Source organism: Aythya ferina (assembly GCF_964211825.1).
Source record: "Aythya ferina genome assembly, chromosome: 2".
In the NCBI taxonomy this organism is placed as follows: Eukaryota; Metazoa; Chordata; class Aves; order Anseriformes; family Anatidae; genus Aythya; species Aythya ferina.
The window spans coordinates 139,763,702-139,832,823 of NC_140297.1; the positions used below are offsets into that span (position 1 = coordinate 139,763,702).

Sequence of the window (69,122 nt, forward strand, 5' to 3'; positions counted from 1 at the left end):
CGTGGTTCGCTCGAGTGTTGGAATGGTTTCAACATGTGCTTAAATGCCTTCAGGAGCCCGGGCCCGTGTTTCTTAGATGTGCTGTGGTGAAGCCAAGACAGCAGCAGACCCGATAGGCTGCTGAGGAATCCCTCTCCCTCCCAGCAGCGGTGTTGCAAAACTAAATCCATTCAGAGTTTTGCAAAACTTCAATTGGCGGTGGTGATAAATATCCTCACGGGAACACTCTGTTTTATTTATTTTTTGTTTCTTTTTTAATTTTGTTACCTGCTCATGCCAACAATACTTTAAGCACACACAAATTGGACGCCCCCTTTTTTTTTTCTTAAAGGGTGTGGGTACCGAAGGCAGCCAATTCTCACACCTTTAGCAGGTAAAAGTAACCTTGCGCAGGTGAAGCATCGCTTCGATTGCTCCCTGGAAATGCGCTGATCTGGGTGATTTTTTAAAGATTTATTAGTCTAGGACATGTCACCGAGTCCATGGCATTCACCCACTGAACGCTTACGCACTCGGAGCCTGAAGAGGTGTGCAAACAGCACGGGCTGTGCTCTCGCCTCGTGATCACCTTGAGAGGAGCCATCCCAGCGCTGCTTCTTCCCCAGATTCGGCACTATGAGTGCTGCACGGGGGCCGCAGGACACCTGGGGTGTGATGATTTTCTCCCCGCCCGGTGTCCCTGCGTGTTTCCTGCGGGCACCTCTGGTCCCTCGCTGCAGGAAACCCCTCCAGCTGCCTCCACGTCTGCGCTGCCAACCCAGCAGTGACTCACGCCGCGCTGCCTGACCCGGCTTGAAACGCTGCACGTAAATCCTGCCCAACTGCTCAGCCACCCCAAAAAGCCCGCCCGCCCCGCCAGCAGCCCTTCCTCCTTTCTGGGAGTTTTCCCTCCCCGAGCCTGGGAACGCGCCATCCCACAGAAGAAATGAGGATCACCTTCCAGATCTCTCCGCGCCTAGAATACGTTTCCTTTCTTTCTCTTGCATTTTATAAATAGTCCGGCCTTCCTGCAGCTTTTTCCCTGGCCTGGTGACTCATCGTAGACTCATCAGGCTCGTTGCTGCTCTCAAGCAGGGAACTGAGCTCTCTTGCACAAATAGAGAGAGGGAGAGATCCCACCAGCTCAGACCAACAACTATTTATGATGTTTTCCCATGGAAACATGAAATGCTTCCTGCTGCCCCGCGGCTGGAAGGATTAGTGTCAGGATGAACCCATGGGAGACTGAGGCGATGCCACCGAGGGCAGCCAGTCTGCGTGTCCTCGCCCTGTCCCCTCCGCTTCCCTCTGGGCGCCTCCAGATGGGAACAATTACATTCTCCTTAGATCACTGCGGAATATTTTTGACCCAGTTACTACACTGAGAATGCAACAGGGATGCCAAGTTTTCCATTTATTTCAGAAAACGGCCAGGCTTGCACTTTGGGAAGTTGGGGGCTGTGCTTTTCAGCTGCCTACCAGGTAATTAAGCATCCGAAGCTCTCTTTCCTCTCCTTCCCAAGCAGAAGCATTTAAAACGCCTGAGCTCGCTGCTCGTGGCAAGCACCCAGTGCCAGGCACCTCGCAAGTGCTGCGGAGATCACAGCCCTCGCAATTAAACGCTGACAACTTGATGGAATTCAGCCCAGACTGCGTTAATGACAGGATGAGCTCGGGAAGGGTTTGTTAAAAAAAAAAAAAAAGACTTGACAAACGTTAGTTCCTCCTGAGCGTGCTGTGGGCGCTGGAGAGACAGGCTGGGTGTACGCCTCGCAGGTTTCCTGTGGGGTCTGGGGAACATTTAGCAAGCACCTTGATATCCACCGAAACCTTCCAAATAAAATTCAAAGAGAGCTCGCAGAGCAGGAGCCCGTAGCGCTCCTCTCCCTTCACTCATCGCTCCTCCAGCCCCAAATTCGGGCTGGAGGTTTTCTGACAGCTCGCGAACGTTCCCGTGGCGACGGAAGCCTGTTGCCAAAGCAGGCGAGGGAGGGAAAGTCTGTTTGCAGCAGCCGTGGCAAGCTGCCAGGGGGACACCTCACACTGCAGGGCTCGCCGGAGACGAAAACCCTTCCTGCCGGGGCGGACAGAAAGCAGAGGGGACGATCCCCGGAGCGCGGCGCTGCGCGGGTGGGACAGCCGCAGGAGCCGCCCCGCTTGTCCTCGCAGGCTCCCGGCCGGCTGCCCCGTGGCGGGACCTCTCCGTTACGCCATGTGTTAGCTCACCCGCGCGGCATCCAGGCCTGCCGCAATGGAAATTGTTTGCTCCCGACCGCAAGGGGAAAGCCAGGGCTTTTTCCAGCCTTCTCGCCATCCTCCCTGCAGATTAACCCCGGCGCAGAGCGCTGGGGTGAGCAGACCGAGAGCCTTTGCTCCAGGAACGAGGCGAGCAGCGTGACTCACGTTGTTCCTAGGCAGGGCGCTGCGTCAAACAGGAGCGGCGAGGAGCGCCCCGATCCCACATATCCCATAGGAACGGTAGTGAGTCAACAGCCACGGCTGTGAGATTCGGGAATCCCTGCAGGCAGGGGAGGGGAGCGGAGCAGGACGAGGAGCCCACACAACAGTGAAGAAGTTCTGCTACAGAAAAGGTCTATATTAAAGAAAATTGGTTTTATTGTAAACAAAGTATAAAGTACAACATAAGAAATGTGCAAATCTTTAAGTAGTCACAAAAGAGCGTATCTAATACACTATTTCCAAACTGTCCACTTTCTGGTATGTGTCCTCAACGTAGCATGATAAAATAGAGATAGTGAAAGTTGATGCATCGTTTGTCACAAAATATACAGCTTTAATTCTAGGCGGTGTCTCAACGGCCTCATTTTACTCTTCAAATCACAACTTCCTAATTTAATACAATACATAGCATATCCGTAATTCATTTAGTATAAGCCGTCTTTCAAAGAAAAACACCCTCAAGAAGCCTAAGATTCTCGTTTTCTTAATCAACCCGAGTAGTTTACAGCTACATTGTTCTTAAAAGTGCACTGTATCTGCTCATGAAAAAAATGCCGTGGTGCAGCGCTTGGAGAAGGTACGAAGGAAACCGTAAGCAACACAGAAGCAGAAGCACCGCACGATGCCCGAGGGTGACCAGTTGTAATCAGCACGAGGCCTCCAAACCCCTCTGGGTGCCCGCGCCGTGCCCCTTAGCACCCACGCACCCACCTCGGGCAGCAGGGTGAAGCTGGCACCGCAGCCGCCCGGCGCCTGGCACCACAGCGCCCGCTGGCTGCACCTGAGAGCGGGCAGGAGGAGAGGGCTCCTACCAGGAAGAGGCGGCAGGAGTACGAACCTCGCTATCATCCTCCTCTACGCTGTGCTGGAGATTCCCAAGCAGTCGCTAAATCCGCGCTGGGCTCACGCATCGGCAGCGAGTCATCGGTGCCACAGCCGTGCAGCTGACATGGAGGACGCGTGAAGGATCTGCCGAATTCAGAAGGCGCACGGCGCGTGCTGCTCTGCTCTACACCCTGCCCTTCCTCTCTCCTCACCAGTGCAACAGACGCCCGCTATTCTAGCGGCACCATTCGTGGCCGAGCACACACTGCCTTTGCCTCTCTGCCGCGCCGCCATCAGCAGCTGGCACCGGAGAACCACAGAGCTGGAGCAAAAGCTATTTTTTTTTTTTTTTTGTCTTTTTTTCCTTTTTAAAACTGGCATACCCAGCGACAAGTTAATTCCGCTGTGCTCCCAGTCAGCCCCATCACTGTGCAGCTGCCGAGGGAGGCGGCGCAGCGATGTCGTTGAGCTTGCTGACTTCCATTTGCCAGTTGGGTAACTTCTTCGCCGAGAGGTGGCGGCGGGCGTGCTTGGTCAGGTGGTCGCTCCGCATGAACCGCCGCTCGCACATCGGGCACGCAAACTTCTTCTCGCCCGTGTGCGTTCTGCGGTGACGGGACAGTTCATCAGACCGCGCAAACCTCCTCTCGCAGCCTTTCCAACTACAGCTGAAGGGCTTTTCTCCTAAAAGGAAAAAAAGGAAAAATATACCATGAATACCAGCTGAGCAAACACTGTCTTAACAGTACTTATTTTTTAAAAAAGCTTTCACTACAACAGCTGAGCCAGATCCTGTATAGGTATTATTTTCATCCACGTGAAATGCAAGAAGATGTTGATATCATTTTAAAACATACAGACTCACTATCATCAAGGCACAAAGGGTTAAAAATAAAAACCCTCTGGAAACTGAACTCTCTGAGATGCTTTGTGTCCCCAAGGCCAGCTGACTGCACTGCTGAGCTCCACAGGCCTAGAGTTTACAGTGACCAAAGTGGCCCCACTGAAACGCAGTCACATTAGTCCCAGCTGTAAGTGACAGAGCCCTGCAAGCCCACGTGCTAACCCACGCCACTTTCTGCTGCCGTGGTTAGGAGCTGAGGCGTGGGGAAGTTGCTCAAAGATACCCAAGGTAGGAACAGGCTGGAGTGGACGCTGCTTTCTTTCATGAAAGAATCCCTTTCAAGTTTTACCTACTCCTGACAAAGGCACTCTTGTGGAGAAGCCTAATGAGGCGCGTTGAACTGCAGAAGGACACACTCTGCGTTTGGGCAAGGCCTGGCTTCCCGTGCTTGTCACAAGTATTACTGCCGGCCTCCTGGCACGGAGCGGGGCCAACACAAACAAGCTGCTGAATCAACTTCCCCTGCGGGGTAATTCCTAGCAGAGACCAGGCAGCAGCACGATTACACACACAGCGGCAAAAGCACTGCTTCAGTGCTGCCCTGCACATCGTTCCATGAACAAACCCAGGAACTGCGAGATCCCCAACATCGAGCTGCAGCTTCCTACGCTGCCTTTTAACACCCAGAAAGAGCGACCAACCTGTGTGCGTTCGGACATGCGCCTTCAAATGGGAGCTCTTGAAGTAGGTTTTCCCACATCCCGGGTAGTTGCAGACGTGACTTCTTATCCTCGAAGAATCCAGAGGGGGAGTGACTTTGGCTGCGGAAGGCACGAAGCCGGGAGCAGGGGCAATAGGAGAGAGTCTGGTGCCATTCGGACTAATGATGGGCGCCTTGGCGCTCGGCACCACGGGCTGGGGCACGACAAACATAACGGCGCCTTTGGGAACTTGAGTGCCCATCAACACCATGGGCTGGCAGAGCGCGGGCTGCTGGCTCGCCGCGGTGCTGGGCACGACGGCGGTCACCACCGAGTTGCTGGCAGGCAGCGGGACCATCTGGCAAATCACCGGCACGGGGGGGGCTCCGCTTCCTGGCACGGGGCACTGGGGTGCCACCAGCGCCGAGCACGGCGCCACTCCGGGGACGGACTGATGCCTGCTGGCCGCGGGCTTCATCAAGGGCTCGGCGCCGCCAGCCGGTTCTGCAGTTTTCCCTTCCGCAACTGGCGCTTTGCCACTTTCATAACTCGCTCTGCCCGGCGCCGCCGCCACGCGCTCCACTTCGGCGCTCTGTTTACTATCGGTTTCCCGTGAAACACCGTCCTGGTATTTCAGCACGCTGGCTGTTCTCACCGGGCAGGTTTTGTGATTGCAGAGCTGAGCGTCGGCCGTGTGGCGAATAACGCTGGTCGCTTGCGCCTTCAGAGGCCTGGGTGCCGGAGTCCGGGAGGCCTCCGTGTAAGGTGCAGTGAGGGGCGGCTTGGCGGCCTCGGCCAGCGACTTGCAGTGCGCTGCAGGTGGCGCTGGTGGCCCCGGGTGGACGACTTGAGACATCTCGAAGTCCGACGGGCTGTAGGGTGGAGTCAGGCACTGCGGGGAGAAGAGGGAAGGTAAGGGGGGGGCGCGTTACCAGCCTGTTCCCACACGCACCCTGAGAAAGGAGCACGCACACATGGTATTAAAGACTTACAAACGCGGGTATCGTGTTGAAGTCTGCGGCGCCAGGAAGCAAAGTCTCGTCGCTCTCTTCCGACATATCAGATGCTGGAGTTATAGGTCTCGCTTCTGCGTATTTCTTGAAGTCGGACTTCCAGTTGCAACTCATAGAAATAAGGGCTTCCACAGCCTCGTAATCGCTTTTTTCGGGGGTACTGTTCCAGAAATATCTCGCATCTCTCTGTTTCTCAGTCATCATCTCCATTTCTTCCTCCTGTTTGGGTCAGGGGAAAAAAATAACCCTTTAAACCTGATGGCCAAGCCTAAGCGTTTAGCTGCCGGTTGTCAGAAGGCTTTGTAGAAACAAAACAAAGCGACCCGCGGCAGACGAATAAATACGCCTGATGATGTGGGGGACATGCCTGCATTTCCCTGCCCTCTTTCTCCTTTATATAACGCTGTCACGAAGCGGTTTGCGGGTAAATCTGCCCATCTGGCGAAGACCACACAGCTCCCGGAGACAAAAGACCTCCCCCGAACCCCCAGCAGCACCTCCAGCCACCCCACACCGCGAGGGCAGCGCCCGACACGGCGACACCAACCCTCCCGGCCGAACCCCAGGCACCGCCACAGCCCTTCCCCGCACCGCGCCCCTCCCTGAGGCGGCTCTCACCGGGCGGGGGGACCGAGGGAGCCGCAGCAGCTCCGGGGCCGGGGCTCCGAGGGCGTCTGAGGGGACCGTGAGGCGCTGAGGGGACCCGTGAGGCACCGCCCCCCCGCCCCCCCCGGCAGCCGTTGGGGTGCGCCGAGGTGACGGTGGCGCGCGCCCAACCGCCGCCCCCCTCCCTCCCGCCCGGCGCCGAGGCCCCGCCCCCCCGCCGCCCCTATTGGCCCGCCGCCCCCCCCCGCCGCGCTCCCATTGGCCGGCGCCGGGCTGAGGCGCGGCCCACGCGAACAAAGCGTGATCGGCGGCTGCTCGGGCCGGGCAGCGCCGCGCGCCGACCTTTCACCCACTGCGCCCCCGCCCGCGGCAGGAAGGAGCCGGGCGCCGCCCGCGCGGCTCCGGGAGGGGGCGGGCACCGCCCCGCCGGGCTGCCGGCCCCTCGGCCCAGCCCCCCGCAGCTCCCCGCACCCCCTGGGCCCGCGCCGCGCTCACCGCCGGCCGCTGTCGGCAGCGGGAGGTGCTGACAGGAGCCCCCTCCTCCTCCTCCGCCGTCCGCCCGCCACCGCCGCCCGCCGCCTTCTGCGCGCCTCTCCCCATCCCGCCGCCGGTACCCCCCCCCACAAGCGCCTCGCGCCGGAGAGGGGCGGGGCTCCCGCCGGCCGGGCGGGCCAATCAGCGCCAAAGGTGTGTGAGGCGCCGGCCAATGGGAGCGCGGCGCCCGCGCGTGATCGGCGGCTGCCCCGCGGCGTGCCCGGGGGGGGGGCGCGGCGTGCGCGCCCCCGCGGGCTGAGTCAGAGCCCCCCCCCCCCCCGGGAGGGGAGGTCACGTGGTGCGGGGGGGGGCTGAGGGGAAGCCGCCCTGAGGCGATTGAACGGCCGTTAATTAGCCGTTAATTAGCCGTTAATTAGCCGTTAATTAGCCGTTAATTAGCCGTTAATTAGCCGTTAATTGCCTCACGCCGCGGCCCCCTCCGTGGCTTGGGGCTTTTTTTCCTGTCAGGTTTTGTTTTATTAAACCCCTGCTGTGCTTACCTGCCTTACCCGGGGGTGTAATGCCCGCAGGGGGTTAATTCGGGGTGATCCCAGTCTGTGCTGCCGGCGGCACCCAGCAGGTGCTCGCAAGCGGCTGCGCTGCGCCTCCATTGGTGCCGTTCGGCCCAAATCCCCTTCCGTTTTCCCTCTTTGGGATCTGTAGGGTGAGGGACGGGTGCTGATGGGCGATGAAGCCCTGGGAGGGCTTTGGGGGAGCAGAGAGCTGGCCGTGAGGGGCTGGGCTGGCCCCGCCATCCCACTCACATCCCCTCACGGCAGCCGCGCTCCAAGCCCCTGGGGGCAGCTTGGGAAAGGGCAGCCCTCATCGCTGTGGGGACCGAGCTGCTGCTTGGATCCCGTACCCACAGCAGCTCCGTCCCCCAGCACCTCCGATCCCTTCTGAGCACAGCCTGGGTGTCTGGGGGGGTAAAACTGCTTCGCTACGAGGGTCCCCTGTACGCCTCAGACTGCTCTTCTCCTTCCCTGACACTGCTGCAGGGTGGGAGTGTCAAAGCCACCTCTCCCCAAAATAATCTCAGCCTCGGAGGCTGGAAAATGTGACAAAGAGCGAGGCAGTGGGCGGCAGAGAGCAGCTGGGGCTGCTTTCCCCACACACAGGAGAAGCCCACCTCGTCCTGCTTGGGGAATTCCTCGTGAGCACACCAGGCGAAAACCAGGACTTCCATCTATTTCACATGAATCTCGCTTTATTTTACCAGGCGAGCCCTGTTGGTGCGTACGTGCCCGCAGCCCTCCTCTCCCCGGTGTTTGCGGCTGCTCTGAGTCAGCGCAGCCCCGTCCTGCCTCGCCTGCTCAGTGCTGCTCGGGGGAAGGCTTCGGAGGCCGTAAAGGTGATTTTCTCTGGCAGTCACCGAGCTGTGACTGTCGGATAAATGCGTTGGCGTTTTTCGCTCAGTTTCCTGGAGGAGCCGGGGAGGTGGTTTTATGCCACCTAGCAGCAAGCTGATGTGTTTGCTTTCCGTCCTGAAGGCACTCAGACGTTTGGCGTTCCAGCACTTGTGGGTTATTTATTTATGCCTACAACTCTGTATCTGAAGCCTGAGTTTCCCAGAAAACCACTTAGGCAGCCCGCAGGTCGTGTTTTTCTGATGTGGAAAGGTAAATTGTTGTGGGATCGGGAGGATAAATTTAGGGATGAGATTTGGCATCTCAGCCGGTAAATCACTGCCCAACTGCGTACCTTCAGTCCTGTCCAGCAGTCAAAACCTGAATTTCAACCTGCTGTTACCTGTGGCTTCGTCAGGAAGAATTTAGAAGGAGCTCTAAGTTGCTCCTTTATCCCAAAGTCTTGTCTTCGACGTGCTGATGAGCAAGAAGCCGTATTCCACGGCGGATGACGGGCCACCGATGGGTATTTTTAACCTCTGGTATTAGGTGTGTGCTTGTTTCACAGAAAACTGCAGGTGGGTGGTTATTTTTGTCAGATGAGAAGGAACCGAGGTAAGTAAATGAGTGGCTCAGTACCCGCTGGAGATTGCGGCAGGTTTCATGTTCAGTTCCTTCAGTGCAGGATCAGGTTGGACACCAACCAGAACCTTCCTCAGCCCCGCAGCCCTCACAGGATCTGTGTTTCTTTGCAGGACACCACGACGGTACCGGCTACCGCCCTGCTTCCCATCTGTCGTTTTGGAAGGGCAGCCAGGGCTTTGATGTGGCCCAGCCAGCCAAGTGGCATGCTCTCTGCGTGCCTTGCCTGCCGAAATCCAGGGAATGCTGTGGAGTGGAAATCAGGAGTTCATACGGGAATGGTTTGGTGATTCTTTCCGCGCAGCTCATGCTTCGTGTTTAACCTCACACGGTGTGACCCGGGGTTTATTTCTGTTTAGCAGCTCGTGCGTTCTTTCTTCGTTTGTGCAGCGCTGGTGGGTTTAGTGACACGACAAATAAAGGGCAACGCTGCTGGGCCCTGAGCGTGATGGGAGGTGTGCCGCTTGAGAACACGGGTACCTTTGGAAAGGGTATGGCTGAGCGGCATTGCTTATTCGCGGACAGCTTGGAAAGTCTCAGGAAACACAACTGAAAGCCTTTTCTGCTTTTGAGGCTGACTTCTACCACCTTGAATGGCACATTTGTTATATTCAGAGCTTTCCCGCTGTCACGATTTAATTAACGCTTTTGTATAAAACCCAGCTGATCAACCTAAATTACTGTTAGCAAAATCAGATATTAAGAAGCTGGTTTAAGTGAAAGGAGAAGACAGCCTGCGAGCACTAACAGTGAGCGCGTGTAGCTGACCAAGCCACCTGTCCGTGCTCTGATCAGATGAATATTTTTCCCGATGGAAGTGTTAGAAGTACATTTGCTTGCTTTTTCATGCCAAAACTGAATTTGCTTGTTACATGGTGACTTAATAGCTGCTGCATTTCAGGCGTTCCTCTGCTGGCCTGTATCCTGGAGGGATGAAGACTGTGGGGTGAGCGGGGCATTTCATCTGACATATTATCGTGGTATGGAAGTCAGCAGGGACTTTCCTCCTTCTAACAAAAGTAACGGCATATCTACACCCCCAAATACACGTGTTTTGGTAACAGTCATGTGAATAAAGGTCATTCTTTTCTTTAAGCCTACCTTCCTTTCATATTTTTTGAACTATTGACTAGTTTCAGCCACGTAAGACAGACGCGATGGAGCAAAACTCTGAGTAAATTTAATATTGCAGGAACTGCTACCAGCTGTATGATGCTAATATTTGATCCAACCCCCACTGCATATGTGTTAGCTCATATTCAAGCAAGCAAATAGTTTCTGGATAGGGAAATGCAGGTCCAAAATTGCAGGTAGTAAGTCCTCCATACAGGAAAGACTAAACAGTGCCCAGATTGACTCCCCGCACCCAAAACAACCCTCCAGTATGTCTTGGCAGGCCTTGAGCGCTCGTATCCCAGAGCTATCTCTTGCCAAATGCCTCTGGTCACATACCACACCCTTGGCATCACAGCACAAAACACAGCACTGGCATGCTGCTAAGCAATCATCCCGCGATTAGTAATTGATTTTTTTTTTTCCTTAAGACGTCACAGGAACTAAGGGCACCCTTTCGGGGCCCGAGGAGATCAAGGCCTTCTGTCTCGTTTACACGGACGTCACTGGAGTCGTGGCTTTGCTTCTCGGGTAGCCCAGATAGTCTCTTGGCAGCACGGCAAGAATTGAGCAATATTTTTTTTTGTTATCATTTTTCATTCATTATCATTTTATTATCATTCCATATCTGAAGCTCGCCCCAGGGGGATGTGCCTCGGCCCTGCAGCTCGCCGTTGGAGACGTGCACTTCGGTCTTACAGCTCACGGTTGTCATGAGGCAACCCTTGGCTCAGCTCCTCTGCCCTGCAGCTCGTCCTTGGCGGCACGCTGCACCTCGGTCCCACCAAGTGATGGAATCCGTGGTGATTCCCAGCCTCCAAAGGGCGGGGGCAGTTCTCCTTTCTGTGCAGGAGGGTCCAATAAGGGACATGCCAGCGTGTCCTTATTGCGGCATTCCTTGAACTCCACCAGGCTCAGTGCTGTGCCCACTGCCCTGGGGAGCCTGTCCCAGTGCCCGACCACCCTCTGGGTACAGAACCTTTCCCTAACCCCCAGCCTGACCCTCCCCTGTCCCAGCTCCATGCTGTCCCCTCGGGTCCTGTCGCTGTCCCCAGAGAGCAGAGCTCAGCGCCTGCCCCTCCGCTCCCCTCGTGAGGGAGCTGCAGGCCGCCATGAGGCCTCCCCTCAGCCTGCTCTGCTCGGGGCTGAGCAAACCAAGGGACCCCAGCTGCTCCTCACATATCTGGACCCCTCAATCAGCTGAAAGTCCAAGGTCTCCCCTCCACAAGGGGAAGAAGGGCCCGTGGGCGAGGTCAGTGCCTGGAGGGCTGCAGATGTCTCTGCACGCAGCTCTTGCAAAACAGCGGCCGAGGAGCACGGCCGGCGCTGGGGAGCGTGCTGGCGTGGGAGGGCAGCGCGGCCTGGGCAGGAGACCTCGCTCAGGTTATTACATGGGGCAGCAGCCGACTGCCACTGTCTGTCAGGGGCAGCAGAGGCAGAGAGGCTCTGTTCTGCTAGGTGGAAACGTACTTGTCCACCTGGAGCCTCTTCCCAGCCCCTGGGGTTACTTTTCAGGGTACAGCTGGAAGACTGGGGTCACAGACTTTGTGACCAAGCAGTTTTCAGAGCTGATTCACAAGTGTAGTTTGTTTAAAAAATAAAAATAAAGAAGACTTGCTTACAACTAGGTCCATTCTGGGAGAGACTTGGCACTCATTTCTCACTACTCTCAAAAATACTTAGTTTTATGATTTCTTTCTTTCATTTTCAACATTTTCCAAGTATTTTCTGGTCGATGAGGCAACTTGATGTGGGTTTTGTAGGTGAGCCCTGCTTTCACACCGCTATGACTGGCTGAAGGCTGGCCGACACGGTCCCTTCCAGCAGCCCGTTAAGCCTTGTCATGGGTGCCGCTGCTGAAAAGCGACTGTGGGTTCTGCAGTACTGGCAGCACAAAGGCATTCTTGCAAATTGCTCTTTCATCTCACTTTGTTTAGGGACAGAAAATGCTGATATCTGGCAGACAGAAAGAGGGCGTGATTCTGCAGCTGTTGATTCCCAGGGTGGCGAATTATTTGGAGCAGGGACTGAAAGACAGCACATGAAAGATAGATCCCTACCAGAAGAAATCATGTGTCCGGCTGCTGGGTTCAGGAGCCGCTCCTGAAGGCCGTTTTTGTTTATTTGATGGCACCAGTCGTTGTAAAAGAAACACCGATGTTGCAATGTTTATGTGCATGTGCGTGTTTGTTTTGCAGCTGGAACGGTTTTAATCATCAGTCGGAAAACAGCATCATCCCACTCTGAGTGGTCGGGATCACGTGCTTACCAGGAACCAGCTTCAGATCCCTCCCAAAAAATGGACATTTCCTGCATCGGTGCGAGCGTGGGTGGCACAGAAAGCAGCAAACAAGAGTATGGGGTTCCTGTGACCCCCCTTATTTGACAAAGCCTTTCATGGACACATTTGCCACATTTTTGTTCTGCTTATTTTTTTCATATTTCCATTGCACGTACCTGGATGCACAAGCAGCGGGTGCCCTCTTCATGGGTCCTGCTCATGATCAGTGTGGGCCAACACCGGTGCTGTGACACGAATACAGACAGAAGTAGCACAGGTGGAAGTCCTCTGGCTTCTTTCATCCTCAGGAAGCTTTGACATTAACCTTGGATTCAAATCAACCTCACGAGGCCAAAAGATGCCTACGGCTATAGGCTGTACCGTACAGCTCTCTGGAGCAGGTCACATCTGTGATAATTCTCCAGAAAGCTCTGTCTGCTCTTCTGTCTCCTGGAGGAGAAGACTTGGGAATGCCTCAAGCTGGTATGAGGTCCCCTCTCACCAGCTGAGGTCCCCTCTCTTGAGCTGCATTGTCACGTTTTACCAGTTTGATGTTGCACTTTGGGTCTGTTTCCTCACCTGCGGTGAGTTAAAGGCTCAGATTTCAGAATTAAGAGCAACTAGAGGCCTTGTGAATGCTTGTAGTCACAGTGAAATCCATGGCATGGTATTGTCCTGGCTAACAGAGCTGTGGGAGGCAAAGCTGAGAAGCTGCCGTACATACCTGTAAAATAAGCCCCTGCCTGAAAAGTATCTGTAAATCTGAAGAAACCACGCTGAAGGAAGCTTTATGAACCCCTATTAGGATGGCACGGTGAGGCTGCAGTCCTCAGGGGCAGACCTGTGCGTGGCCCTGTCCGCGGGTGCCCATTCATAGCACCGGGGCTGCCCAGCCCCAACCCACCTCCACACGGGGCTGTTTGGTTCCTGCAGCGCTGCGTGGCAGCTCTGGCTCGATGCCCTTAAATAATCCTACTGGCACCGTGTGCTGGGGAGCGGGAGGCTTTAGAAACCTCTGGGTCAAATTTACTCTTGTTAGATAAACAATCAGTATCGAATGGGTCGTCTGATAGACAAACCGAGCGGCCTTTCAAACACCGCAGGTAGCTGGGGTTCATTTCAGTGTATGAACTCGGAATCCCTTGAAGAGAAGTCACTTTTGCTGAAGCCCGTACAAATCCAGGTACTTGTGCACACGGGTAGGAGGGTTTTCAGGGACACAGCACGGATTTGGATGCTCACTTTGTGTGTTTTACTTGGACACTTGAATTCCTTAGGCAGATCTGAAAAATCTCAGCCGTAATTCTTTTAGGGCAAGAACTTTTCCCTTTTGGAATCATTTCTAAGAACTCCTTTCTTGCTGCCATAAACTACACATTAAAACGTGTTTAAGGGGATTTCTTTTTGTATTTGTTCCTCCAGGTATGTCCATTTATCTTACCCATTTACTGTTGTGTTTAGTGAGGAAGCTCTCAAGTCACAGTCTGTGCAAATTTTGTGCTGAGGAGGGCAGCAAGGAGGTCGTCAGCGCTAAGCATAAATTTATAAAGGCCCTTTGCTATTGCGATTATTTACACAGATTAAATGTCCCGGAAAGGTTTTCTCACCTGAAACCTCTCAGCAGTGCAGTTACGTATCAGACCTCCAATATACATCAGGAAAGTGCCCTATGGCCCCGCCAGCTGCGGTGCCTGCACATACGGACAGGTATTGGGTGCAACCAAAAAAAAAAGTGAGGAGTGAAATCCTGCATGCTGCTCTCTGAGCTCTCAGCCCCTTCTGCTGCGGAGCCACCTCCCCAAGGGGAGGCCAGCACAAGCCCAACGCTTCTCCTGGAGCTTCCTGGCAGCTCTGTGCCCATCACAAGGTGGGTGCCGAGCTCCTCCACACCCACCACTCACTGCCCTGCTGCTTGCATCCATCAGCTTGCTACGCTGGGCAGCACAGCCCCATGCAGAGGCTGAATATTTCCATTTCTTTAAAAAAATTAACTATATACTTAATGTGGAGATGATGCCTTCTTACTTTCTGTCTGGAGCCTCAGCTACCTTGAGCTTAGCTTATTGCAGAGCAGGGTGCTTTGTGCGTGCCCTCAGCTTCCCCCTCACCTCGTATGTCGCATCTCCAACAGCGCTCTTGGGGTCTGCAGTTATTTGTTTGACCCCAAAAATGAGACCACCAACCTTACATCTCCTTTTAGTGCATGATCAGCGAGAAGCTGTGAGCTGCACTGAGGAAAGGAGTAGTCCATCTGTCGCATGGATGTGCCGCAGAGGTGCCCAGCTGAGGGACTGGGCAGACCCGAGCACGGTGTATGTGGTGTAAGTGCACTGCAGTAGAGCTCACCTTGCAACGCGACATATTTCAAGTTCAAGTTGTTGCAATATGAGAGAAAATGCAGAAGCTTGACGATGACATGTCATTGGGGAATTTAAAGTAGTCACTGTAGAGGAAAAAATAAAAATAAATTGAATGTTCAAAGAAAAGCCTGATGATATAGAAACACATGGCAGAGGCCAACCCGAACACCTCTCCCCAGCCAGGGCTGCAGCACGGGGAGCATCCACACCCAGAGAGAGCAGCAAAATCTATTCTGCTCTCGCCTCCCAGGCAGAAAATTTCAGCTCCCAGCTCGGCAGGGCCGGGAGGCGATGCCTGGCTGCCGCCAGCAGCTGCAGCCTGCAGCGTGGGCGGGCGTCAGGTGCTGTTCCTGGCCCCGCAGGGATGAGCAGATGAGTGGAGCTGCGCCCACGCCGCAGGTCGCGCCCCGCTGATAGCAGCAGCCTTGAATCCGGGCCAGGGCAGCTCGGCGCGGCTTTGGAGGCAGAGGAGAGCGGTCTCTGCACACCCCTTCACCACCTGGATTCACACAAAGCGGGCCCAGCAACGCCAGCTACGTTAAACCCCCTGGTTTTATGTCCCTGCTGAGCGCTGCAGCAGCAGCTCCCCTGCCCTGTCCCCGCCCTCGCCGCAGGCGTTTCAGCGAGCGGCGCAGCGAGCTCGTGACAAATATTTGAGGTTTTCCCAGCAGCACAAGGAAGGGTCACGCTGTTCAGACAGCACGGGATCGAGCAAAACACACCCTCAGGATCCAACAATTGTACTCACCGAGTCCCGTTGGCGATGAGCATTGTGTTTACCGTGAGCGTTACATTTAAGGGTGCTGACAGGGCTGGCAGCGCACAGCCCTCAGGGAACATCCCACCCACACCGCTGTGCTCGAGGCCAAGGGACCAGGAGCAGCAGCGAGGCTCGTGCCACCAAGAGCTTCTCTTCCCTCTGATTCACTGATGAGCACAATTAGCTCTGTCCTCTGTAGCTGTGCGGGTAATCCTATTAATGCACCTAACGCAGATTAAAGACTGCACGGCTGCCAAGGGATTAAGACACAAAGCGAAAGACAGCCTGGGATGCTTCGGGGGCAGACCTCGACAACAGGGCACTCATCACCCCCAGCACAGGCGTGCACACAGCCATCCTTCTCCGAGGGAAATCAGGATTGGGAAGCACAAACTGCACCCAGCAGCTCCATCCTCGGCCTGCCTTCCCTCGGTATTCCCAGTCCCATGTTCTGCTTTTCCCCTGCCCTCTGGGAAAGCACTTCAGGTGTGGGACTCTCACACTGTTAAAGCATCACTAAATTACAGGACTGAATTATATGCCACTACTTACGTGAAATGTTCAATTTTTATAAAGGGAAAGCGGGAAATAAGAGTCCAGATAGCAACCAAGAAGCCAGAAGTCAGCACGCTGCTTCTAGCAAGGGAAGAATAAACCTGTAATTGTCCAACATCCCTCTGCTGGTTAGGCTAGCGAGGACAGGCCACCCCCAGCACATAACCACTTTCTTCTCACTGCCAGGCTGCCCCGGCCCCACAGTGGGCACTGCTGCCTCCCACATGCTGCTGGATCCCTTCGTTCCCCTTTCAGATGGGGCAGAGCCCTCGGTAGCACAGGCAGCCACGCCACTGCAGGAGCGAGACTGAGACCAACCATGTGGGTCGTGGGCCGTGGGCCACGCTTTGGCTGAGGGTGGGACTCCCTTAAAAGAAATTAAAAAAAAAAAAAAAGTTCAGCTGATGAGCAAGGTCAGGCATTACACTCCAGAACATCACTTACTCAGCTGCAAGGACTGGAGATGTTTTGAAGAGGTAATTAGAGCTACAACACTGTTTTTTCACTATCTTCTGAAGCAACTGCTTCTATTTAGTTATGGATTTTTTAAAATTCTGCATATGGCCTCCTAAAACACATTAGGATTACTCTACTGGCCTCCTGGAAAGCAGCAATTCAGGGCACAGGAGAATATACCTGAAGTGGGGACACATCCAGTGATGGATCCACAACGCTACCTTTAATTTTTGAGCCAATGCAGGCCAATTACTTGTGCAGCTGCTCAGTACACATGCAGCTGGCATAGCTTAAAGCTGTTTGTAGCCTATTGTTGTCTCAAGTCATGGCCCTGCATCTTCCCTGGGAAGTGGCATGCAGACTGAAAGCGTGTATGCCAGTACTTCAAAGAGGTGGGATACGTTTCATATGAGATGAGTGGACTGGACAAAATAATCAGTGAAAGGCCAACTACCATCGCTAGCTGTCGCAGCAGGTCAGCAAGAGCAGTGTCATCAGTCACCCAGTGGAGTTGCAGACGTCTATTGAGCAGGACAAAGCTACATTAACTCCACGTACTATAGAGAAATCATTCCACTTTTATATTGTCTGTAAAATGCTGAGTGGCAACAACAATATAAACAAACAGCAACACTTAGCAAATTGAGTTGAAATACATGCAGTGTGCAGACTCCAGATTGTTTTTAATGGCAAGCTGTCTCTTCAAGCACAGTGAGTATTCCTGCTCTGACCACTGTATCATGTAACTTTTTTTTTTTAACTGACCTCTAAGGTAACTGTTTTCCTTAAGACTGCATAACAGAATTCTTTTAAGTTACCTTAGACAACTACAGCTTGTATGTCAAAAACTGTAAAGTCCGTTTTGCCTAAGGAAAGACTTTAACTGGTAGACAGAACTAGGTGCATATTGACTTCTTGAAAGTTAAGGATGGATGGTAATTCAGGTTTCAAAAACAAAACAATAAAAAAAAAAAAAAGAACATAGGGTTCCCACTATCATTGCTAGACCATTGTCAAAACAGAAGTCATTTTGTACTTTTAAGCTGGCCGGTAGAACTGTTCTGACAAGTTGAGTCCAATCTGACAGGGTTGCTCTGTAGCAATTTTTTCCCCCACTTTCAATTAAAAAAAAAATAAAAAAAAAAATCAAATTTTACAAAATCTTTGCACCTTACAGAATGAAAGATTAAGATTTCCTACCAGCTGGCACTCACTTAAAATATACTTGCAACCAAAAAGTAGACGTTTTGCTTCTGACTCAAGGTTTAAAACACCATCATCCCCCCGCTTTGAGTACAGGATTCAGAATTTAAGTTGCCATTCCAAGACCCTGGCACTCCTCCACCCAATTCTCACACAAGAGATGAATTTAAGAAGTGAGAAAGTAAGAAAATCAGAAAAGGACCCAGAAGAAATCCAGAGGCTCCAGTAACAAAGAAAGCCCCTGAATGGTTTCAGCAGTTCAAATTACTCGATGCGGTTGGCATACACACTTCTGTTAGTATGCATTACCTTCACTTTGTGGGTTTATTTAAAGAAAGTCCAGTGCACAGCCCTTCTAGTAAGAGTTCACACTATACAGAATGAGCTGAATTTGGAAGTTGTACTACTCACTGAACACCATAAAAAAAAAAAGCTTGTAAAGCTGTACTAACCCATGCTGCCTTAGGGGCACTACATGCATGCTAGCTACAAAACCACCTCATCTTTGTACATTTATCATCTATTGCAGGTTTGCTATGTGGTGTTAGAACAGCAGCTAAGGCCATACTATAGAACTAAACACCACAACTTGCATTTTAGCCTTCCAGGAACTTACGACTTTCATTTTGTACAGATTTATCAAGCTGAAATTACTTACTGTTTAACCCAAAGCTGAAAGAACAGGCTAAAGAGAAGAAGGCTCCTCAGTCCTGTACAGATCTATCTATTTTATAGCTGTATCTTCTGCCTAGCCCCTCCCAAAGTTAGCCTGAAAAACAGTAAAATCTACACAAAGTTTTATTGCAATCATACAAGGGATACATCAAGGGTCAAATACAACAAATACTATGATGCAATTTTACATTTATTAAACTACAGTTCAAAGCACAAATTTACACATTCTAAATACACTAAACATCTAATGAAATCACACTGGTCTCCCACTGACATTTGATATATCTGGGCGAAAGACAATAACTTTACAAGACTTTTCTAACAGGAATCCTTAGTATAAAAACTGTGTACTTGTATGTAAACTGTTGAAGAACCCAAGTGATGGGTTTCCATCTCCACTAAGTCATCCATTTTGTTGCATATTTAAACGCTCAGGGGTTGCACAAACTTAAGTTTAAATTTGGATGCCATTATCTAACCCTCCCACCCCCCAGTGAATTGTAGCTGTAGCTTGTTTTGCCTGGTCCCCATTAGCTATTACTACTTTTTTCAAGTTTTGAAGAGAATGAATTGAAATTCAAGATTGTTCCATTTCTTCCACACTGGAATGTTGACCAGACAAACTACAGACTTGCAACTGCAGGTCTAAATGAAGCGTTAATGCCTGTTTAAGCTGCAGTGGAAAAGCGGTCTTCTGGGCTCAGCTGAATGCAAGAAGGCACAAAGAAGAAGTTCTTCATCAATGTGTCTGAAGTAATTCCAGCATCTTGCATCTCATCCCTGCAGCAAGAAAAGTATGAGTTGTAACAAGGAGCTTGTGTACAATTTAATTTCAGAAACCAGCCTTGGAAATAGCATTTGAAGTCTACTGCCCCTGGATATGTTGACCTCAGTCTCAGCAGAGGGGAGAACTGACTATGCACGTTCGTGGCAGACACAAAAGGGCTGTGGCTCCATCAACAGGTGTGCAGGGACCTGGCTCCCTAGGCACTGGAACATGGCCCAATTCTTACTGTCCATACAGCAGTGCTAGGACCCTTCCTGCCTACAACCTGCAATGCCAATACCGTATGCAAGTTACAATTAGGAATTGTGTTAGGAATTTTGTCATTCTTCCTAACTGTTTGCAAATGCAAAGTCTTCTAAGTGTAAAATTTCCCAGTTGGCTTAGGGGAACCTCAACAGTTGATGTTGAACATGACTCAGGAGCAGCTACCAATAAACTCGCAACAGTTCATGTTATGCTCTCCTTTGTCAACCCTAAAGCAAAGTAGGCATGTTATTACAGCTCTCAGTTTACTCTTAGCAAAAGTCAGACACAATAATTAAAAAAGAACCACACCACACGAAAAAGGCACACTCTTCTGCTCAGTTGCATCTTCCTGTATTTGCCATCATAAAAATAGTTTATATCTGGCTGCATGCATGTGCTCCTGAAACAAGTGAAATCTTGCAGCTATCAAGAATTTTCTTACCAGTCACTGAAAGACATCATGTAGTAAATCAGTGGCCTCTGATAGTCGTTAAAGGTAGACTGTTCACCTAAGGTACCAGAACCCATGTTATCAAAGATCAGCCAATCTCCAACGCTCAGCTCAGGAAGAAGACAGTTTTCCACAATTTGATCAAGCTCATCACAGGATGGACCCCAAAGGCTGCTTGCGAACAGAGGCTCATCTTCCTTGTATTTCTATACGGAAATGTACCAGTAATTCTGGCTTTAGTTATTCAGTAAGAAAATGTTCAAGTATACAAAAGGATAACTTTACAAATAACTATACACATGATTTTTTTTTTTTAATATATATGTATATATGTATTAAATATATGTTATAAAAATAAAATTTTAACGATAAGGCCTATCTCTGAAGAATACAGAAGGACTCACCTTGTGAACCCCTGGGTTAGTATTCAGTTTCTCAGACAATTTACTCGCAAAAGAACCATAAACACCATCATTTATGTAATATGTAAATACTGGTTCATCATCATTCCTGGCTTGCTCCACTGGAAGAAGTAAAAAAAAAAAAAGTAGTTATCTTGCATGTATTTTTTCAGTTATAAGTTAGGTTGCAGAAAAACTACTTAAGTCAACTGTTTTCCCCTGAAAAGGGAGTCCATGTATCAGAATGGGAGGATTATGGGCAGAGTAATCGGTACAAAATGAGATTAACAATTCAGTTGGAATATTAAATGTGAGGCTTAGTAAAATAAGTATTTTGAGTAACAATCACTAAAGAATATAAGGCCAATGTCTGCTTTAGCAGGCAACAAATCAGCTTGGTTTTGTACTTTTCCATGTTAGTCTAATACAGACCCTTCCAATACACCTGATGTAAAGCACCTTATCTAGGTTTAAGCACTGACAAGTCAAACCTAATAAATAAACCAGAAATGCCAAACCTCTGCATTTCATTTTCTTTGTTACATTTATAATATATGGTCAGAACCCAAAAGGTTGATTACAATGCAGCAAAAAGGTATATATTAAATACATGCCAGAACAAACTAGTCCATCCTGGCTAAAAGTAGCGAGCAGTTGTCTCTACCGATTCAGAGCACACTAAAGATAAACACATTGCTTACTTCCAGAAGGAAGAAGTTTGTCATACTCAACAGTTTTCTTTGCAATGATGTTAACTGCTAGTGTAAATGCAGATGAAACATAATAACATCCAGGCTCTGCAATCACATCAACACCAGATTCCTTAGGAAAGTAGGCATCCAGCAGTGGCCTGATGACATGATTAACCTAGGAAGTTGAAATCACAAATAGGACACATAACTCAGGTTATACATGTATATCACACACATACCCCCTCTGAAGACAGCAGTGTACAGTTCTAGAAAGCATGACAAAAAGCTTACTTTATTCCTCTATCATGACAAGTATCCTTACCCAGAAGTGCAAAATTTACAAAAAAGAAAAAGTGTTTAAATATAGGTCATTCTGCTAAAAACTGACAATTGAACACCATGAGCCTGAGTATCATACAGTCCCTCCTCCCAGCCAAAGCTCATGCTGAGGTTCACTAAAGACAACAAAACTCATTTCAAAGTTTCTCTGGCACAACAGATAATGTGAAGTTACATACAAAGCCAGAAGAACAGCAAAAGTGCCTTTGTGTGATTGGTTCTGAATGTTTTTGCATTAGAAACATAAAGTGTTTTAACACTGATGCTCAAATCTTAAGCCATGTTTTTGATTATTTAAGATTAAGAATTAAGATCCAATTTATGCCAAATCCATGTTAAAAGTTTCATTTAAAAGCAAAACTATCAGTCTTCAATTCTAAAGCAAAGTGCCTGAAGCTTTTGTACAGTAGCAATACAGTTTATGATCCAAAGCATGCTAAGCAGTCTTTGCCCAAACCATGCAAGAGCAATCAGTTAAACCTACAATACATAGTCAGCCACTAAAAAAGTTACTGGCCCAATTCACCTTAGCAGAAGTTATGTCACAGATTGAACTACGGAAATCAGGGTTTACCCAATACAGATGCGATTTAAAAGGACTGATTATACTACCCAGAATAAAGAATGTAAAACCAATTATTTGGATCTTATGGCTTACAGTTTAGCATGGAATTTAGAGTAAGCTTCAGCTATCAATGTTAGTTGCTGTTTGAAGGTGAAACACTTAAACTTAGATCAAAATAAGAGTTTGAACTGTCAATACTTTGCATACCTCTTCAAGCTGAAGTTCTGAACCTGTGAAGCCTCCACCAATATCCAACATGTTCATCTTAAAGCCAAATTCTTCCTAAAATACATAGGCAGAACAGAACATAAATACAGAGACAACTGTAACTGTTAAAAAAAAAAACAGTTGCTTTTTTACTGTGGATATTTTTTTATCAGGTTATATTTTGAGCATATTTAACAAAGTATAGTCTAGTGAGCAAGTTGTATCATAGTAAAAATGAGTGCAGCTCCATGAAACCTAGTAGTAATAGCATTAGGATGTCAATAGAGGCTGGTTGCACAATTCTCACGTAGAAGTCCCACAGCAATGTCAACTCCCATTTTGTGGTATTTGTTATATTCAGACAATATCTGTGGATCAGGGTGGTGCATTCTGACAAGAGTTATGGACTCACTCATCTGTATAATACAAGTCTTTCAGATATTGCTTGTGTGACAAGTCTGCTACAATGAATTCACACAAACATCAGTGAGAACTTCTGTTTTGTTGCCCTCCATGTGTAACCTGTTACAGGTAATGCACTAACTGCAATAATAAGAGTAAAGAGATTAATTTAGATTCTTCTCTATTTAGTTTATAGGCTTCCCATTTATACAAAAATACTTTGAGAAGTGATTTTTGAATTTCGCAATATGGGAAATACAAGTAGAACATGTAAGACTCATTTACGTGAGTCATCTGAAGCATCTAATAAATCCATTCTTCATCCAAATTCAGACTCCCACCACCAATGTATGGCATCTTTAACATATAAGCATCGTGGCAAACAACCTCAGAAATCATGTACACCAGGTTAATAGTTCTATCGTGATAAATAATGAGATACAAATGGTTAACAATTTAATACAACTTAAAAAGCCAATTGTGTATTTGCAGTATTTGAGATTTGAATTTCAAGAAGCCTTTACCAAAGCAAGGAAATGATTTTATTTGAAAATGAATACTGAGTAACAGCAGTTGTTTATTTCAACCATTTAGCTTCATTCTTTTCTGGAAAGTAGGTCATGTTAGCAAGTATCTTTGTTTTTTATGTAAATATATCAGCACAGTGGTGCCTGAAAAAAAATTTAAAAAACTATAAAAACTGTAAAAATACTGGCACGCTAGGCTACTCTGTCAGTGGGACAGCGTTCATTAACTTTTGTCCACAAGAAGATCGTAAGGTCTGTTTTACCTCTACCACATGCCTCACGATGAAGCATTTAGTGCCTTATTAGAAGGTTTTTCCCTACATGGATACACTCTGGGAACACTGTGGTTGGCTTGTTAGTCTGATTAGAATAGAACAGATCCTCTACTGAAGCACATGCAGAGGAGTTATCTCCTACTTACAGCCATGTCAAACACACACCGAGCATCAGATATAGCATGAATGTACGTTTGCAGTTCCTTGCAAGAGCCTGAAACATGAAATCTGAAAGAAATAAAAACGCTGTTAATGCACAGAAACTTGCAGCTTTCAGACCAAGCAAATTGTTTCATTATCTACAACAGTAGGGGAAGTAATTTGTTTCCAAGTGGCACAAGACAAGTTTGCATGGTTATATATCGACAGTGTAAAGAACACACCCAGATGACTGCCTTCTCTTCCCCTGGATTCCACATGAGGCCTAGCTTAGCTTAGCAACCTCTAACTGCTAAAAATATCCTACTACAGGCTCACATTTAAGAAATAAGAGACTCACAGAACCTTTCAGTCTCTGCTCCTAAAGAGGTTACAAGGTTTTGTAACCTTGTCCAAGTTGTCCATAAGGCTTAAACAGTGCCAGAACACTGCTAGCAGCTGAGGTAATAAAGTGGGCACCAGCACACCCACAGCCTTCCTAGTACGGTCTGCTAGTTCAGGACAGACCGTGCACATAGATACCCATCTGAGCCATCATACTAAGTCTATTCAATTCTTTAAGGAATACCAATCTGGCACAAAGGTTATGAGCAACATTGACTTTTTAAACTTGGAATACACAAAAACTGTGTGTTCTTGGTTGAAGTTGGCACAGATGTTTTGGATATTAAAGCAAACGTTTGTTTCCTCAGTAGTGTCATCTATTTTTAAAATAGATTCATCATTTTTAATGATTATAGTACTGCTATCCTCTAACATCAATTCTGGGTAGATTTAAATCAAAACAAAGTTGTTTTAAATCTCCAAAACCTTTTGTTTTAAAATACTTTTTTGCTGTTTTGACAACCCATCTCATTTGACTGCTTTCTGAAACCATTTGTGAATGTCATACATTAGGAGCTGAAGTTAGATGAAACAAAAACTTGTGTGTGCATTTTTCCTCCATACAGGGAAATCTTTGTGTCAGGCTTAAAATTAAAATACCACAGATGATTTGGAAGCTCTCAGAACACCAGGATTCAATTCCTGTCACTGGCATGTCAAAAGCCTTTCTGAATATTGTTTCAGAATGATCAAGAAGTGACACAAGACTCAGCTCTTTGAAAATCTAACCCCACGTTCACCTTGTTCAAAAATCTGTCCAAGCTATCTCATGTTATACTAGCAGCTTATCTGGTCTGCTATTTATTACTGGAAAAAAAAAATAAATCAAGTTACTGTGGAAGTTCAAGAGAAAAGACAGAGGATAAGAAAGGTTTTTAAACCTTGCTTTAACACCAGCAGAAAGATTTTTGATACTCTATTTCAAATCACTTCCATGTCAGTAGTAGTTACTTTGTTTCACACCAGTTTTTGCTTGGATATTAATGCTTTGCTGGGAAGCAAAAAATCATGATCCAAGAAGTTTTATTTCTAAATCCCTGTAAAAGAGAGTGCCAAAAAAGGGGAAAAAAGTCCTTTTGTGCTGTAGTTCTAAGTCTTGAGCACATCATATAAACATCAGCTCAGCCAGCAGAGAACAATGAAGTTACTCACTTAACACCAACTATTTGGACTCCCAACTCCTTAGCACATTCCATCAGATGCCTACAGTTCTTCAGGGTGGTGCCAAACTTCATATTCATCTCCTCATCAGCAGTAATGTCTTCTGTGGCAATGTGCAGTAAGAGCCTAAGAGAAGGGGAAGATGATTGGGGCAGTTGGTTTACATCATCAGCACATGTGAAGCCTGAAGACTGTCAGAAGTATGTTGATTATGTTGTCAGGACTCCAGCTCCATCGATGGATGAGTCAAGTGAACCTAATAAAAACAATCCTGTACAGAGAAAAAACTAGCAATTAGGGGCTAAAACATGGAGCCAACAAGGATAAGGGATTTCGAAATGCAGCAACTAAGACTCTTTTGTAGCAGCAAGAGTCTGTTGAGTGCTGTAATAAAAGAGAACGTTACCTTCTAATAAAGTATGCTTTCCCTAACACCCTTAGTGACTGTAACATGCTTTTCCCATCTCCGTTCTCCTTCATAGCCCAGAGTAGAGGATGGAGAACCCCCCCTTGAGTCAGTCTTGTGTCAGATGTAACACCTGGAAAACCCTTGGCTGACACATTTAAAGTACAGCCTGGCCACATCCCTCTGCCCCCCCTCAGCTGGGGGCATGGCTTGGGGGTCCCCACTCTTCCCCTGCTCCCTGCAGGCTCTTGTGGAGCAGCAATGCAGTCAGCACCACCTCCTACAGCCTTAGGCAGTGAGATAAGGTCCTCCCTCAGGTCAAAGCCTAACTCTGAGTAGGCTCAGCAAGCCTCAGCATCAGTCCTTCACCTGCATTAAACAACACTTGAGTGGCAAAGGCATGCTTATGTCAAACCCTCTCCAGGTACACCCCCAAAGTTTACAAATTCAGACTGCTGCCCGCTAAGAAACTCATTGGCTTTCCCACTCCCCCAGCCACAAGAAAGATCACCTTATTAGCCACATGGTAAACACAACAGAAGTTGTGTCGTGTTATACACTGACTGCTCAGGAGCACGTTACAGTCAGCCAGCAGGAAGGGCATAAACAAATGGCAAAGCTCTGTGCCAGAAATAAAATAGTTCTTTTTGAGAGATGCAACAAGCAAATTTAGCCTAGTCATGCCAAAATGTGTCAAACTAACACCTACCTTGACTTCTGAAAGTCCTTTTCAAATGTCTCACAATATGTTTAAAATGCATTTTGTAAAGCAAAAAAAGAAAAAAACAACTAAATTCTCACACCAGTTACCAAGCAATCCTCATTAATCTTAAGGTCTATCACTTTGTTCTTCTTGAGACACTGCCTGGCCTCTAGCATGCTGTTTCTCTACTAGCAGAGACACCTCTGTTTGACAACTCTGTACTCAAATCATGTTTGTAAAGCATTTAGCTGACCATATTAAAAACTGTTAAATGTTCTGTTCTTTTACACTTTAAAGAATTTCAAAACCATAACATTATTGTTTGTAACCTTACATTAACATTTCTTAAAGACAACACCCTATATTAAATTTTATTGATAAATTGTCACAGCAGCATTATAAGTCAGCTAAGATTCCCCCTCCCTCTAGTGGAAGCCACTGTGAAGAAGTGTAATTCTTCCTTTCTAGAAGTTTAGGATGATCTTTTTTCCTACATCTCAGCCACTTAGAGCAGGGATAGAGAATGTATACGCTTGGAAGTTTGCCTTTTTTTTTTTTTTTTCCCCAAGAACTATTGATCCTTAAAAAGAACTATTCTTCTGATGGAGCTCTTAGGACACCACCAACCTTAGCTGTTACCTTTGGACTTTTCCAAGCAGATTTTCTTATAAGGAAGTGGTAGAAAGTAAAGCTGGAAGTATTCCTTTCCCACATTTCTCCTCTTTATTTAATAAACTTGTAATCACTCAAGTTACTGAGACTTCCAAAGACAGATGCATCAATTATAAAAAGCTAGAGACCCATCTGTAGCTGTTATTGCGCAAAGTTAAAGATTTTCTGAAAATTAGGAGGAGCAGATTTACAGTTTCCTAAGCAGGACTTCCTCTGCCAGAGTGCAGTTAGCTTTATCTACAGAAGACAACCTAGCTGTGGCTACCATACATAGGAAGAACAAGGCTACATAAAGGCTTTGACATTTTGAAAATGTACCGAGAAAGAAAAATAAAGCCCATAGTTATCACTTTAGTATTGAAGCTCTAATGACCTGAATAAGAATTCAAATTAAAAACAAACAGAACCAAGCAACTCTCCACCAAGTAGGAGAACTTGAGATCAGGTTTTTAGAAAACAGATGGCAATTTGCAGTTTTTAGGAAAGTCAAAGTTCTTGTCCTTTATAAATAATAATTATTTCAAATATTAGACTATGGGATCCTTGAAGATATGCAAAGAGTTTGTGCAACTCCTTCATTCTGCTTCTCTGTTTGGCAATTGTACTGTCTCAAGAAAAATCTGCATCCTAACTTCCCTTACTGTGGACATTAAGATAACTCATTCTAAAAGAGGCTTTCTGTTAGATTCAAAGAAGCAAATTGGCAAAACAAAATAATGAAAAACTGTAAAAGCGCCAATAAAAATTAGTAAAAATACTAAATGACGTAAAAGACAGCTATAACTTTGCTAAGGCACTCAAATTTGTGAAGTATGTCAAGGCTAACATTTTACACAGAGTATGTTATCAGAGATTACGTTCTTTGTATGAGAACTACTCTCCAGCATGCAAAACACTGACAGGCTGCTACAAGGATGAAGTGTGATCAGTACCAACAGCAGTATTTTGAGAGTATCTTTGAGAGAGAGTCTCTTGAGACAGCCTAAGAAAATGAGACTAAAACAGAAACCAAACACACGGTATGAGTAGTCTCCCAACTCTGTATGACTCAGTAGAATTTTGCCAGTTCTGTCACTATGGCCACAGTTTTGAGATGTCAGGACTCTTTTAAGGACAGCCTAGAACCAATAGCTCTGAAAAGGATGCCAGGAATCCCATCTTTTAATGTGCTCTGACGAAGCTGTCAGGAAGCTGTACCACATTAGTCACTTGGAAGCAATACAATATCCACTTAGGCCTGACTTCAAGAAAGTGACCCACCGCAAAAGCTTTTGTACGTGAAGGAGGTGATGCTTAATGACATGAGCATCTATCAGTCTTTTTTTTTTTTTTTTTTTTTTTTAAACAGCCAGAGTATCAGCTTTGATGATCTCTACTGAAAGCATCTGGGCCAATGCTAAAGTGACTAGAAATAGAACTGGAGTCAGATTTCTCGGTAATAGTGGGGAAATATCTGTAGGTACATTTAACACCTGCACAGCACATCCAAGCCCTAGATGGGATGCAGTGCACAAGCTGATTTGCTGATAATCTCAGCACATTCTTAGGCTGAAGCCATTCATTTTCAAACAGAATATTCTAAAGGAAAAAGTGGAAATCGCAATAAAAACAGAAGAATGGACTTGCAGATGACAACATGCCAGACTCCAGAGGTTTTGTGACCAAAATCTTTCTACGAAGACTGCCCTACTATAAGCTCTCTCCCAAAACAAGGGCCTTACTATCATATAGGAAGCTGAGACCCAGAGAGGGAAACACCTGAAGGGAAAAAAAAAAAAAAAAGCTACCTTAAAGACAGACATCAGAGAGAGAAAAGAAAAACAGATATGTGAGTTGTATTAAAGAAGCTATGTATCATTGCTGCAGCTCAACAAACAACCCAGAATACAGACAAAATTAAATCTCTCCAACGTAAAAAGCAAAAGCGTAATTTTGACACTTACTTAGCATTTGGATGGTTACGTGCAATTTTCTTCAGCTCAATATCACTGTCACAAGTCATGATGTTTATCCCAGCTTTTGCCGCATACTTTATCTGAGAAGCTTGCTTGCAAGGATTTGTATATATAATGTTTTCAGGAGAAATGCCCAGGCCTTGTACCAATGCCATTTCAGACTGAAAGACAAGAGCATACCAGAGTTTCACAGTCAAGTGCACTATCTTCACCGAGTTTTCAGTAAATGTGCTCTCATACTGTAGGAAGTAGTCCAAATAAGATGCAGAAAACTAACCGTTGCTTTTAGGATGGAAGAATAGATTTTTAACAGCCAGCTAGGAGAAGTTCACATTTTAGACTATATTATATATAACCATGGCACTTACTACTAAAAAAATCTGATTTTAAAACACTGGACAGATGGAAGGATGGAAGGAGATAAGGAATACAGATATGAAGCCAATGGACACTTACTTTACTGGAACATGCAAATCCAATCCCAAGGGTTCCCAGAATTTCGAGTACACCTGGAGTAGAATTGCATCTTACAGGATAAAATGGTTTTATCGGTGCCATCACGTTCTGCCATTGTATGTTTTTCTTTACCAGCTTTCCAAGATCACCAACATAAAATGCTCTTTTTCCGGTCTAAAATAACAAAGTTAGGAAAATAAAATACCTGACATGGTGAGTTTGCTGTCAAAACACAAACAACCTAAGAAAAAGTCATAAAGAATTATGTGGGTTTTTTTGGACCTGCTATTAACTTTTAGGTTTGACCCTGAGCAATTCTCTTGTTTGTGCTTTTACCTAGCAATTTGAACTAGCTTTAAACTCAAAGGTAATACCTACCACTTCAAAGATACTATGAATGGTTTATAGATAATAATCTGACATTCCTGGACAAAAGATAAACTGAGTATTTGGCCTTTAAGTTTTATCTAAAAATACAAAATAGGTTACAAATCACTTCCAACTTAGCATTTTTAGAAGTCTGCGATTCTTTGGAGGGTGAAAATCCACTGGGATGAAAGCGTCCACAGTCTCAACATAATTTGCACCTTATTATACAAGGAAAAAAAAAAAAACTAATGTACTACCATTACTTCAACCTCTAGATAATAGCTCATTTTACTGAAAATTTGTTTGAAAATAAATTTGACTACATGAATTACATTATTGAGACTGTTCTCCACATTTTATGGAGCACAAAGTTTAAGCAGAATTTAAGGAACTTAATTCAACACATTAGAAGTTGCAGAGTCAAGTACATAATCTTTAACAAAATGCACAGATAATTTTCTGTAAACTGCAACACTCCCCCTCCCTTGTGCATCTTTCACCACAGTCTTGCTTAGTATCAAGTCATGATGTCGATGTAGAGGACCAAAATCCAAACTGATCATTCTGTATTTGTTCATAATGTGCACTCAGTAAAAATCCTGTAAACAAATAGCCTAATTATATTAAAGACCGTCACAAAATACATGATCAATCTGAATTAAGACTGTACATCAAACGTTAATTCTAGCACTTGACTAGATACGAAACGCAGATACAAAACTTTGTTGTGGCTTATTGTACACAATGTCTTTATTTCTGTTTAAAAAATAACACAAATAGAAATTCCATCGGGTGGAAGCATACTGACCCCCTGTATGGGTCACCAGCAGGAATGGGATCTGGAGCTTTAGATCCATGGCACACGCCTCTACCCCTTGAGCTAAAGGAGTAAATGAAAGCAGCAGGAGGCAGCTATCCTCTGTGAGCCAGCCAGTGGTTGGAGACATGACATGTTGCCAGTAGTTTACCTATTTATTTGCTAGACAGAAAAAGAATATTAGGAATCAGGATTTGGGAATCCTTTACCTGAGTTCAGAAGGCCATGGGATTTAGCTATTTGCTGTACTATAGATGAGCACTTGCATTTGAACATTAGTTTTGGTAAACCGAGGGAAAAAAAAGTGAACAACTCATAGGTGTGGCATATTAAAGATACAGGACTTGCTAATTAAACTTAGTTTTTCATAAAGGTCTTTCTTTCTACAGCCTTGTCAACAAAACAAAGCCTACAGCATCTTCCTACCTCCTAAGAAATGAGTGAAGCCTGATTTTAATAAAACTATTATTACTGTATACATAGAGTTATTCTTTTTTTTTTTTTTTTCCAGTTGATTGCTAAGCCTCAACAGCTTTTAGACCAGTTTATTTATCTTGGAAGAAAAAAGCTGCACCTCACAATGTGTTCTTGGTCTTGATACCTGTGCTTCTTACACCTGGGAAGGTAGCGGGAAGGTGTACAACCTTATGATTATGACCACAGAAGTTTTAAACATGGCTTTAAGCTGGCTCAGCACAAGCATTTGTCCAAACTGTGGCGTATTTTCAGAGAAAAAGCAGAAAATTGTTTTTAACTCAGTAATACACACTTGTCAAATTTCAGGTTCCTGGTCTAAACAAACCTCACTGAAAATAAAGTTTCTCTGAAGAATGAGATAGGAACCTGTATTTAAGACAATCAGCAAAATTACCTTCCTGTTAACCATGCTCAGGGAGGTAACAATTGCTGTCCAAATTTCCCCAACAGAATTCAGCCTTAGGAAAACAAACATGAAGTAAAATTAGAATGGGTAACTACTTTATAAGGTGAATTTTAGCCGACTGTTCCTCTGTTGCTGTCAGATCATCAGTGCTAAATACCTTGACCTAGTTTGAAGACTTACAACTAAACCAGAAGATCTGGAAAATTTATAAAACTTACATGAGTATGTTCATAAATACAGTTGTCAATAACATCTGCAAGAGTTGCTCCTTCATCCAACAGGCCAATGGAGTAATTTGCATCCTCGAGAAATCCTTTCATCTCAGCCGTATTCCGCGAAGCCGACAGTCATAAACCAAGAAACACAAGGGATGGGCTTCCAAGCCTTAAATCCGGGTCCTTAAATTATGCAACAAACTGTACAAAGAAAACATAAACCAATGGGAAAAGAGGCACAAAGCATACCCGTCACCTCTTGACAGAATTAGAATAGTATTTATTAAACAAAGCTGGTTGTTTTCTAAAGACACCTGTATTTGGCTTTTAAAATAATAGAAATATAGGTTTCCAGTTTAAAATGTGAATAGAAACCAGAAACATTGCAGCTGAATGTGAAAACAATACTTTATTAAGACCCTAAAAGTTAATACGATGGTTTTGGCTTCAGGTGTTCCTAAGGTCATGATATGAGCTGTCTCATGTTTATTCCACCACCTCCCTGGAGTGAGTAAATAAATAAAACCCAACATTTGCAACATGAGTTTGGTAAACACTGTTAGCAATATGAAAACATACTTACTCAAGCTTCCTTCCCTTCAAGCTAATATTAAGAAAGACAACTGAGGAGCAGTTGCTCTTACTTCTTGTCATTATAGTCAGTAGCAGGGAAAACACTGGCATGAGCTTTGCATGCCTCCTGGATCATTCATTTTGAGTATGCCACCTACATTTCTCAAAAGAATTATTTCCTGCCAGGTGAATTTTACTCTGTGGTAGTGACAATTTTCAATAAAATGTCCAGGAGATGAATGACAAAGACAAGTGTGCTTCTTACTCAGCATACTTGCCTCACAAGTGAGTCATATGCTTCAGTGAATCCTGAAGACCCAAAACAATTACAAAAGGGTAAGATAAATCCTGACATCGGTGCAGCAAGTAAATTATAATTACAGAAACAATGACTAGGTGGCAGACATTTCAACAACCAGGAAAAAAATCTTCAGAGTCATATCCCATTTGAAATTTGTGAGTAACAGCTAAAATTCCTTTAGGAAGGCTAACAAGCTTACAAATTAAGTTTGACTTGGAATCAATGAAACAAACAGGAACACTGGAGCTGTATTTACACAGCCACTACCATGCTGTGAACAGGTACTTCATGGGTATCCTTGATTTGCCAGCTAATTAGAACAAAGACCTGAACACATTCACCTCTGTGAAATACCAGTGGTTTCCAGTAGCAGAGTACAAAAAACACATTTTTCCTCTTGAGAAGAAATCTAGCATCAGCATTTTACTGAAGACTCAATACCATTCCAGAGTATTAGAAATCTGAAGGTCAACAGCAGAAAAGCTATGAATATAATTTAAATGGTAACAGCAAAGTTTAGTTCTCTTCGCATAACTTCTGCTATAAATTTCTGCAAATTTATGCTATGGCTTAAACAGCCTAATGTATAAAGTTCAGAAGTATTTCATACATCCTCAGGAACATGCTGGTTGTGTAATAAAACATTAAACGTTCCTTCTCCTACAATAGATCTTTTGTTGTCCTGCTGCAAGAAAAATACCCGAAGAGAGGAGTGAGCAAACAACCATGCTGAACACACGCAGAAGCAAAATGATTTCCATTTTCAGCAGATTATTCAAATGCAACATTGCCCTTTCAAAAACCTACAACTTTCTAAATCCTTTTGTTACACTGAGGAGTATTATAATTTAAAGGAAAAATATATATAGTGTTGCATCTGCACCTACAATACGCTTTGAACACATATAATCAGTTCCATGACTTTAGGAAAAGTTCAGCAAGCCTCAATGACAAGATTTTGACAGAGTAACTCTTTATAGGGTGAACTTCCATGATCCCAGTTTCTCATTCCCCCTCCCCACTCACATCCCATCCACCAAAACTGCAAGTATCTGCAACTGAAAGCACGCAGAGTGACTGGGCTGACAGAAGCCTTATAATTCATATTCTTTTTTCAAGTTTCTGTATTTCTGACCCTAAGCTCACAATTCTCTAACATATTGTACAAGCCCACTAAAGAGTCTGAAGGCAAAACTAAATTCAGGATTTGCTGTATATAAAAGAGTACCAGACTGGGTTTTAAAGCTGAATTTTTTTTTTGTCTGGTTGGTTTTAGTCCAACAAGCCACTTCCTACACTCCGAAGCACGCAGATGCTCATGAGTCCCTTCCACTGTACTACTGCACGTCTCCACCCACCCTCCCTGGGAGGAAGCACAGATCTGTCCTGTTGGAAGGTCCCCGGCCACTCAATGGAAGCAGTCACAAGCACTGAATAGATTTTAGCCTCAGACACACACACACCCTGCAGGCTAATTGCTGGTGCCTCTGATTGCACACAAAGCTTGGTCCAAACAAGCAGCTGGCTTTTCTCTCTCCAAGTCCTAGGATTTGTCTGAGTTACATGGAGGGGATTTAGGCTAATTTTGTAGCGTTTTTAAAATAAAGCTTTTTCATAGTCAATGATTGTGGTGTCTGTAGTTTTACAGAGACAGTGTAGTTGTCAGCTTTCCTCCAAAAGCTACATTTTTACTTTTAGGGAGGTCCTGTGGGAGGGAAAGAGAGCAGGATTAAATAAAGCACAGGGAGGGAAGAAGCCTTTTTGCCATGAGCTCCCTGAAAGCAAAAACGACGTGAACACTTAACTGGTCAGTTTACTTAAGACTTAACTTCAACTTACTCTGCCAAGTTGAAGATTAAGAAAAATGTTTGAGAGCAAAAATAAACAGATCAGCTTCAGACAAGCAAGTTGCTCTATGAAAGACGGTAAAAACATTTGCATTTTATTTAACTAATTGATCAAACCAACTTTAAACAACTGCAAGGTTTAATTAACACAATAAGAGCTTTTTGTTAGCTTTGATGAAGGTCATTTCCTAAAACGCTGTCTCTCGTAATTCAGTTATCCAGAAGCATCTTATGATCAAGAGGCAGAGACAAAAATGAGCCCATACTAGTACAGACAAATAGCATAGCTTGCAGGAAGCCATAAACAACCTAGTATAACCTCTCCCGGGCTGCTAAACAGCACTTGCTTTTTCTAAGCATGTCTGTGACATCTAAGTTTTTCATTTTGCAAAATGCATCCAGTAAAAGAGCCTACCAACTTCTACCCTGAGTCCCAGCTCATTACCCTCCTCTCCAGTTTCTTCTGCTCTTGGAAGAAATTCTCTCCACTCTTGCAAGATAGAAAATACGCAGAGAAAACTGGAATTCCTACCAGCAGCATCATACAATGGTGCATACTTGAGAGATTTTTCTTTAACACTTGCAGTGGGATTTGGGATTGTGCTGTATCATCTTACCCTGCCCTGTTCTGCCCCTCCTGACCTCCCACCTCAAAGCAGGAGGAGAATCAATGGTAAGATCTGTGGAATATGAAATGAACACACACAAAAGAAAACAGAAGAATGGTTCAAGACTTCCGAATCTGTAGGGCAGAATCAGAAATTACAATCCAGAGTTCAGTCCACACTGGGAACGCTGACATAATGCAACTCATAATTTGACAAACTTCATGTGGTAACACCACCCATTTTACTCCCCAAAGTGTTAGCCTGCACAGTGCTCCAGGACATATATTTAAGAGCAAACAAAAGCTGTCAAGCGGTGTGAGACTTCTACATAGGCATGCAATTGCTTTCTTTGAAGCAAGCATTACATCCTCAGGCTCTTCAAGATTTAACACAATGATTTCCCAGATGAAGAACTTTTATCTTAAAGTTCAGATATGTAAACACTGCAATTAACGCAAACATCTGGAACACAAGAAAATTAAAATACTCTGAAAAGCGACTAAACACATGCTTGTCATATGCAAGCATCCATAACAAACTCATTGCTTCCAATTTTTTTCTTTTTGTTGTCAGAATTACACATTGTTTGGCCTGAAAAAAAAAAAAAAGGTTTTTTTTTTTTTTTTCTCCTCCACTAAAAACTTCCTCTGCAGAGAACAAAGTCTCCACAAACCAGACAGGTTCCCAATAATGCCTTTCAACTACCCGTCTCAGTAGACAAAATAAATATTTATGAGATTAACAATTATGCCAATGCAAAAATCTTAGACTCAGAAGACCTTCATCTCACGTTCCTTACTGTACTGGTTCTTCAAGAGTAAAAGATCAAAAAAATTGAAGCATTATCACTAACGTTGCCAATTAAATACAGAAGCTGATATACTAGGAAAGTAGAAACACGAGTCCTTTGTTTTCAGTACAAGAAATGCCCATTTATATTCAGAGCATCTTTAAGGAGTATTCCAAGATGCTGTTTCACTAACTTGTGTCCTCATCATTCAGTTAGCTGAACACAATCTCAAGCCAAGTAACGCAAATCCTGAAGCAGGTTTCTCTATTTACAATGACTTTGGGCATTTTGCATCACTCCATTTGCCTCTCAGCACAAATCCATCGAGGGTCACTGCAGAATACCTGCACGGCTCAGGTTAATTCTCCCTGCCTCCCTTCAGCAGTATTTCACACCATTAAATGAGCCATGTAACTGAGCATCTGTGATGAAGAAGAAAGCGAGCAAAGGAGGAGGTACTCAGAAATAACGCCCCATTTCACATTTTCTTCCGCAACATCCATGCTTTCAAGAACTTTCTTCTGCTTTCTTGACGTCTGAATACATTATTCAAAGCTGATAAGCCAGCAAAGCTTCCCAAAAGGCATATGTACTCCTGCAATCGCACGTATGCTTCTGTGGTACCACATTTGCTTGCACTCTCATGAAAGAGAAGTGCTACCTCACTTCCCTTCCCTCTCCCCACACTTACCAGGCACTTGTAATACTCTCCATGCTGCCCAGTGGCCCTCTACTGTGCTCCCAGCCCCATTCAGACAGAAAGGCAGGAGAGCTTGAAAGGCCAGCCAGCCCAAATAACTCCTGCTCCCACTGGGCATAAGCAGGGCTGCTTAATAGGTCAGCTTTCCATTGGAAATTCCCTCCATTTCCAATCAGCCAGACACAGCAATAAATAGAACAGGTTTTCAAAGCAGCAACACCTCAGACCTCAGCTGCCAAACTGTTTGCTCAGGAAATTAGAGCTTGAAGAGCAAGACAGAACTAACACCCCAAGTTCTTCCTTGGCCAGCGTTGATACAAGGACAGAAGTGGGAGGGAGAGAATTATAAAAAGGAAGCAAGTTTAATGGGAATATAAGTATACCTTCAGACAGAAGATTTTTATTTAAGTTCCATTGCAATATAAGATTAATAGTTATGTTTAAAAGCTCAATTGACCTTTTTCCCCATTAAATCACTTTACAAGTTGAACAGGACTCAAACTACCAATTAGCTGGCTAACTTAAATACATCTTAGCTGTGTTGGAGGCAATTACCCATGCTTCAGCACACCAAGCCACGCAGATTTACTGGCAAACACTTACGGAGTACCGCTACATACATCACCTCTACGTTCAATATTGAACTGGTTTATTTGTGGACAGTATATTAGCACTAAAGGCATAATAGATCCTAGAGCAAAATAAGCATGCAGAGCAGCTGAACTTCCAGCCACAAATCCAGCAAATCCAGCGGTGTTTCCATTCCAGGACAAGCTACACCTTGTGCTACACGCTGCAGCACATCGGCCCACTAGTTAGGGAGGTACCAGAGCAGCCTTCCCCACAAAGAACAAAACTTCGAAGTCAAAATTACTTCAGAATTGTTTTAAGAAAATAAAATCCACTTCCAATACCTTAAGATGTTGCACTATATGTTCTCCTTCCTCCTAACAATTTTGCTGCCTTTGCTAACTTTTAATTGCTTGTTTCCTTTACTACTGTTGAAGTGCAAAACGTCACGCTAGAAAGTCCTACCCATATTCAAAAGTGAACTGAAACTCAGAAGCTAAGCAAGAGAATTTTCTCGGATCTGCTTACAAAAAAGAAGTTGGTACCTACAAAACAGCAGCAATATATAGAAAATTTTCAGTGTCAGCTGTATTCGCTTGAACTAAATAGAACCAGATATATTTGGCTAATTCCAGCACATTTCAGACAAAACCAGAAGAACACCACCTCTGGAGATAAAAGACAGAAATCACGATAAGCCAAGCTCACCCTGTGCTTCCCTTCCTGCAGTATTTTCAAAGGACAGCATCATCTATGTGAAGTACCTTATTAGGAGACATACCAACAGAACTGGTATTTAAACTCTTTGTGGTCTTTAAAAAGTGCCTTTATCAGTTAAATGCACTTAACCATTCTCATTCTGAAGTCTGACGTTTAGAAGCTTTATATAATTTGTAGGTACTAAGACAAACAACAAAAACACCAGATAGCCTGACAAGAAGCAATACTGTATAAAATCAGCTTAACTCAGATGTTACAAACGCATTTAAGGGTATTGTTAAAACCACATAAAGCTATTGTTTTGTGTTAGCAGAACAGGATAACCACACACATTCCAGAGTTTTCCGCGCTCCTTAAGACCAACTACATGCGTTCACTTGTTTTCAGTTATCATGGCTTTTGTTTTGCTTTAATAACTGTTTGCCTCTTTAAATTTAAAGAGGTTTATAATTGGTGCAGGATTTCCATCCAACGCAGAATTCCACATTCTACTGTAGCTCAACTACAACTATTTGTGGAAGTGAATAATAATTAGCAAATAATGGAGACGGGCATTTGGGAAGGCACACCCTTGATCAGCATTAGTTACAGTTTACAATAGCAAATTTTAACTATTTCAGTGTAAAACACCCTCAGAAATCACACAATACTCAGCAAATCATGGTCAGGCAGTGCGAATTCCTAACTTCCAAATTCCCACTGTGAGACTGAAGCTACTGCAGCTTATTTTCAGATTTCTGTAGCCCGTGGCCCTAGTGCAGAAAAGTACAAAGTTTCCTAACACATGTTCAAGTCCCACAGAAGTTGATCAGATAACGCTGCTGAGAAAAGTATTAGGTAAGTAAAAAATTACAGTGCTACCTTGAATGAGAGCCCAGGATACCACGCACGCTCCTGCTTTCCAATTTTTGTTAAGCTACATAAAGACAGTTATTTTGTATCTCAGAAAGCCAACACATACTGTTCACATTTTTGGAAGTACTTAGCCTGCTGCATACAGATGAGGAGTGAGGGAAAAAAAAAAAAAAAAAAAAGACTTACATGGACAAGTTAGGAGATGGAACCCTACTATCATCAGCTAGGTTCCCAAGGTGGCTCAGCGTTGAAGTCGAACTGTTCTCTATAAAGCACTTCTCCTAAGCCCTCTGGATAGTTGTAAACTTGATCAGAGATTTTGCCCTGTAGGGAGAAACACACACAAAAATAAATTTAATCGCTAGAACAAAATAAAAGCTTAATCTTAAAACACAGGACACGCATTTTTAGTGCTGCAGTTAAGGAGGCTTGCAACTTCAAGCTGTGAAAGTCTATAATCACATAAAATGCCCAGTTTTCAACTCATGAACTCCAAGCCAGACCAAGTCAGGTGTATGGAGCACTGGTAGGACACATGGGAACTGCTTGTTTGTACTCATCTTTCATCGTCTGAGCTGGAAGACTTTTAAAGCAGAGGCAAAGAGCTCTACACCAGCCTGCTGTATGGAAGTCCTTAATACTGGACTACCCGCCCCAAACTGTTTTTAACCCTGTAACTGTTGCAATTTTTCTGGTTCCAACCCCAGTTCCTTTCTACTTTGTAATTCCTTTGCCACATGCTCTTTCTTTGCTGTGAATGGACCTGATATGTGGGTGAAAACAGGGCCTTATATAGTGAGGCTCAACACCAAAGGTACAAATCCATAGATGAGCAAGACAGTAAAAAAGAAAGAAACTCAGGCTCGCCTTCAGGAATGAGGAAACATTTTGGCTGGCCCCTAAAGACTAAGGATGTTACACATAACACCAAGGCAGCTTCTTAGAAGGCCAGTTTACTCAAATTAAGGTAAAGCAATCACAGAAAACAGTCCGAGGAACATGAAAGGCAGTCAGGCAGACACAAACCAGCCCCGCTGAGAAGCTGTGCCCTCGGAAAGGAGCTGTCATTTTCAGGGACTCCAACACAGTACAGAGCTGGCCTTGCGTAAACCCAGCACACACACCAAGATCTCCACAAATTCGCTGTGGTCTACGGCATGAAATGGGGAATGCACCGACTGATTGTAAAAAAAAAAAAATTTAAATAAATAAACCTTTGCTGCTCCCATTATTTAAATGAGCCTACAAGCGCAGACTACAAGAACCTGGCTTCTGGGAATCGCCTAACCCAGGCTATCATCTTCTCAACCACAATACGGTTAAGCAAACTGCCAAAGTGTATTTTTCCAGTTATTCTTGCTATTAGAAAGCTAAACAGCTGTACCCTACCTCCAGGGCAACTTTTTCACAGCAACTCTACAGAGCAATCTCTCCAGCGTTAGCATGAAGATTAGCATTAGCATCCAGTATCAAAAATAAGCCTCGCTCCTTCAGACTTGTTTGAGGTATTCAGGAATTCTGCCAGGTAGGATTAATGTACGTGCACTGTATTTAATCATCCCTTTCTTTCATTAACGCAAGAAATCAGTGATGTTTTGTTTTCAGATTATGCATACAACACCTTTAAGAACAGCCAGCACTTGGTTTTTGTAAAATCAACCAGGAGCTCCTCCGTGCTGCTCTGATTACGCTCAAGGACTCGTACCGATTTGAGTCCACCTTCCTAGGGGAACAAGGCATTAAAAACTGCTGCTTCTAGGCGCAGCACATGACCCTTTAGTGCAAAACCTAAAAGGCCGTGCTTCAGACAAATACCATCAGCAGTACTACTCTGATAAATGCTCCCACACGTGCCAAGGAGAAAGCACGCAAAAAAAGTTTCCAGAGTGTTGGAGTGAAAAATGATCATCTTCTTTAGCAATAGTTAACTACGAGCTGTGCTGAGTTCCAAGTGCTCTCCAGAATTTCTTTTAGATGAGGATTATTTATCTGAAGAAACGACGTATGTGTATAAAAAAATACTCTGACTTGCCTCTTTTGTGCAGATTTGCCAGTATTAAATACTCAGAGCTGGAAACAGTATGATACGAGCATTTCAAATCCTACTAGTTTTATTCTGTAAGGCAAGTGAGTAAGCTAAGAGTTAGTTTGCTCCGTGGTAGTAGAGCAGGACTACCATTTTAAGCCATAGAAACGTGCTAGATGCCCATAATAGAGGAGGACAACCCCATTTTTAGAGAAACTGCCCATGTGATGAGGCACAAGAAGTTCCACTGTTTAAGGGTGTTAAAGTAGGTATAAAAATGCTCTTTGCTAAAACACCGAGCTCTGTGGGAATGAACAAGGGGGCAGCTTTGCCTTTTAATAATCAAGTGGCACCTATGTGCGTGTATTTATCTGCCATCTGTACGCATACCAGCAGGTGCCCTGAGTCTGACTGCAGCTCAACCAGAAGTGCAGTACTTTATACCAAACAGTAGCACTCACCTGAGGAATAAAATAACCCCCACAGCTGCCCAAAGAACGCAGCATTGCCAAACAACTGCATCTGCCTGATAAGCCCTGTGAGCACCCGCATGAGCCCTTTCCAGCTCATCTGGTCCCCCAAACATGATACAGATAGACCCACAAAACTGAGCATAATTAATTTCCTTCACTAAGATGATCCCGGGCATCTCCCAGGTTCCAAAAAGAGGTCTCGCAATGATCTGAGCTAAACTACCCGAGGGCCAAACCCTAAGGATCTAGCAATGACCTCACACGTTTAGACCGAAAGACAGACTCGGAGGCACCAAAGTTACTCTGGTCCACAAATAAACCGAGCTATTCTTCTGGTACAATGGGTCTTTCCCAGATCAGTGCCAAGGCATTTCGGTGAGGCAGTCTCCGAGGGAAATCGCAGCTCTGCTTGCTGTCCTGAGGAGCACGCGGGTCTGCCAGAAATCCTCCCATCGACCACGCTCTCTCCTGCACTGGATCAAGAGTGTTTTGAACTGAAATTTGCCATTATATCCAAATTAGTCCATTACATGATTAAGCATCCTTTCAGGAAGGGACAGGCTAAATTCCCTGCCAGAGCACTCTGTCCCTCCTCTAATTGGAGAGATTGAATCATTTTCAAATCATACGCTCCGGCTGAGCATTACCCCGAATATACACCTTAAAAAAAGGCATTAGGCTTTTTAAAGAAAAAAAAAAAAAAAAAAAAGCCACCAGCACGCCAGGCAAACCCAGACGCATGAGCTGCTCGCCTCCAGGCAGGCTGCAGCGCTGGTGGATGCAGTGAGTCCTCCTCCTGCCTCCAGCAAAGCAGGAGGAGATTTTGCATTGCTGTTGAGCACCGAGGGATGCCACCCCACACAAACTGCTGTGAAGACCCCTCTTTCTCTCGGGTTTAACAGCCCGGGAGCTGGAGGCTGCCCGCTCTCCCCTGGAGGGATGGAGGCTGGCCAGCCTGCTCAGCCCACCACAGGCAGAGGAGGGGAGAGGAGGGGGCACCTCCCCTGCCCGACACACATGGGGAGGGGGCTGCAGTGTCGCAAGCATCAGCCACAGCGGCAGCAGCATTGTTCACAGGGTGACAGGAAGGAAAGAACTAGACTGGACCAGTCCAGACTGGAACAAACCCCTCCTACCATCACTGTTATCCACAACCCCCACCGCCCCCCCACCACCGCTGCCTCTCACGTTTATGGGGGAAGAATGGCGAGCAAGTGCAGGGGCTCTGGAGGCAGGAGCCCAGCAGCTTGTGGAAGGTGGGAGTGGGGCAGCACCCACCCCAACCCTCTGCCACGCAGCGCAGGAAACCCAGCCCCGCTTCTGGCTGGGGAGGAGGTAGACCCCAGCCGCTCTGCTGGATGCTGCGCCGTGTTTTCCTGCAGGGCGGCTGTGTTCGGCCGGGAGCAGGACACGGCCGAATCATGCTCAGTCACCGGCGGCTGCTGCAGAGGTCTGAAACGCAGCGCTTCTCCCGTCTGCTGGCACGCACCGCCTGCGCGGGGTTACACAGCGCAGAAGATGCGCTTTGGAAAGGGTTGGGAGAAGGTTTCAGCACGCTTGCTGTCCTCGTTGCAACAACGGGGGTCCCCCCGCACAGCCACACACCTTCTTGGGCTCTGAATGAGGCCACAGCTGACGGGGTAGGGTCTGTGGTGCGGTCTGGTGGCAGGGTGCGATGGCATCCTCCTCGTCTGTGCCAGGTGCCCTGTGCTCGCAGTCCCCTTCACCCCTGTCCCACACCATGCTGAGCCTGAGCGGGGTCTCAGCACACCCAGGCACACATTTTACACACACACGAGAACTGAGCTGCCACTTGACTGCCTCCCTGCCCTACGCTTTCCGAAAGCCACCAGCTGGACCACAGGGGCTGGCCGAGGCCACCACACGAAGGAGGCTGAAGCAGGAGACTTCCAGAAGGACCAGCAGCACCAAACCTGCTGCCACTGCACCGACTGGCTGACCAAGGGGAGGGGAAAGCGTGCGTCCTTGAGACAAGCTGCCTTCTGCTCATCTTTTCTGCTCCTCGGGAGGGAGAAACACACCTCTAGATGCAGGAGGAGACAGCTGAATGAGGGGGAAGGCGTCCCCTTTCCCTGCTGGACTCCCTGGTAGCTCTGTGTTAAGGCAATTTGCCCCGTCATCCCCCGTCTCGTGCAGGAAAGAGCCACTTGTGCTTGTGCAACACCCCCTGACTTGTGTGGCACCCTCACGCCTCGTCCCGTCACCGCCGCTCCCTGTGGCGATCCCCCGGCGGGGCAGCAGGGAGGGGGATGGCCGAGGTCCCCCCGTGAGGTGACCCTGTGCCACCCCAGCCCCTCAGGTGCGGGGCAGGGCGCTGTGACAGCGCGGGAGGGAGGAGAACCCGGATGGCTGGCCAGGGCGATGCACAACATGGCCTCTGAGCAGCAGGCGAGGAGCGACGCCTCCGCCGTGCCACGAGCACTGCTGCTGCTGCTGCTGCTCCTCCAACCTCTCCTCCTGTCACATCCCCGGGCTGGGGACACTCAGCTCAGCGCTGTGACAACCCCGGCACCGCGGGGGCTCACACACCAGGGCGGCGAGGCGCCTCCCCTCCCCGCGGGGCCGCAGCCCCCGCTGCCTCAGGACGAGGGGACCCCCTCAGGCGGCCACCTCCACGTCCCCCCCCCTCCACCACCACCACCGAGCCCGGCTCGGCTCTGCTCGGGGGGAAGGCAGCGGCGCAGCAGCCCCCTCCACGGGGATCCGCCATGTTAGGGCCGCCGCCGAGCCCCGAGCCCGCTCCCCCCGGAGCCTCCCGGCCCCGCCGCCCCCTCACAGCCCAGCCCGGCCCCGTCAGGCGGCGGCGGCCGCCTCGGAGCGGCCCCGGAGCCGGTGCCGGTGCCCGGGCTCCCCCCGCCGCCTCCCGCCCGCCGCGGGCGCTGCCGGCCGCCATGTTAGCGCGGAGCCCGCTGACCCCCGCCGGGGCTCGGGGAGCTGGGGGGGGGTCCCGCCGCCCTGCAGCCTCCTCCTCCTCCTCCTCCCGTCCCCGGGTTAGCGGCGACCCCGCGGGGGAGCCCCGGTTGTGGCTCAGCCCCGCTGCTCTCCATCCACCGCCGCCGGTGGTGGTGGCAGCTGGGCGAGCCCCGGGGAAGGGGCAGCCCCCACCGCAGCCCCGCCGCGCTCCCCGGGGCTGCTCCGTCCCCCCCTGCGGTTGGGGGATCGGGGACGGCTCCTGCACCCCCACCCCAAGGGGCACGGAGCCCCCTCCCCGCCCGCCGCCCCCTTCCCCGAGCCGGGAGCCCCGGCACCGACCCCAGCCCGGTGGTGGGGAGGGTGTAAGGGGGGGGGGGGGGGAGACGGACACCCCGCCGCCGGTACTCACGTGAGATAACGGCCCGAAAGATTTGGTAAATCGTCTTCTCTTTTTCGGCGGAATTTTTAAAGAGGGATGTGGGAACCTACAGCAGAAATACAGGCGGCGGCAGCGGCGCCTTCCAGGGCCATAGGCTGCGGGGGAGACCGGCGGGGGGTTAGCGCAGCGCAGCGCCGGGACGGGAGGGCACAGGCACAGAGAGACGGAGCCGGGCCGGGCTGGGGGGGCTGCGGCAGCGGGGGAAGGGGGAAGAGAGAAACGGAGGCAGGAGCACGGCCACCGGGCGGCGAAGCGAGCGGCGACGAGAGGAGAAGGGGGCGCCGCCGGCAGCGCTCTTATAGAGGCGGGGAGGGACCGGCGCCACGCGTCAGCGCCCGAGCGGGGCGGGAGCGGCTGCGAGCAGCGAACGGAGCCTCCCGGTTCCCCTCCCGGTTCCCCTCCCGCTCGGGGCTGGGCTCGGAGCCGGCTCCCGGCTGGGCTCGCTCGGAGCCGGGCGGCCCCGCAGCGGGCACCGGGAGCCGCGGGGGCGCCGCCGGGGCCGCGCTGCCCAAAATGGAGGCGGCGCCGCCGCGGCCTGGGCGCCCCGCGGGAAGCTCCCCCCTCAGACCCCGCTCTGGGGGCTCTCGGCCGCCCGTTTTGGCTCTCCCCGAGGGGTTGCTGCGGGCTCGGAGGGGCAGGGGGAGCGGGGAGCCCTGCTGGGGGGTGCGGGGGCGACCAGGCGGTTGTGGCGCAGGAGGCTCGGCGCTTTGCGAGCGCCTGGCCTTCTTCGGGCAGCGCTGCTCTGGGGACCTTTTTTTTTGTAGTTAGTGCAGAAGGAGGGTCGGGGAGCGCTTAGGGTCGGGGGAGAGGCGTCCCTGTGAGCCCGGGACGAGCGGTGCCCCCATGTAAGACCTGCTGTGGCAGCTTGAGCCCGCTCCCACAACGGCTTTCGCAGCCCCGGGCCGCCACAGCACTGAGCAGATGGCAGAAGAAAAGGGGTCTGCGAGGCCGGCGAGCAGCCTGCTTCACCCAGGGAACCAGAGCCCAGCTAAATAATAAACTAATAAACTGTTAACAACACTCCCTGGAGGAGGCGAGTGACAGGATGGTTTGGGTTGGAAGGGACCAGGCAAGCCCCAGTCTTCCATTTCAAGTCACTGCACTTCAAAGGCTGCCATGAGCGTGTTAACTCAGCCTCAGCTGCCCCGTGTTTCACAGAGTTCACTTAAGCACTCCTACACCTTCTGCACAGCCCCAAGCCTTTATTACTTCTCATAACACGCTGGCAGCTCACGGTGCGAGTGGCAAACAGCTGCTCAGAGATAGGTAGTGAGCTGAAGGTCACGAAGAAGTTCCATGGTGGAGCTGAACCCTGACCTCCACAGCCCCAGCCTGCCCTGTCAGGATCACCAGAGCACACAGGACCGTCAGGTTCTGTAAACTCACTCCAGTCGTCACAGTTCTTTCACTAAAAAAAAAAAATAATAAAAAAAATAGTAATCATCCAGTTCACTGAAACCCACCAAAGGATGTGGATGGAACCTGCTTGTACTGAAAGGTAATTGTTCATCTAAGGACGTGCTCATTTTCTTTTTAAAAAAATAAATGTTACTGCAATTAGGATTTTTTTTTTCCTTCCAAAGCAAAGCTAGGTTTGTTCAGTTTTATAACAGTGAATTTAGAAAAGTGGTGAACGGATACACATCTGTCATCTCTTCAGAAATAAAATGAGACAGAAGTTCTATAGCATGCAGTGATGAAGTTTGTTTACTCTTTTCATCTGTTGTCACCTTCTCTTTTGAAAATCATTTTAAATGAAGAGGAAGTGAACTGAAAAATATATTCAGTCTTTGTACCATGTCTCATCTTTCTTGATAAGAGCGCTAGTAGGATATGGATGAAGTCAGTACAACATTGATTCTGAAATCAGAAGACCTCTCACACACATTTGCAACAGACCCTGCCTTCAGGAATAAAAACGGAATGGTTTACACTGCTGTTTCCTCAAGCAGGTTCTGTATTACACACTTCATTGGTCACTTGCCTGCTCTTTTGAGTTACTATTCCAGAGTGTAAGTGCAGAAGGAGGAATCAGAGAAAACAACTACAACACACACACAAAAGGGGTAAAAAAAAAAAAAAAAAAAAAAAAAAAAAAAAAAAAAAGGAAAGCTATCAACAGATAGGAAGATCTTGGACAGATCTTGGACAAGGCACAACGAATGTGAATCATTAACAGACAAAAATGGAGGGAGGATTAGAGGGAAGTACAAAGGTTACAGTGATATACACAGAGGACAATATAGCTTGAGAAAGCTGTATTATCTGAATACAGATTTTTTAAAAACATTTTTGGAAGGGATTTAAATGAGGAAAAGGACTAGGTTGGAAGTTCGGAGGAGTTTAGGTGCAGTCAAAAAGTGGTGATGAAGGAAAATGGCAAATAAGTCAATACTAGTTCTGTGTAGAACTATTTATTCTTTTCTATGTTCTTAGACTTCTCCTGATGGTAGCAGCTGAAGATACCCCAGCAGTACATGAGTGATGTAACCACATCAGTTACTGCCATTTCGTCTACATTCGTCTTCCCAGAGGAGTTCTTGTTTTGCTAGGTAGGGGATGTTTTCGATATTCTTACCATGAATATGAAAACAGACAGACTATTTAAGAGGGGAGGACAGTCACGTAGGACAGGAAAAAGAACTTCAGTTTGATATGCAATTAACTGGGGGCACACTGTCAGCTATTTTAGAAATGGAGGGAGAGAGGGAGGATTTCCTGCTCATGGAGGAAGCAACACTTGAAAACAGAAACATAAACTTCATCCTCTCAAGTCTACAGAAAAAAAAAAAAGAAAAAAAAAAAAAAAGAAAAAAAAGTGGCATACTGTTCAAGGCTGAACTACATAAAAATGAGAAGAAAATGGTGGATGAACACTTTATACAGTGGTGATATTATTTCACTGGTGATATTAATGCAGAAATAGAAAGCTGGTGTCACATCTCAAATATATATACAGGTTTAGTGTAGTATTGCACAAAATTAGTGCGGTTTTTACTGGAGAGGCAAAATATAAAAAAAGCAAAAACAAAATTTCCTTTCCTTCACTGACATTTCTTTACACTCAGTTTTAATACTTTGATTAGTAATCTTGCATGGCTCCACTTGCACAATGTGTTTCATAGATTACAAGAGTAAAAACAGTTAAGGTTTTGCTCTGCAAAGATAAAAGGGCAGCAGAGCACAAGATGCAGGTAGGGCCCTTACTTCCAGTCGTGAGGCACTTCTACCACATTTCCTTTTGTACCTCCACACGTTTTCTTTCCCGCATTGCTCACAGTTGGATGTAGACAAAATTAGGCTTTATCCTTCTGACTCAGATAAACAGGAGCAGGAAGGACACCCTTCCCCACCTCTCATTTTGGAATGCAAAAAATACTCTCTGGTGAGGTAATCCCGTGGTCTGGAGTTTCAAATTGATTTGGACAGATGTCTGAAGGCTATATAGCCTGATGACCTTCCCCACTAATCCAAAGTATTTCCTTCTCTTTATGTCTTCCTATGGGCTACCTCTTCTCTCCTCTGGTTCTCCCATTTCCTTTCCTCCCTGATGCACCCTCTATCACCAGACATCAGCAGGGGATCAGATTCCGCTCCTGCAGGTGAGAGAATGAGATTATTTCCTCCTCCATCTCCTCTTCCTCTTCCCCCACTCTTGCCAACTCTTGCAGTAGTTGCTGTTTTTTCTTAAAGCCTCAGGTGCAGGAATTATATCTTTCGTCTTCCTTCGAGAATACAACATCCCCAGCCCCAGTGATCGTAGAGAAGAGTTGGAAACCTGTTTACTGAAAACTCAGAACAACGGAAGGCAAATACAAATAATGATCCACTTTTGTTGTAGGGAAAAGGTTACTGCAATTTCTGAACGCTTGAACTTGGCAATGCGGTTCCTCTCTTGGCTTCTCATCCTTGCGGAGGCATTCGGTGCCAGGAATAGTTAGCAATCTGTAGCTGTCCAGCAGGACGTTAAGGCAGGAGGAAAGAGTCAGTCAAAATTTAATTTTTTGTCTGAGCTGCTTAGGGCAGGAACTTCTGTGCACAGAGCATACACATGAGAAAAGGGACAAGATGGTGGTGACAGTTCTGGGGCTCTGATTCCCACCATGCAGTAGATACCCCAGAGCTCCAGTAGTCTCTCTTTTAAGCAAAATGGCCTGTATAAATAGGACCTTCTGGAAGTACTCTCAGTTTGGTCCTCCAATCTTTGCACCTTTTTCCTTGCTGTATGCTTTAGAGCTATCATTGCTCCTATCCAGTGGAAAGAAACACTGGTAACCAGCCGGAGAAATGATTCCCAATTTGTAAAAGCCCAGAGGTGATGCAAGGAAAGACAACTCTGCCTTAACTCACAGAGAGCAGTCACCTCTCGCCTATATTTACTGAGTCATTTGTTGGACCAAAATAACTGGGGTAGAAATAAAGTCTGGGCTTGGATTAGCTTGGTTTCAGAAGACGAGTAAGATAAAGCATAATTTATGCAGTGAGCAGTTAGAGAATAGATCTCATACTCAAGCTAAGTGATTTACACAAAGGAAAGGTTAAAAAAGGATTATACATGTATACCAGCTCATCACTCTGACTGACTTAGCTTCTACAGATGCTCGTGGGGTGATGTCACACATGGAAAATTCATGGAAACAGTGGCTCAAAGTGCTATATAAAGGTACCATAAGCAAGTAAAATTAAATTGCAGTTGTTTTACAATATCAAAGATAGAAGGAAATAGCAATGGAAAATTCAGTCTTGTTTTATTGCTATCCAGGAATATACCATAAGCCCAGTTTTGCTTTTACAGCTATGCTCTCCTGACAGTCCAATGCTAAAATGTAATTCGCCTCTACTAAAATCTAGACTGGATGGCCAGAAACTAAAACTAAATGATTGTGAACTAAAAATCTGAGCTATTGAATAGGGACCATTGAAGAGAATATTAAAATATGAGCATTACTTTAGAGTCCAGTGACCTGCATTTATACACTTATTGGCTACTAAAGGGCAGGAAGATCCAAAAGCTCGAAGTATCTGCAACAGGATATGGACTTTTTACTATTAGGAAATGTGCTTAAGCCCAGCCCAGGTTAGAAATGACTTGGGCTTGTTATGTGGTAGGTGTTTAGTTGTATATTAATCACTCACATTCTAGTTCCTTGTATCGATGTGTCATAGATCACCACGACAACCTGCAGGATCAGCCAGTGGCTGAGGGTTTGGCCTGAGTGGAATTCATCTTTTCTCATTACAAACATCTTTTGATTAGAGAAGAGGAATGAGTTTTCCCTCTGTGGATAAACAGGAGTTATCTGTTCCCAGAAGAATGAACTAGTCAACAGTGATAAGACTATATCAACTTAAAAATGCAGCACTCCAAGCACTAAAGTGGGATGAAGTGGCCTGCTTACCATCCAAGCCTTCTGATGGAGGTTAAAAAACTATAGCACGTGCTGTTAATGGTGTTTTCACGATGGAGAGAGTCTTTTCTGGTAAATATTCTCATCATATATATGTGTTGCTGTTTGTTGCATTTGCAAGCAATCTTTTCTTTCCAGATGGTTTTTCTCAGCCTTGTAGGATTTGTGTGAGTAGTCTTCCCCTAATTTGGTTCTAGATCCATGCAATGATTAAGGATGTTGTCAGGCTCCTTTGCTTGCTATTAATTCTTGTCAGTCACCTCTCAGCTTGCCGAACACACATGTATTCTGCTCATGTTTTCTAGACAGAGAATCCCACAGCAGCCACAGCAGTTTGGCTGAGCTTCCTTGGCTGCTAGGGCATTTCATCGAGCATGAGATCCATCAGGTCCCAGTCCTCAGTGAGGAAGTTTTCCACCTAGCCTCTGAAGGAGCACTTCACACTCATCCGTGTCTTCCACCACCCTTCCTGCTCTGGGAGGTGGCAGTCATCTCCCCCGCGGGACCCGTGAGCAGCAAGAAGGAACGCAGTCTCTCAAGATTGTACGTCAGTGCCGTCTGAGATGTCTCTGAACATGCGTCTGCATTTTCTGTTTGATTAACAGCATTGTCTCGCACATTCTTGGGATAAGAGAGCCACGAAGCCAGGCACAGGCTTTTCCTACTAGGGTGAAAGGGGCAGGACTCAGACAGACAAAAACCTAGCAAACTCTTTCAGTGTTTTCAAAGCAAGTGACAATGCATTTTGAAAAAAAAAAATAAATAAAAATGACCCATTTAAGATAAACCCTGTTTACTTTACTTGCATGAATAGATTTGCTAATGTTAGTAGGAATAAGATGAGCAGAGTGGTGCTATTTGCTGCCTCCAGAATCTGAATTTTCTTTATCGTGTGTATTAGAAGTAAAGACAGACTTTTTCCAGAAGATATTTTTTTCCCCATAAAAAAAAATAATAATAAAAGAAAACCCATATATGTCATGTCTGTCAGTAGTGACCAACATGGAAAAATTACCCCTACAAAACAACAAAGAGCATGCTGAAGGATCTGCAGGATCTGTGACACACATTGCAAGGAGAGGGGTTACAAGGCTCTGAACTCGTGCATTGAGTTGTCAGAGCACTGCAGTAGTGGTGCTGCTCCTACTTGGGGCCTCTAATGAGACAGTCAGCAAGCTTTTGAGCTCCTAAGTGGATGCAACCAAGCTGTATTTTCATCTCTAGCAAACAGTGTTCATGTACCTGTGACTCTTTCTTGGGACTGGTCTTTATCTCTAAGATTAGTAGCTCGTAATTTATTTTTCCAGGCTCAGCCTTTGTGTGGTCCCCCAAAACCTGGGAAGGGAATCCCTTTTAAATTTTCTTGCCATTAAGATCCCCTGAGCAGCATCCTGGGTCAGGCACGATGTTGCTGAAGGTGAAGCAGCAGCTATGGATGTTGTCTGCTCGGGATACTGTGTTAGTGCAGCCCCTTGTTTTGCTTCTTCCTCTCAACACACAAAACCACGAGGAAAGTTAGCAAAGCAAGGCAACAGGGCTGGATTACACTGCACTTCATCACAACTGGCCAGAATAGTCAGTACCCTCTAAATGTGACCATTGTGAAATGCAAGTGAAAGCAAGATGTGAAGGAATCATCAGACAAGACTGGGGCAATATCTCCTGGCTGGTGCTTGATCCTCTTTTTTGGTACCCAGCAGCGAGGGTGCATGGTTCAGTGTGCACACTCAAACCAGAAGATGCGTTACCAAGCCAGAAGATCTCCCAAAACCCAAAGGTATGACCCCAAGGATCATGTAGGGGCGGCAGGGTGAAGCTTGGCAAAGCCACCACCGAGCAGGAGGTGTGAGCTGCTGACAGCTGCTGACCTGAGCCTGGCCATCAGTCCCCAGGACATCCCTGCAAAGGGATCACAGCTCTGCTGCTCACCTCCCTGGGGAGACCTCCAGGGACAGGGGACAGCAAACCATGGCTCAGACCAGTGAGCACTGTGCCGTGGATGTTCCCTACTTAATCACCATCGCGAAAATCTCCACTAAACCTGATTTGCAGCTATTAACTGTGCCTAGCGCTCTGAGAACAGGCTTGGTTTGTTTTGTTAAAGATAATGCACAAAAGAGGCAGATAATTCTGTTCATGCTTGAAACAGCAAGAAAAGGAATAATAAGGAGTGCTTTCTAGAATACATTTTCCTGCAATTAAAAGATTTCAAGGCAGCTAATTGTTTCTTCTGGTACATTATGAAATAAGTAGCAGAAGAGTGAAGGACGCAGCCTCATGTAAGATTCCTGCAGGCATCAATGGTGACACAAACACATTGATGTGACAGGAGCACGTTCCCTGGATCACTGGGACATTTTCAGAATTCCACACACTTACAATTGTAGAATCACAGAATGGTTTGGGCTGGGAGAGACCTTAAAGCACACCCAGTTCCACCCCCCTGCCATGGGCAGGGACACCTCCCCCCAGCCCAGGCTGCCCAAAGCCCCATCCAGCCTGGCCTTGAGCACCTCCAGGGATGGGGCATCCACAGCTTCTCTGGGCAGCCTGTGCCAGGGCCTCACCATTCTCAGAGTAAAAAGTTTCTTCCTCATGTATAACCTAAATCTATGCTCTTTTAGTTTAAAACCATTCCCCCTTATCCCATCACCACACTCCCTGATAAAGAGTCCTCTCGATGGAGCTCAGCAGGCAGCCTAAAAACCCTTTTAATTACCAGAAACACCTCTGTCCTCTCCTTATTACCAATGTCTTCTTTACACCCTCCTTTCCTCTCGTGTTATATATCATCTTCCTGTATATTTTAGAATGTTCTTTGCCCCTTTCCAGGGCAAGGCAGGGCCTCAGCACCACACCGTGGCTGTGGTCCCGTGGCTGGGCTGGGTGCTGGCAGGAGGGTGCAGGGGGGCTGAGCAGCCCCAACCCACTGCTGGTGATGGAGAGGGGCTGCAGGTGGGTCATCCTCGCGGGGGAGAAACACATGAAGTGAAACGTGGCTCAGGTTTTCTCCTGCCACGGGGCACTGTGTCTTTCCTTCATTCTGGACATCCCGATCCATTTCTAGATACAGAGCAGGGCTTTGGGCTTTCAGCTTTGCCCTCAGGAGCCAAGGAAATGTTTACCCTTTTCTGTAAGAGAAGTGGGGTTTAGAAGATTGATTAAAATAATAATCTATGGATTGTGTTTCTGAGATTTTACCGCATGTAAACACAATCTTAAGTATATCAGTTTCAATGACTTCCATTTAATTCCTGGACAAAGTTTGCTTTTAAATACCACACCAGATTGGACATGGCCAAAGATAAATTGAATGCAATTAGTTCTAGTATTTGTTTTGATGATATGCTAAATTATTTCTTACAACAGAGCATTTATTATAGAAAGCTAATGGTTATACTCCTGCGTTTAATATAATTGTAAACCATGGCAAACTGATAAGTTTTAAATTGAGTTATTAAATTCTGGGGAAAAAAAATAATCTATGAGTTTCATCTAGTAAATAATTATCAATGCCCAATTCATCATTTTCACAAATCTTAAGCTAGAAGAATTTCATATGCATTTCTGATCATTGCACAAATCAAAAATGTTAATTACACTGCCTGTTACTTATGACTTTAATTTACATTTCCTTAATGAATGTATATTCTTAAATAGGTTGTCTGGATTTAAATGCTCTTATGGCATTGTTAACATAATGCCCCTTAAAACTGTTAATAAGACCTCTCTGAAGGCTTGCTCTCACCTGCACTGAGCCAGCTGTTGCACTGAGCAGCCATGGAGTTGTTTGAATACTCATGTAATTTTCTGAAAATTGACCTTGTCTCTATCATCATCCCCTCCAGCAAGGGAAAAAAAAAAAAAAAAGAAAGTGAATGCATACAACTAGACCCTCATGGATACAACAGACCCAATTCCTGTGACAGGAATTCTTCAGCATATTTCCTGGGAATTTGTAAAAATAAAATGGTCTTCTAGTATTTACCCCAAACAATCTTTACTTTTATTTTCCTTCTTTCCTGAAATTTATTATGACTTCATCATGGTAACTGCAAATTAATGAAGAGCGTAGTCCCTGAGAATACAAATATTTGAGTGTAGGAATTGTTAGCCCTTGAAATGCAGTGTTGCTTACCATGGAGCTTATCCAACTACTCTGTACTCTGAATTTCCACTTCAAACCCTGCCTTCAGTATTTGTCTTGTTGATGTGGACCTAATCCAGCTGAGGAATACAAATGCCATGCCTTACAAAATAGAAACTGAGAACAGATGGCAGCAGAGCACCTGATCCCAGAAATCATATTTTGGCTGAAAACGTAAGTGCCTGGACTTCAGGAAAAATGACTTGCCCAACTTTTACCATTTCTGCAAGGTATTAAGTATAACTGGCGAATGCCAGACTTTGCTATGTAAATACCTATTGAAATTCCCTGGTGGCAAAAGCAGGACACATGTAAAATAACAGATCTCCAGTGCTGGGGAAAGTCTTCCTGTAGAGTTAACAGTGAAAAGGCTATTGAGTTTTCTAATGTGCCACACTATACTGACAGGCTCAAGTGTTAAAAAAGGGGAAAAAAAAATCACAAAATTAGCACAGCGACTTTAAAAATACAGCTATTAAAAAATTCATCATGTTTTTCACCCATATGCAGATTTCCTCCTGTTGCTGAAGGAGGCCTGTTCCACCTTGGTATTTTTTATTTCAGGTTTCAAAATAAATGCAGGCATGGCAAATCCTGCTTACTATTTGGAGAAACTTCTTGCATTTCATAACGTGAGGGGCTGCAGAAGGGGGCATTCAACTTTCCCTTTCAGTGGTTATCTTACTAAGGATGACAAGCCAGGCCCTGTGCTCTCACCTGACTCATCCCAAGGACCATCAGGCATACCACTGGTCTTACCCTCTTCTGCAGTTCCCTTAATGTTTCTTCCTCCTATTTATCTAATTTCTCAGGGAAATTTCTCACTATCTCATTTCCTGAACTTGACGTTTCCTTGCTCCTTGGTTTGATGGGGGCTCTTCTCCTCAGCAGTTCAGTTCCACTGAATATGATAGGAGAAGGCGATCACTATGGGTAACTCAGAAAACCCGTTAGTCTTTCATGACAAAAACCATGCCAAATGCCACAATTGCTTCACTGTAAAATCTTAAAAATTAGCAGCTGTGGATTATCCCATCTGCCAAGTGCTAAGTAGAAATGGGCATGTAAGGCCATCCTATCATTTTTCTGTGGAGAAAAATTAATGAACTAGACATTCAATTCATTCTTCTTATTCTGCCACACACATAACGCACTCATAAATCTGTTCACCTTGAATGAAAACAGCAAACACAACAGAAGATTTGGCAGGCACGATCCCACTTGCAGCACCGCAGCTAAGACACCGTTGTGTTGGTGCCCTTTGTTCCGAAGCGCTGTCTCATTATTGCCTTTTCAAGCCGTCTGGTTTCTAAATTCTGATCAGAAAAATGCTCCCATCATCCAAAAAGCCATCCTGCCTCCCGCCAGCCTTTTGCCTGGGCCAGCATTTCCTCGAGGTGCTCGGTGTTGAGAAATGGGAGCTGCCATGGCTGGGCAGGGCTGCCTGGCACAGCGAGCTCCCCTTCGCCCCCGTGAACCTCGGCAGCGTGTTCCTCACCCCTGCCTTTGCCATAGCAACGTTCGTGAGGATTTTTGACAGGAGACGCGTGACTTCTAGACTTCAGATTTTCCAACAGAAATACCAGAAAGCAGCAGGCAGCTTGTTTTTCAGCTGGAGGGAAGGCCACCAAGACCAACAGCACCAGTCTGTTACTGTAGCTCAGGCCTTCCGTCGTATCTGCTGTGCAATCCCTCCAGCCCTGGTGAGTTCAGCTCTCTGATTTTAGCACACCGAAGGGTCTGCATTTCTCAGGGCAGCTTCTGTCTTCTTCTGGAGAGCCGTGTTAAAGCCTCACCTACAGCAGTCTTGTCTCCATCTTTTTTTCCCCACACCACGCACCAGATGGCCTTCATGGGACAGCGTCAGGCTGAAGCCACAGGGCACACTTAGTGTTTTGGTTTGCCACAGCCTGCCATACGGGAGACTTAAATTACCCACTTGCAGAACACGCCAGCGGAACCACTCGGCCTGGAAGCAGCACGGGGCCAGCCTGGCGGCACCGAGCGCGAGGTGCCAGCTGCGTGACACCATTAGCATTCCTCATCAGCCGCGGCTCCCGTTGCTGTCTGCGCAGCTTTGGGAAACCAGGTCACTCCCTGCTCGTCCTCCTCCGGTCACTGATGTTGTCTTCCGCTGCTCTGAAGCTCTGGAGAGCGTAATTAGTTGCCGCTAATGCTCGGTTCTACGTGCAACTGCTGTGGCTCGGGCCAAAAATGAAGTTTTCTCATAGTTTTCATGCCCTAATAGGAGGGGAGCTTGAGACGCATTTGGGAGAGACCCATTCTCCTTGTGTTATAATGATGCAGCTGATATTTTTCAACAGACCACAAAGAATACTAATGACATGTTAAGCTTTCAGTACTCCCAGAACAGAGAATAAATGAGTGAGATTCCAACGAAAATACAAAGCTATACACCTACCCGTGCCAGATAACAACTTGTACTGCAAGGCTGTCATAATGAGCAAACTGAAATCATGCCCTCAAGCAGAAAAACTGCCTGAAATTGCATTTAACTGCTTTGGGTTTTCAGGCAGATGAGAATCCTGATATTCCAAAGAAGCTGCAGGGGAAAAAAAGAAAAAAAGTCAACCCAAACACCAGACCAGAAATCCAGGTTTTCATAATGAGACACTGGAGAAGCCTGTGGGGGATTAATTTCGAGGGGAATGTATGGAGAACGATACACAGAGATTAAGCAACAAACTTTACTAAAGGTCAAGTGGCTTTATGCTGTGGGTGCATAAATAAGCATAAATGCCCACAAAGAATTATCTGATGGTATAGCACAGCCTGTTTATTGGCAGGGTGGCTGTATCAGTAATTAAAGCTGCATTAATGTGCTTGAGTGATTGACGTTCTGGAGGTGTCACCATGATCACAGTCACAACATCAACCAAAGTGACTGAGGGTGTTAAGAGGAGGAACAGGAGGTGCACACACTCCTTGCCAAGAATGCACTTACAATTCGACATCCAGAACACCAATAAAAATGATATTACAAAAGTACAAACAACAAAATAAACAATGTTAGTATCCACTGTGATAACTGCAAAATGAACGTGGCATATTTCAGGAGATAAAATACGGAGCAGAGCATCTATTTTCAGTCATCCCAAGATGGGCTCTTTGGACAGAGGAACACCAACTTCGGTTTCAAAGAAGTATGTTGTGTTTTGTGTGCACCGGGAGGTTAGCAATGATAAGAGGGGCCCTGAAATTACAGCTGGAATTGATGACATTCAAAAAATCAAAACTCCTCTTTTGCAACGATTTAGGTTAGGAAGTGCCAAACATGGAGTATAAGCTATCTAAAACAACACGGGACAGTTCATGCAGCTAGGTGAAAGTTACAGCCCACTGGGGGAAAAAGAGCAACCAGAAAAGTCTGAAGATAAGAATACTTGTGCTTCTAAAGAGAGAGAAATATTTTCTAAAAAAATAAAAAAAAAATAAAATAAAATAAATTAAATTGTAGTTAAGCATAGATGATCCTAGCTGCCCAAATTCAGCAGAGGAATTTCATAAATGCTTCAAGTACATTAATTTTACTATCACCATTATTCAGATAAGATTTGGCCCCAGAGGCCACATAACAGTTAAACTTGTCATAACAACTCCAGATACAATAGGAGCAGAAGTTCAAGATATACTTCGGATGTGCGGTGCTAATTGCAGTTACAATTGTCTTATTTCTCAGCTTCATCTCTTGCGAGCCAGCAGGTTACAAATAACTCATTCTGATGAGAAGAAATAACTCATCTTGATAAGTCCAATCACATATTATGTGTCTTCTGAAGTGATTAATTTAATAAAAGCTATTGCAGTGGTGGCCACAATCAGTACCACTGTGATAATGAGTATCATCTCAGTCCTCTACATTGTACTAAACATTGCTTTGGTTCACAACAGGGCAATCAGAATTTTGCGTATATGCCAGACCAATACTGAGGATTTAATCATTACAGATGATGAACAAAGAATTAATTTAAAGAGCTCCAGGACGGAAATCCTTCTTGGAATCATTTCCAGATTTGTACCTTGAGTGTTCATTGTGCTTAACACACAATTTGCAACAAAGAACACTTTACCATGACTGGACTTTTCTCGTGCACTGCAAAAAGCAAGATAAAGGAATTTCTGTGACGCAGATTCTTGCAGCCTACGTTCTTCGGTGATATTTAGACTATGTAAATATGGGCGATATAAGTAGTGCCACTATTTGCAATGCAGCTACTGAACTGTTAGGAAGAAACCTAAACCTTGCAGTTGCCTCCTTCCATAAAAGAAGCCATGTCTTCTTAATCCCCATAGGTGCACAGTAAGTATCCTCTATTTAGATCTGGTACTGACGAGGATCACAGTGTAAAAGGTCCTGCTCTAGGCATAAAATCCACAAAGGGAAAAATACAGCAAGCCACATTTATTTGTTTTTTTAATACACACCTACAGGAAGAAAAAATAAAGATTTCCACACCCACAACCTATTGTAACAAACATCTCTTTTAAAACATCACAGAAAATCCTGCAACAGCTCTGCTTTGACTCCTGCTCCCCTGTGCCTTGTGGTTTTCCTCATGGCAGGAGGGAGCAGGGCCCCTGGCCCCCACGCAGCAGTGCCAACCCTCAGCCCAGCGCTCGGCTCCCACCCTGCCCTCAGTGCTGCATGCAGTGCTTGCAGTGAGCCTCGGCCACCCAAATCCAAGGCTGGAGGCACTGCCGTGGTGGCACCTGCAGGAGCTGGGCCTGGTCCAGAGGATTTGGCTCCAGCACCGTGGTCTGTGATTGCGTACTCAGGGTAATATATTAGAGACACAAAGCAGCTCTATGCTGGTCCTTCATCATGCTGGTGATGAGGTTCTCCCCATGGTTCCATCCATGCTGGCACTGTTGTAGGAAGAACGGTTCCTAGAGCATTTATTTCTCATGAAAATGTTACAGAAGGAGGCTGTGGTCTTTAGGATCCTAAAAAAACGTAGCTGTAACACAGCAAGGTCTGCCTTCCTTCATCTGTCTGTTCGTTAAGAGAATATATTGCATGCAGATCAGCTTTGTTTGCCTCAGGCTTGCTGCAGCTATACAGCTAAAGCATCCCTGACCCGAATATTATCCACGCATCACAGTCTTCTACCGATCCCGCTGGAAATGCAGTGTTCACCTCACAGATACAGCCAAACTGAGAAGGGGTATTTATCGGCCTTCTTTTTAACAAGATCAAATGATGGGGCCGCTTCTCTCCACCTGAAGATATTTTTCAGATAAGAAAATACCCTGAAAAAAAAAAAAAAAAAAAAAACATTCTGCAATACTGATGAGAAACAGGCCAGGGCAGCAAACAACCCAGTAAAGTGCCTGGCTCATCAGGTAGCGATGCTGCTGAGCAAACAACCATCTTCTTCATGCTGTAAACCTCGTCCTCATTACTTAACACGGTCACAAAGAATCTTTTAAAGCACAGCATGGAGCAAGCTGCTGCACATCCATGTTAGGGGCTGCCAGCAAGGCTGTCCCACAGCAGCGAGCCCCTCTCTGAGGGGCAGTGGCACTCCCAGCACCACCTTGAGTTACCCCAGGCTGCTGGACAGTGCCTGGGCCTGAAAGGAAAGTTCTGTTTCTGAAAATACTTTTCTGAACACTCCTGAAGGTATTTTTAGATGCCACCCCAAATACTTACATGGCATGGCCCCCAGACACACGGGAGCAGTGGAAGTTGTATTTGCTAGCACAGGACAATTCTTGTGTTTGTGTCCTTTTGGAAGTGAAAAGGATTTAGGCCAGCACCTCTAAGTTTATAGCTGATCCTTTAGGGGCTGTGCACTCCTTAGAGGGCCACTGATCAGAAGTTGCCACACGCCTTCCCTCTGAAATCAGGTCCCATTAGTGTCCCCCAAAGGGCCTTTGATGTTCAGTGATAAGGAAATCACCAGCAGGCAGGCATGGGACTGCCAGCGCCGCGGCTCATCTCGCGGTACATTTTGGTGCCTGTGAGTGGGGTGATACAGTAGAGAGGGCGTCAGCCTTTCCTTTCCTCTCTCAGAGGAAAACACGAGCACGACAGAGGGGACTTTCCTTAACCCCGGGAGGACGCAGGGCAGGACGGATGCTCAGACACCGCGTCTTGTGAGCTCTGTGCTGCAGCTCGCTGCAGCTTCCCACCCATCTTGCTGGGTTCAAGGAGAGGACAGAACAAGCCCCACACCAAACAAACAAGCCCTGTGTGCCCCTACAAGCTTATCGGCGCGGCTGGAGCTTTTCTTTAATTTCTTGTTTGCTTGTTGTGGTAGACAGATCTGCCGTCACTTGACAGGCCAGTTATTGTGTGCAGCTCCCTGCACTCACAACTAGGTCAACCGACAGCCAAGCACTGTACACGCGTGAGGCTCCCTCGGATCAGCCAGCGGCTGCAGATTATATTTTCGGAATTAGCTAGGTAGAAGAGAATGTCCTTCCTGGCATGTGCTACCCTGAAACTGTAGGCCCTTTGCACAAGTCATCCGAAACCCCTTCTCGGCCCCAGCTGCAAAGGGTGCGAAATCCACGGCATTCAGGTTCTCTCCCCCCACCAGCTGAAGTAGGGCTGAAGCAGCAGCAGCAGCAGGAGTTTCTCTTCTCCTCCCCTCTGCAAAACTTGCAACTACCAAAGAGTCTCCTTCCCAGCACCCAGCGCCACAGCGGTCTCCTCCCGGCTTCAGCGAGGCACTTCAAAGCGATGCGGATAATTCTGGGGCGAGATAAAAGTGAGAGGATAAAGACCTGGGATATTTTTATTAGGACTGTTTTTACTCGCCATGTGAACATAATCCTCATCACTGCCTTGGGCAAAGAAGAATAAAACGGCAAAAAGGACAGCTACCCTTGCATCTATGCGGTCGGAATTCCGGGCTCTGCCAAAACGCAGTTTCACTGCCTCCGCCTGTAGCAGGGCTGCCTCTGTTGTAGTGCCATCAGTGTGGAAACGCTGCTGCAAGAACATATTTTTGGCTGTTGCTCAGAAACTGCTGCCAGCCCTCCGCACAGCCTGTGAGACCTTTAGTGCTGCAAGCTTGCCTTTAAGGGGAAAGTCCTCGCAGAATAAATGGCTCCCACATCACTCTTGGCTAAAAATGTCCAGCTAAGCTGGAAGTGAAGCTAGAATAGAATAGAATAGAATAGAATAGAATAGAATAGAATAGAATAGAATAGAATAGAATAGAATAGAATAGAATAGAATAGAATAGAATAGAATAGAATAGAATAGAATTAAAAAGACAAAACCGAACTGCCAAACTGACAGTTCTGCAGAGTCCCACCTGGGACACACAACTGCTTGAGAAGCTATGAAAAGACACTCAGCTTCCTTCCACACTTGCCCATACGACCCAATTCTCCTTAAATTGGGATGTCCCATAGTTTTGGGGCTGCACAGCAGCTGCAGAGATACCAAACCTCCTCCTGTTCCACCTTCTCCTGTCTGCTCTCTTACAGCTGGCCCAGCTGGCCTATGTCTTCCTCTCTCCTTCTCTGATCACTTAAAATTAATCTTACATATTGGCCATAACCTGTAAAATTGCAAGCAAGTAATCTCTCACCAACCTGCCCCTCTTTTCGGGTTGTTCCCAGCCATCCTTGCACACCTCAGACCAGCACTTAAGACTGTGATCGTGTGATTCTGTGATTCTGTTTCTTTCCAGAGTGACCAAGCCTGAAGAAAGCAAAGTCCCCTTAAACACAAAACCACAAGTAACAGAAACACATTGAAAAATGACAATATAAAAAAGGTAAATTATGGATTTCCATTCTCTCCAATGATGCAAGAACAAATGGACAATTAAAGAAACTAAAATGTGACACATTTGGACATGGTGTAAAGCACAGCTGTTTCTCGTGCTAGGCAGTTTGGTTGTGGGACTCATGACTGCTGTAACTTACAGGAAAATCTCTGTAAGAGTCAGCAAGAGCTTGAATATTCACAGGAGCACGCAGAGTTGCAACAGTTTGAAATTCTGCAAGCAGTCAGGGTTTACACCAATCCTTAGCTAATCAGGATTAGGACATTTCTTGGCCCTTCCTCTGCTGACTACTGTCAGGGAAAGGATATAGGGCTCTGTGAGCCATGTAGCTAATCCCGCAAAACAGCTGATGTGACACATATATGTGTGTCACCTTAAAAATGATGCAACTGTGCAATAGTTATAGCCCTAGTGACAGCCCGCTCCTTTTCAGCAGTTTCTCACTCACCTGTGTATTTTAATTCTTGTATAAGTTCATGAATAACTTGAAGGAGAAAATCCCCCAAATGTAAACCTGGTGCATGAACTGCCCCGTCACTGCATGGGGGGGGAGGCTCACTGGGGGTGCTTGTTCACTACCCTTTAAAACAGTTAAATCTTGTAGATTACAGGCATGTTGTGGTCTTAGAGAGATGGTAACTCTCCTTCAGAATTAGCCCTGCACACTTCCTTCCCACAAAGGAATGCTTCTAAGACTTAAATTTAGATATATATGATTTTTCTGTTAAAAATGCCTATCTCGAGGATTAAGAAGACAAATTTAAAAAATAATCCCATAAGCAGAAATATCCAGCAGTCTGTGCACATCGCTAACTCAGCAGAGGACTTGTCAAGTACTCAGATTCCCCACTTTCCCCACAAACACCAGCTCTCACCAGATCACCAAGCCTGGATTCATTCAGCAGCGCAGAAGCTCAGAAGCACGACATTAAGACCAATGGGTTGTGAGAGTTGCAGAGGCAAAAGGTCTTGGTGTAAATGTAGTAAGCCAGCTGCAGTGTTGCAACACTGCATAAATTACTGGGAGAGCTTGTGATATTGCATGTTTTTTACTGCTGATGTGCTGCAAAGAGATGTCTGCATGTTTAGTAAAGGAGAAATCAAGGGCTGTAGAGAAAACCTCAAAAGTGTGTCATCAGAAAGGAGCAAGTATCTCTAAAATGCAATCACAAGATTATTTTTTTAATTACTTATTTTGAACATTTTGGAGCTGACAAAGCTGCAGATTGCACATTAGCATCCATACCACAGTTCAGAGCCATGAAGCCCCAAAACATGCCCTGTTTATAGCCATGTCCATGACCAGCCACGGCTGGCCCCATTGCTGAGGGCCAGATTTTCATGAATGTTAAGCATTCAGATTCCCAAATGAAATTAACGGGAGCCGTGGATGCTCCACACATCAGGAATCACAACATCAGTCTCTCCATGCCCTGAGGTGTGTCTGTAATAGAAAAACTGCCTCACTTTAACTAGATCAGATTTTAAATGTGAGGTTTTAACAGTGAGATTTTTGCCACTAAAGTAGTTTAGACAAGGCCTTCTGTTACATCTCTCTAACATGTCTATAAAAAGGATTGTTTCTACTAAACAGGTTATGGTAAAGCTTAATTGTGTGTAAAGCCCTCGGATGAAAGGCACAAAGTCCCCAAGCTCCCTTGCTGTGTGACAGTAGCACTTACAGAGGTCTCAGTTTCATCAGAGAGGATCACAGCAAGGCTGCCTTTTCTCACCTGGGTTTCAGCAGAGGTCATGCTCTGTGCTGGACTTGTGTGCATCCACAGCATGAGTGTAGCATCCAAAGCAGGCGAGCACCACAGGCACACCCAGGCTTTCCCCATGCACCCTGCCTGCGTGCACAGACCATAGCATGGCTCTGCAGCATAAATATAACTCCAGATCCATGTAACTCCTCCATCCCAGTGATGCAAATAGAGGACTAGGTAAGCTGAATGTGCAGGAGATAAAACACAGGCTAAAACTTTGCTCCTGGTACCCTGCAAAAAACATACCAGCAGAAGAAAAGCAGATGGGAAGAAAGTGGTCAAGAACAATTAACTTGCTCAAAGTGGAAATAAAACATGCAAATCAATGAGAAAGAAAATAAATAATAATAATAAAAAAAACTTTTCTAACAATGTTCGGTTTTAGAAATTGTTGCTGCAGTTGACGTAGGGACCTCGTTCAGATGCAGAGAGGAAGGGAAGAGATCCACCAAGCACTTTGGTGAGCAATGTGTGCTCTGCACTGTCTGCCAAAAAGTCACCTTTTTTTTTTTCATCAGCAGGAAGAAAAAAAAATTTCCAAATAGTTATTGTCCAGTGGTATTATCCTTCCTTCCATCATGGACAAAGAGGAGGCCAATATCCCAACTATGTCCTCCCTGAGGATGTTTCTACCTGAAACACAGTTAGTAAGACAACATTTAGACAGTTGGTTTCCAAAATAACCTCGAAAAGGTAGTCACTCTGACCACGTGGCCATCCTCTCTCTGTGATCAAGCCCTGGGTTCAAGCTTTGCTCTAATGCTGCTTTGCTGGTACCCTGCAGCAAGCCACCTCTCCTCCCAGTGCTTCAATCACCTCATCCATTAAACAAAGATATACTGGTGGTACATATTACTTTGAGATTTGTGAATGAAAGCGGTATTAAAAAATGCTATTATCATCAATTTTTTTTCAAACATTTACATCTCATTCCTCACCTACAATATGCTAGGCATTTCCTAGCATGTAACTCACAACTGCATCTACCAAATCTGATTATTTAGCATCCAGATTATGCTTTAGGCAATAAAAAGTGCCTACCTGTCTTACAGCTGTCTCGAATCCACATAACAAGTGTTAACAGTTCTAGCAACCTGTATTGTTCTCAGTGCATGCCTTATCTTAAGAAAGTCATGTCTCACATTGAATTTTCCAAAACCAGGGGTTTTAGAACAAACTCATGTCTGATTTTCACAGTTTAATTGAAATACAGTCAATCCGGTTACTCATGTACCCAAGCAGAATAAATGTGATTCGAAGGAATTTGACATGGAAGAATCTAGTACATCATTGAAGCCAAGCCCAGAACAGCCCTGCAAAAAGAGGGACTTTGAAGACTTTCAACTGCAAAATAAACAGAATAAAATGATGCAAAAGACGGTGATGGAATTGACTGGAAGATGTTTATTGTGCTTCTGCATTCCAAGTGTGAGAGAAAATAAAATGTATTCCCTGTTTGAACCTTGGAATATCCTTTTGGAATAGATTCAAAGACAAAATATCCAAAATGCCACTGCTGGTTGATCGTTTATCCTCTGAAGTGAGGAGTAAATGCTCCAATGAACTCAGGTGCCTTCGGTGAGGTCATTTCGCTCTGTTAAAGGAAGGGTTATCTTTCCAAGTAGTGTTTTCCAGGAACAAAAGTCCTGTCAGGACTCCTGAACTTTGCTGCAAACATGAGGTAACTCACCTTAACAATAATCCTTTTTACCTCACTTTGGATACTTAGCTTTTACCTTTACTTTGGATAACGCACAACCTTAGCTTGGTAGTGTTTCAGGCCTTCTTTTCACAGGGACAGATCCACGTAGTATAATTCTGCAGTAAGAAACATGACATTGCTTCCGACTGTTAGCAGGTTTGACAGTATGAATCTTTCTTCATTTGCACCTTGCTGTTAAAGCTCACCTGTTGCACATTCACAGACTGCAGTTTTTTAATGCTTAAATTGCATCCCAAGGGTGTAATCTCGTACACTCAGTAGAAATTTTGCAGCTGTTTCAGAGTGGCAGGATTTAACTCTAGATTTCTTTAAACCCAGAAACAACATTTGTCTTTTCGTAGACTCAGACACCATTTCTAAGACAAGCCTTTGTTTTGATGTCTAAGCCCATTTCTTTCAAAAAATAGAGCCTTGTGGTTTTGTTTTGGTGAACAAACCCCCTGAATTCTCTTTCCTCACAATAACCAAGCCAGAAAAACAAATGTCATGCAAGAAAGCAAAGGTGAGATGGAGGAGCTAACTAAGTCTTTTAACTAAGCTTACTAAGACTGTAAGACCGTGCTACAAAACTCTTCAAAATTTTGATGCTTCCTGCTTTCATGGCTGGGAACATCAATTCCAAGCTCAAGAAACACTGGAAAACAGCAGTTTTCATTATTTTTTTTTAACTGAAGATACTACTTGCACCTTCACTTTGCTCTGAGAGCAGCCTTTCCTGAGCCTTTACCCACATGTTGCTTTGTTACCAAGCAGGACCAAGAAATCCTGAATAATACAAAGATGAGCAAAGGAAACCACAGGTCATCAAATCTAATGAAGCTTTAGTTGTGCTTTGGGCAGCAGCTTGGCTGGGTTTCACTGACGATGCTCATTCTTACTCCATTGCCCATATTGAGCATTTCCAATGCGCTGCCTGGATTTTAGCACTTCTTTAGTCCATCTGTCCACTGGCTAAAAAAAACCACGGTGAGAACAGGCAAAAGATTTCCACTGTCTCTTGGGGAATATACTTCAATATCTAAATGTACCAGCAGGTAAATCACTGCCCTTTAAGCAAATTAAAAATAAATATGCAGCGATGTGTAAGTGTCACATAGTCAATGTAGCCGCCTCAGAGGTATGCTAGGCAAAATGAGACTTCAGATCCCAGGAACCCGGAGTGAAATATTAGCTTTGCAGCATGCCTGTGAAGAGCCAGACATGCCATCATTTATAGACTGTGAGAAACGAGGACAGAACTGGGAATCGCTCAATGAGTTGGGCCAACATTGCCCTCTATCAGAAGTTTTAAGTAAAGATAAAACCACCAAATGATGTATGGATTTTGTATTTGGCACTTCTTATTTTGTTAGAGTTAGCATAAAACCATACAAAACCATATAAACCACAAACACATACATAATTTTATTCATGTGAGGACACGATTAAGCAGTCAGTGGAATGAATCAGCTTAACAGCTCGGTGCTCCTATGCCTTCTGGGTCTCATTCCCACAGCAGCTCGGTTCTTCCCAGCAACACATTTACACCGCCACTGGGTAAATCAGGTTAAAGAACAGATTCAACTGAAAATTAACTGGGGGGCAAAAAAGAGGTTGTTTTTCAGCCACATCAATCCACTGTGTGACTGCAGAATGCTTGTGCTGAACTGGCCAGAAGGGGAGGTAACACAGGGCAGGGATCAGCACTCAAGGACATGGATGGGAGACAATGACTTTGTAAGCTGCCACTGATGCCAAATAGTTTCTTATCAAACTATGCCCTAAACCTTTTCTAATACAATGCTGTGATGGGGAAAATATTTGGCTGGGATTATAACCGAAGGATTGGAATGAGAGGAAACTGAAAATTGAACATAATGCAATAAATTAGTCAAATTGTCTTATTTTTTTTTTTTTTTTTAATAAATTAATTAATTAATAAAGGCAAAAAAAAATACATTTTATGGAGAAAAATTCCTGAGGTCAGTTTACATAGAGGTGAGACAGAGCTTTTCTTTTTCCTGTCAATATCACTCAGGTAGTAACATGCATTATCTCTACTTTGGCCAGCAACTTCTGTATTCAAAGGTACTGTCTACAAAGGCACAAGGGATATCCTGCCTGGTAAAATGAGTGCTTACAGACCTGGACAGCAAATTATAATAGTTATACTTTACTGTCACTTGTATCTTCACAGTCTTACAAACTACGTCACCAGTCCACTGTTGCTGTTGCTGCTGTGATTATATAGCATGTCCATTTTTCGGTATATACAGACTATTATTCATTGAAACAGTCTTCTGTGATACTGAAGTTACCTAATCCAACTTCTCTTTGTGAAGATTCACCACAGGGCTCTGGCATTTAACCGCAGTGAAGTGACATCTGGCACCAGGGGTGCCCACAGAGGTCACTCCTGGCTGCTCACACACGTCGTAGAGCATCCAACCATCCATCAGCACACGTCCTGCTGCAAAGCTTATAGGCATGCTGGCTTACGTCTTCTGCCCTTGTCCTGAAGATGTCGTCCATGCTGTATGGAATAACTAAATGTTTATATCCCCACATACATACATATATGGGGATTTCAATTGCGACTGGGGTAATTCAGGACATTTTTATTTTTGTAAAATTCAAATTGCTTAGCTTCCTTAAGTCCGTGATCTGAAGCTGAAAGACAAGGAGACAGTTTTAAAGCAGGGGAACAGCAAGGGAAGAGACATGTTCTGTTTCACAAAGCTTGGCTGAAGCAAATATACCATTTCTGCTCCAGTTTGCAAATATCTTTTTTCAAAGATTCAAATTTCAGGCTTAAAGCTTGTGTCTCCCAGGCAACATCGAGAAGATTAAAATGCAATCTGCTTTGATATGTACCTTTTACTAAAACGTCTTCAGAACTTGTGTCACCACCTCCACGAAAAATAAAAGTAAATAGCGAAGTAATACAAGTTTATTTTCTCTCCACATTCCAGTCTGAATAAAAAGAAGAAAATAAACAAAAAAAAAATCAAGAGTCACCCTTTTCATCTAAAATTCTTTGAATAACTTTGGGAAAACTATAACTGTTCCCTCACTCTCTTATCAGCCAAATTGATAGACACTACAGGCTGAGTTTTTACACTGCAGTTTCCCGGTGTTATACAGGACATCATTATCTTACACTATTTATTTGTTATTTTTCAGATATTTGAATCCAGTGCAACTTGATACTGGTCTGTATGTATAGCAATATTACTCTTTTTTATCTTTTGATCTACAGATGTTTTCAGACTTCAGAAAATAAGAGTTTTAAAGTTTTAGGCCTTTACTCCTGCAAATTGTATAGAATCTTTATTTTAGTAACTTTATCATTAGAATAAAAATCCTAGTGACACATCAATAAAACTGAATAAAATTGTGATCTTATTAAACTGATGGCAATACTTCCACTGTCTTCAGGAGGTGCAGATTTCAGCTTTTATTTGTATAGTATCTGAGGAACCAGCCTCAGGGAGCACCAGAAAGTGAGGGAAATCTATTCCATCTCTGCCAACCTATGTCATATCTGTCATCGACACACCAAAGAACATGTATGCACAGAGATCTCTGCAGAAAAGTTGGATCCAAATCAAAACAAATAAATGGATAGAAAATGGGTGAATCATTACAATTGAAATAAAATTTGTAGCTACCAAAGAAATGCAGAGATGTAAAGAGTCATTGCACTAGAAAGAAAAGCCAAAACCTTTTCACCATGTTCATTTTGGAAACATTCATCGCTGTGAGGGAGCGTGGAATGGAAACCTCAACTCAGGATGCAAATGACAGGGCTTTACGGGACAGAGTCCTCGAGTGGCTTCTGACATCAGCCTGCAATGGGCTTCTTGGCCAAGGCTCCCGCATAGCAGGCGTGGATTTCCAATGAGCGCGCTGGCATCCGGGGACTCCCCATTGCTGCCTGGTGTGGCACACGTGCTCCGGGTCATATGAGTACTGTGGGGCTATTTGAGCCCAGGGTAATGTTACTTTCATCACCTTCTTTTTTCAAATGGCAGCAGCTACTTCCATAGCTCATCTCAAGTGTTCATAT

The 69,122-nt window shown here is 45.7% G+C and overlaps 2 protein-coding genes and 1 long non-coding RNA gene across 7 annotated transcripts; 1 reads left to right on the forward strand and 2 right to left on the reverse strand.

The window, feature by feature from the left end:
- Positions 1–2,573: 2,573 nt before the first annotated feature.
- KLF10 (KLF transcription factor 10) lies at positions 2,574–7,043 on the reverse strand. 2 transcript variants are annotated; one of them, XM_084507658.1, is made up of 4 exons: positions 6,924–7,043; positions 5,802–6,041; positions 4,810–5,701; positions 2,574–3,948 (listed from the first exon to the last, which is right to left on the reverse strand). In XM_084507658.1, the coding sequence occupies exons 1-4, from the start codon at positions 7,026–7,028 to the stop codon at positions 3,689–3,691; spliced, it is 1,497 nt and encodes a 498-aa protein (XP_084363784.1). In that variant the 5' UTR covers positions 7,029–7,043; the 3' UTR covers positions 2,574–3,688. The 2 variants fall into 2 exon arrangements, with proteins under 2 accessions (XP_084363784.1, XP_084363785.1); XM_084507659.1 differs by lacking the exon at positions 6,924–7,043 and adding an exon at positions 6,441–6,590.
- Positions 7,044–7,266: 223 nt separating this feature from the next.
- LOC311430790 lies at positions 7,267–10,015 on the forward strand. The gene is made up of 3 exons (XR_014689031.1): positions 7,267–7,626; positions 8,182–8,313; positions 9,064–10,015. It is a non-coding gene; the product is annotated as an uncharacterized lncRNA (long non-coding RNA).
- An 8,510-nt stretch (positions 10,016–18,525) lies between these two features.
- Positions 18,526–44,566, reverse strand: AZIN1 (antizyme inhibitor 1). Of its 4 annotated transcripts, none has more exons than XM_084510601.1 (13): positions 44,232–44,563; positions 38,576–38,713; positions 31,429–31,626; positions 30,319–30,489; positions 29,142–29,315; positions 28,674–28,846; positions 24,941–25,075; positions 23,392–23,473; positions 22,042–22,116; positions 20,940–21,105; positions 20,242–20,360; positions 19,829–20,043; positions 18,526–19,133 (listed from the first exon to the last, which is right to left on the reverse strand). In XM_084510601.1, exons 5-13 carry the CDS (start codon positions 29,241–29,243, stop codon positions 19,022–19,024), a joined length of 1,179 nt encoding a protein of 392 aa, XP_084366727.1. In that variant the 5' UTR covers positions 29,244–29,315; positions 30,319–30,489; positions 31,429–31,626; positions 38,576–38,713; positions 44,232–44,563; the 3' UTR covers positions 18,526–19,021. The 4 variants fall into 4 exon arrangements, with proteins under 4 accessions (XP_084366727.1, XP_084366729.1, XP_084366726.1 ...); XM_084510603.1 differs by having other exon boundaries at positions 24,941–25,220; positions 44,232–44,542; XM_084510600.1 differs by lacking the exon at positions 30,319–30,489 and having other exon boundaries at positions 44,232–44,566.
- Between the last annotated feature and the right edge of the window lie 24,556 nt (positions 44,567–69,122).

What these genes read in the sequence shown, in the direction of transcription:
- KLF10 (XM_084507658.1), bottom strand. Translation starts at nt 7,028, where the DNA reads ATGGGGAGAGGCGCGCAGAAGGCGGCGGGCGGCGGTGGCGGGCGGACG. An exon ending in TCAACACGATACCCGCGTTT is followed by an intron (nt 5,702 to 5,801) that starts GTAAGTCTTTAA and finishes TTCTCCCCGCAG; the next exon opens with TGCCTGACTCCACCCTACAG. An exon ending in GCATGTCCGAACGCACACAG is followed by an intron (nt 3,949 to 4,809) that starts GTTGGTCGCTCT and finishes TTTTCCTTTTAG; the next exon opens with GAGAAAAGCCCTTCAGCTGT.
- AZIN1 (XM_084510600.1), bottom strand. Translation starts at nt 31,530, where the DNA reads ATGAAAGGATTTCTCGAGGATGCAAATTACTCCATTGGCCTGTTGGAT. An exon ending in GATTTGCATGTTCCAGTAAA is followed by an intron (nt 28,847 to 29,141) that starts GTAAGTGTCCAT and finishes CTTGTCTTTCAG; the next exon opens with TCTGAAATGGCATTGGTACA. An exon ending in GTCCAAATAGTTGGTGTTAA is followed by an intron (nt 23,474 to 24,940) that starts GTGAGTAACTTC and finishes TATTTCTTTCAG; the next exon opens with ATTTCATGTTTCAGGCTCTT.